This window comes from Leptodactylus fuscus, chromosome 11 (assembly GCF_031893055.1).
Source record: "Leptodactylus fuscus isolate aLepFus1 chromosome 11, aLepFus1.hap2, whole genome shotgun sequence".
In the NCBI taxonomy this organism is placed as follows: Eukaryota; Metazoa; Chordata; class Amphibia; order Anura; family Leptodactylidae; genus Leptodactylus; species Leptodactylus fuscus.
In genome coordinates this window covers 64,666,408-64,732,292 of record NC_134275.1, presented here as the reverse complement: position 1 = coordinate 64,732,292, position 65,885 = coordinate 64,666,408, and the positions used below count along the sequence as shown (strand labels likewise).

Genomic DNA, 65,885 nt, shown 5'->3' with positions numbered 1-65,885 from the left:
GTCAAGATCTCCTTGACCTACAAGGTCCTCATGCCCTGACATTGCATAGGGCTGAAAGATGTCGATCACAGCATAGGGGTCACACAGACTGGGATTTGTTCCATTAGCGCTCCACCCCTTAAAGCACTTAACCTGAGCATGGAATAACAATTCATTTTCAGAAGCCGGAAGCAGCAGTCAGGCATGGTAAGGACAACACTGAACAGCACATATACAGTCATGGCCAAAAGTTTTGAGAATTATACAAACATTAATTTTTACAAAGTCTACTGCTTCAGTTTTCCTAATGGCAATTTGCATATACTCCAGAATGTTATAAAGAGTGATCAGCTTAACAGCAATTACTTGCAAAGTCAATATTTGCCTAGAAAATGAACTTTATCCCCAAAATACATTTCAACATCATTGCAGCCCTGCCTTAAAAGGACCAGCTAACATCGTTTCAGTGATTGCTCCATTAACACAGGTGTGGGTGTTGATGAGGACAGGGCTGGAGATCAATCTGTCATGATTAAGTAAGAATGACACCACTGGACACTTTAAAAGGAGGCTGGTGCTTGGCATCATTGTTTCTCTTCTGTTAACCATGGTTATCTCTAAAGAAACACGTGCAGTCATCATTGCACTGCACAAAAATGGGAACAGGGAAGAGTATCGCAGCTAGACAGATTGCACCTCAGTCAACAATCTATCGCATCATCAAGAACTTCAAGGAGAGGTTTCATTGTTGGCAAAAAGGCTCCAGGGCGCCCCAGAAAGACCAGCAAGTGCCAGGACCGTCTCTTAAAAGTGTTTCAGCTGCGGGATCGGGCTACCAGCAGTGCAGAGCTTGCTCAGGAATGGCAGCAGGCAGGTGTGAGTGCATCTGCACGCACTGTGAGACGGAGACTCTTGGAGCAAGGCCTGGTCTCAAGGAGGGCGGTAAACAAGCCACTTCTCTCCAGACAAAACATCAGGGACAGACTGATATTCTGCAAAAGATACAGGGAGTGGACTGCTGAGGACTGGGGTAAAGTCATTTTCTCTGATGAATCCCCTTGTCGATTGTTTGGGACATCTGGAAAACAGCTTATTCAGAGAAGACGAGGTGAGCGCTACCACCAGTATTGTCTCATGCCAACTGTAAAGCATCCTGAAACCATTCACGTGTAGGGTTGCTTCTCAGCCAAGGGAATCGGCTCTCTCACAGTCTTGCCTAAAAACACAGCCATGAATAAAGAATGGTACCAGAATGTCCTCCAAGATCAACTTCTCCCAACCGTCCAAGAGCAGTTTGGCGATCAACAATGCCTTTTCCAGCATGATGGAGCACCTTGCCATAAAGCAAAAGTGATAACTAAATGGCTCAGGGAACAAAACATAGAGATTTTGGGTCCATGGCCTGGAAACTCCCCAGATCTTAATCCCATTGAGAACTTGTGGTCAATCATCAAGAGACAGGTGGAGAAACAAAAACCTACAAATTCTGACAAAATGCAAGCATTGATTGTGCAAGAATGGACTGCTATCAGTCAGGATTTGGTCCAGAATTTGATTGAGAGCATGCCAGGGAGAATTGCAGAGGTCCTGAAGAAGAAGGGTCAACACTGCAAATATTGCAACGCTGCATTAACTCATTCTAACTGTCAATATAAGCTTTGGTTACTCATAATATGATTGCAATTCTATTTCTGTATGTGATAAAAACATCTGACAAACACACAGAAAAACCAGAGGGAGCAGATCATGTGACAATAGAAGATTTGTGTCATTCTCAAAACTTTTGGCCATGACTGTAAAGTAAAGTGAGATACTATCAATGAAGGTGCTGGGGGAGTATGAAAAATTGGACTCACAAGTTCCCTTTAAATTGATACGCGAAAGAAAAATGGGCCAAACTTTGGAAAGGTCCTCAGGAGACGCAGCATATTCTAAGTGTGATTTCTTATTGTGATCACCTTAGTGTAGGTGAAACATGCATTGGGGTCAGCACTGCGGGACCATCACACATACTGGTACCATGTCCTCTACATCATATGCAGGTGATATATAGTTTGGGTAGAGCAATTTTGGCCCTATCACCTTTGCATTATTTTTGCTAGTGTTATTTTGTGCTTGGTGATGGATTACCGCACCCGTTCAGACTCCTGACATGGCCTTTACTGCGACGAACGCAGCCTGGACATGGTTCACCAGCTCTTCACGGGTTGGCACAAACGTTGCATACAAAACGGACTTGACATATCCCCATAGGAAAAAAAAAAAAAAAAAAATCCAGCGAGTGAGGGGGCCACAGCACAGGTCTGATCCACTGATTCGGCCATCGGTTGTTGATGTCTTTATGGACGATGCGGCGCTCCATCCTGCTGGAGCCACATCCTTGCCCTCATGTTCAAAGGAACGTCTTCGAGCAACACCGGCAAATCATCCTGCAGAAATGCACCTGTAACAGAGCCGCTGAGCATTTCCGGTCACATGTTCCTTAATTTAATTAAAGACAAAACCACTTCATATACCGGCTATAGGCCAGCCTTTCATGTTGTGTACTTACTTTCCAGACACCCTGTATATGTTTACCAATTGCCATTTTATGATTGACTGCTGCTCCTGGTATTACCTGCCTGGTCTAATTTCAGATGTGACGATTTTTCTGGGTGCACCCCTTTAAGACTACTCAGACTCCCAATAAACAATACATATTATAGCAGCGTCCTAATGAAGCAGAACTAAACTGCAACCAGGCAGCTAGCAGGGAAGACAATAAATAAGAGATAAGTATACGGGTCGGGCTGTCACTAGGCAGCGTCCTCGGCATGCTCCATTAGGTCTCACTGCCGCTTATATTAGCTGATAGCGGGATAGATCTGGCTCTAATCGGCTGACATAATAAGTGCCAGCTCACGCTCAATGAAGCAGATGTCGGTGTCACACGCTGTCTCATGATATCCCCTAGTGCCTCGCGTCATACTGGTGGCCGTCTCTAGTAATACATACAGCAGCGAATGTTCACTGGGTTACTAGGTCACCATCTTGAATAATATACACATGAACCACAGAGCCCTGAGAAAACCTGATGCCCCCCCAACCAAGCATCAGCCACCTGCCAAGCCAAAACCCCCAACATGCCCTGAGCAAGGCTCAAATAAAAGGAGTCATTGAGAGAGACAAAGAGCGGTACATCGAGGAATGGAGAAGCGCAATAAATAATTCCAAGAAACTCACCGTGTACCAGTCATTGCAAAGAGACTACACCATGGCCACCTACCTGGAGAGAATACGCCACCCCAAACACAGACAGACCCTGAGCCGATACAGACTGAGCGCCCACAACCTGGAGATGGAGACGGGGCGACACAGGCAGATGTACAAGCCACGGGAGAACAAACTGTGCCAGCACTGTGACCAGGGGGCCCTAGAAGACGAGACCCACTTCCTGCTACACTGCACCAAATACTCAGCTGTGAGGGCCGTCTACTACCAAAGACTCTCTGCCCACATCCCAGACTTCATATCTGCAGACGAGAAGAGGAAACTCTACATCCTACTGGGAGAAGAAGAGACCACTGTGGAGATCGCTGCCCAATACGTGTCCAGCTGTCACCAAACAAGAGGAAGATGAGACTCCACGGACTGTTATACCCCAAATCACCCACCTCACCTCCCCCATATAGTAGTCACCAACTAAGAGGAAGATGAGACTCCACGGACTGTTATACCTCAAATCAACCCCCCACTTTACTAGCTTTGGCAATGCCAAATATCTATTCGGACGTGCTAATAAAGCTTGTTTGATTTGAGTTGAATATACACATTAGGGGGATATATACGAAGACTGGAAATTCTTATTAACCCCTTAGAGACACAGCCCAAAAGTGACTTAAGGACCAGGCCTCTTTTTTCAAATCTGACATGTGTCACTTTAAATGGCGATAACTTTGAGACGCTTTAACTTACACAAGTGATTCTGAGATTGTTTTTTCGTAACACATTGTACTTCATGTCAGTAGTAAATTTTCGTTGATATGTTTTGTCTTTAATTATGAAAAAATAGGAAATTTGGTGAAAATTTTGAAAAAAATGCAGTTTTCAAACTTTGAAATTGCAAGCCTTTCAAATAGAAAGTCATACTACCCGAATTTTTTCATAAATATAATTAACCATGTCTCTGATTTATGTAGCAATCAAATTTTAAGCACCCTTTCATTTTTTTCAGATATTATAAGGCTTACAAGTCAAGCAGTAATTTTCCAAATTTTCAAGAAAATTTCCAAAACACATTTTTCAAGGGACCAGTTCAGTTCTGAAGGGAACTTGAAAGGCCTCTCTAATAAAACCCCCCAAAAGTCACCCCATTCTAAAAACTGCACTCCTGAAAGAATCTAAAACAGCAGTTAGAAAGTTTCTTAACTAGAGATGAGCGAACACTAAAATGTTCGAGGTTCGAAATTCGATTCGAACAGCCGCTCAATGTTCGTGTGTTCGAACGGGTTTCGAACCCCATTATAGTCTATGGGGAACAGATACTCGTTAAGGGGGAAACCCAAATCCGTGTCTGGAGGGTCACCAAGTCCACTATGACACCCCAGGAAATGATGCCAACACCTCTGGAATGACACTGGGACAGCAGGGGAAGCATGTCTGGGGGCATCTAACACACCAAAGACCCTCTATTACCCCAACATCACAGCCTAACAACTACACACTTTACACACTCAATACCACCTCTCTGACAGTAGGAAAACACCTTGAAACATGTGTATTTGGCACTTGCAGTGAGGAGAGCTTGTCACCAGCAGTGAATTTGGCCCTTGTAGTAAGTTGAGGTTGGCACCAACATTTGTTTTGAAAATCAGGGTGGATTGAGCCTCTAACCAGCAGAGTTTGGGCAAATTCATGGTGGAGGGAGCCTCTAAACACCCCAGTTTGGGCAAATTCATGGTGGAGGGAGCCTCTAAAAACCCCAGTTTGGACCAATTCATGGTGGAGGGAGCCTCTAACCAGCCCAGTTTGGGCAAATTCATGGTGGAGGGAGCCTCTAAAAAACCCAGTTTGGACCAATTCATGGTGGAGGGAGCCTCTAACCAGCCCAGTTTGGGCAAATTCATGGTGGAGGGAGCCTCTAACCAGCCCAGTTTGGACCAATTAATGGTGGAGGGAGCCTCTAACCAGCCCAGTTTGGACCAATTAATGGTGGAGGGAGCCTCTAACCAGCCCAGTTTGAACCAATTCATGGTGGAGGGAGCCTCTAAACAGCCCAGTTTGGGCAAATTCATGGTGGAGGGAGCCTCTAAAAAACCCAGTTTGGACCAATTCATGGTGGAGGGAGCCTCTAACCAGCCCAGTTTGGACCAATTAATGGTGGAGGGAGCCTCTAACCAGCCCAGTTTGGACCAATTCATGGTGGAGGGAGCCTCTAAACAGCCAAGTTTTGGGAAATTCATGGTGGAGGGAGCCTCTAACCAGCCCAGTTTGGACCAATTCATGGTGGAGGGAGCCTCTAAACAGCCAAGTTTTGGGAAATTCATGGTGGAGGGAGCCTCTAACCAGCCCAGTTTGGACCAATTCATGGTGGAGGGAGCCTCTAAAAAACCCAGTTTGGACCAATTCATGGTGGAGGGAGCCTCTAAACAGCCCAGTTTGGGCAAATTCATGGTGGAGGGAGCCTCTAACCAGCCCAGTTTGGACCAATTAATGGTGGAGGGAGCCTCTAAACAGCCCAGTTTGGGCAAATTCATGGTGGAGGGAGCCTCTAACCAGCCCAGTTTGGACCAATTCATGGTGGAGGGAGCCTCTAACCAGCCCAGTTTGGGCAAATTCATGGTGGAGGGAGCCTCTAAAAAACCCAGTTTGGACCAATTCATGGTGGAGGGAGCCTCTAACCAGCCCAGTTTGGGCAAATTCATGGTGGAGGGAGCCTCTAACCAGCCCAGTTTGGACCAATTAATGGTGGAGGGAGCCTCTAACCAGCCCAGTTTGGACCAATTCATGGTGGAGGGAGCCTCTAACCAGCCCAGTTTGGACCAATTAATGGTGGAGGGAGCCTCTAAACAGCCAAGTTTTGGGAAATTCATGGTGGAGGGAGCCTCTAACCAGCCCAGTTTGGACCAATTCATGGTGGAGGGAGCCTCTAAACAGCCCAGTTTGGGCAAATTCATGGTGGAGGGAGCCTCTAAAAAAACCAGTTTGGACCAATTCATGGTGGAGGGAGCCTCTAATTAGCCCAGTTTGGACCAATTAATTGTGGAGGGAGCCTCTAACCAGCCCAGTTTGGACCAATTAATGGTGGAGGGAGCCTCTAAACAGCCCAGTTTGGGCAAATTCATGGTGGAGGGAGCCTCTAACCAGCCCAGTTTGGACCAATTAATGGTGGAGGGAGCCTCTAACCAGCCCAGTTTGGACCAATTAATGGTGGAGGGAGCCTCTAACCACCCCAGTTTGGACCAATTCATGGTGGAGGGAGCCTCTAACCAGCCCAGTTTGGACCAATTCATGGTGGAGGGAGCCTCTAAAAAACCCAGTTTGGACCAATTCATGGTGGAGGGAGCCTCTAAACAGCCCAGTTTGGGCAAATTCATGGTGGAGGGAGCCTCTAAAAAACCCAGTTTGGACCAATTCATGGTGGAGGGAGCCTCTAACCAGCCCAGTTTGGACCAATTAATGGTGGAGGGAGCCTCTAAACAGCCAAGTTTGGACCAATTCATGGTGGAGGGAGCCTCTAAAAACCCCAGTTTGGACCAATTCATGGTGGAGGGAGCCTCTAACCAGCCCAGTTTGGACCAATTAATGGTGGAGGGAGCCTCTAACCAGCCCAGTTTGGACCAATTAATGGTGGAGGGAGCCTCTAACCACCCCAGTTTGGACCAATTCATGGTGGAGGGAGCCTCTAAACAGCCAAGTTTGGACCAATTCATGGTGAAGGGAGCCTCTAAAAACCCGTTTGGACCAATTCATGGTGGAGGGAGCCTCTAACCAGCCCAGTTTGGGCAAATTCATGGTGGAGGGAGCCTCTAAACAGCCCAGTTTGGGCAAATTCATGGTGGAGGGAGCCTCTAACCAGCCCAGTTTGGACCAATTAATGGTGGAGGGAGCCTCTAACCAGCCCAGTTTGGACCAATTAATGGTGGAGGGAGCCTCTAACCACCCCAGTTTGGACCAATTCATGGTGGAGGGAGCCTCTAAACAGCCAAGTTTGGACCAATTCATGGTGGAGGGAGCCTCTAAAAACCCCAGTTTGGACCAATTCATGGTGGAGGGAGCCTCTAACCAGCCCAGTTTGGACCAATTAATGGTGGAGGGAGCCTCTAAACAGCCAAGTTTTGGGAAATTCATGGTGGAGGGAGCCTCTAACCAGCCCAGTTTGGACCAATTCATGGTGGAGGGAGCCTCTAAAAAACCCAGTTTGGACCAATTCATGGTGGAGGGAGCCTCTAACCAGCCCAGTTTGGACCAATTCATGGTGGAGGGAGCCTCTAAACAGCCCAGTTTGGGCAAATTCATGGTGGAGGGAGCCTCTAAAAAACCCAGTTTGGACCAATTCATGGTGGAGGGAGCCTCTAATTAGCCCAGTTTGGACCAATTAATTGTGGAGGGAGCCTCTAACCAGCCCAGTTTGGACCAATTAATGGTGGAGGGAGCCTCTAAACAGCCCAGTTTGGGCAAATTCATGGTGGAGGGAGCCTCTAACCAGCCCAGTTTGGACCAATTAATGGTGGAGGGAGCCTCTAACCAGCCCAGTTTGGACCAATTAATGGTGGAGGGAGCCTCTAACCACCCCAGTTTGGACCAATTCATGGTGGAGGGAGCCTCTAACCAGCCCAGTTTGGACCAATTCATGGTGGAGGGAGCCTCTAAAAAACCCAGTTTGGACCAATTCATGGTGGAGGGAGCCTCTAAACAGCCCAGTTTGGGCAAATTCATGGTGGAGGGAGCCTCTAAAAAACCCAGTTTGGACCAATTCATGGTGGAGGGAGCCTCTAACCAGCCCAGTTTGGACCAATTAATGGTGGAGGGAGCCTCTAAACAGCCAAGTTTGGACCAATTCATGGTGGAGGGAGCCTCTAAAAACCCCAGTTTGGACCAATTCATGGTGGAGGGAGCCTCTAACCAGCCCAGTTTGGACCAATTAATGGTGGAGGGAGCCTCTAACCAGCCCAGTTTGGACCAATTAATGGTGGAGGGAGCCTCTAACCACCCCAGTTTGGACCAATTCATGGTGGAGGGAGCCTCTAAACAGCCAAGTTTGGACCAATTCATGGTGAAGGGAGCCTCTAAAAACCCGTTTGGACCAATTCATGGTGGAGGGAGCCTCTAACCAGCCCAGTTTGGGCAAATTCATGGTGGAGGGAGCCTCTAAACAGCCCAGTTTGGGCAAATTCATGGTGGAGGGAGCCTCTAACCAGCCCAGTTTGGACCAATTAATGGTGGAGGGAGCCTCTAACCAGCCCAGTTTGGACCAATTAATGGTGGAGGGAGCCTCTAACCACCCCAGTTTGGACCAATTCATGGTGGAGGGAGCCTCTAAACAGCCAAGTTTGGACCAATTCATGGTGGAGGGAGCCTCTAAAAACCCCAGTTTGGACCAATTCATGGTGGAGGGAGCCTCTAACCAGCCCAGTTTGGACCAATTAATGGTGGAGGGAGCCTCTAACCAGCCCAGTTTGGACCAATTAATGGTGGAGGGAGCCTCTAACCACCCCAGTTTGGACCAATTCATGGTGGAGGGAGCCTCTAACCAGCCCAGTTTGGACCAATTCATGGTGGAGGGAGCCTCTAACCAGCCCAGTTTGGACCAATTAATGGTGGAGGGAGCCTCTAACCACCCCAGTTTGGACCAATTCATGGTGGAGGGAGCCTCTAAAAAACCCAGTTTGGACCAATTCATGGTGGAGGGAGCCTCTAAACAGCCCAGTTTGGGCAAATTCATGGTGGAGGGAGCCTCTAAACAGCCCAGTTTGGGCAAATTCATGGTGGAGGGAGCCTCTAACCAGCCCAGTTTGGACCAATTAATGGTGGAGGGAGCCTCTAACCAGCCCAGTTTGGACCAATTCATGGTGGAGGGAGCCTCTAAACAGCCCAGTTTGGGCAAATTCATGGTGGAAGGAGCCTCTAACCAGCAGAGTTGTGGGAAAGCAGGGTGGAGGGAGCCTCTAACCAGCAGAGTTGGTGGAAATCAGGGTGGAGGGAGCCTCTAACCAGCAGAGTTGGGGGAAATCATGTTGGAGGGAGCCTAGTATTAGCAGAATTGTGCAACGCTTATGGTGGATGAGTATGAGGATGCGGAGGAATTGGAGAGGTTGAGTACAGACATGGAGTTTCATGTTGGGGTGCTTTACACAGGTGGGCACAAAAATGAAGGCTCTATCCAGTGGTGGTTCATTTTTATCAAAGTGAGCCGGTCGGCACTCTCAGCTGACAGACGGGTGCGCTTGTCAGTGATGATGCCACCGGCTGCACTGAACACCCTCTCAGATAGGACGCTGGCGGCAGGACAGGACAGCACCTCCAAGGCATATAGGGCAAGTTCAAGCCACAGGTCCAACTTCGACACCCAATACGTGTAGGGCGCAGAGGGGTCGGAGAGGACAGGGCTGTGGTCGGAAAGGTATTCCCGCAACATGCGCCTATACTTCTCACGCCTGGTGACACTAGGACCCTCCGTGGCGGCACTTTGGCGAGGGGGTGCCATCAAGGTGTCCCAGACCTTAGACAGTGTGCCCCTCGTTTGTGTGGACCGGTGAGAACTTGGTTGCCTACTGGAGGAACTGCCCTCCCTGCCGCCACTGTCACATGCTGGAAACATCTCCATCATATTCTGCACCAATTGCCTGTGGCAAGCATTGATGCGATTGGCCCTCCCCTCTACCGGAATAAAAGACGAGATGTTGTTTTTATACCGGGGGTCAAGGATAGCAAAGATCCAGTACTGGTTGTCCTCCATGATTTTGACAATACGCTTGTCGGTTGTAAAGCACCCCAACATGAACTCAGCCATGTCTGCCACAGTGTTAGTTGGCATGACTCCTCTGGCCCCACCGGAAAGTTCAATCTCCATTTCCTCCTCATCCTCCATGTCTACCCATCCGCGCTGCAACAATGGGACGATTCGAAGTTGCCCGGAAGCCTCCTGTATCACCATCACATCATCGGACAACTCTTCTTCCTCCTCCTCCTCCTCCTCCTCCTCCTCCATTAAACGCAGTGAAGCGGACAGATGTGTGGACCTACTCTCCAGCTGTGACGGATCGGATGCTATCCCTAACTCCTCTGTGTGATCTGAGTTATCCCTGATGTCAATCAGGGATTCTCTCAGACCACACAAGAGCGGGATTGTAAGGCTCACCATCGCATCCTCAGAGCTCACCCTCCTTGTGGACTCCTCAAAGACCCGTAGGATGTCACAAAGGTCTCTCATCCATGGCCACTCATGGATGTGAAACTGAGGCAGCTGACTTTGTGGCACCCTAGGGTTTTGTAGCTGGTATTCCATCAAAGGTCTCTGCTGCTCAACCACTCTATTCAACATCTGAAACGTTGAGTTCCAGCGTGTGGGGACGTCGCACAAAAGCCGGTGTTGTGGCACATGCAGGCGTTGCTGGAGAGATTTTAAGCTAGCAGCGGCTACTGTCGACTTGCGAAAGTGGGCGCACATGCGCCGCACTTTCACCAGTAGCTCTGGAACATTGGGGTAGCTCTTTAGGAAACGTTGCACCACTAGGTTGAAGACGTGGGCCAGGCATGGAACATGTTGGAGTCCGGCAAGCTCCAGAGCTGCTACCAGGTTCCGGCCGTTATCACAAACGACCATGCCTGGGCCCAGGTGCAGCGGCTCAAACCATATTGCCGTCTCATCGAGGAGGGCATCCCTCACCTCGGAGGCAGTGTGCTGTCTGTCCCCCAAGCTGATCAGCTTCAGCACAGCCTGCTGACGTCTACCAACGCCAGTGCTGCAACGTTTCCAACTCGTAGCTGGGGTCAATCTAACAGCGGAGGAGGAGGCGGTGGCGGAGGAGGAGGCGGAGGAGGAGGCGGTAGAGGAGGAGGAGGAGGGGGGTGTTCTTCTCGTGTCCCTGCCAGGAATGTTAGGCGGGGAGACGAGGTACACCGGGCCAGTTTGGGAAGCAGTCCCAGCCTCAACTACATTTACCCAGTGTGCCGTCAGTGAAATGTAGCGTCCCTGTCCGCATGCACTTGTCCACGCGTCGGTGGTCAAGTGGACCTTTGTGCAAAGCGCGGAACTAAGGGCCCGCCTGATGTTGAGTGACACGTGCTGGTGCAAGGCGGGGACGGCACACCGGGAGAAGTAGTGACGGCTAGGGACGGCATAGCGAGGTGCCGCAGTTGCCATCAGGTCCAGGAAGGCGGGAGTTTCAACAAGCCGGAACGCCAACATCTCCTGGGCCAGCAGTTTAGCGATGTTGGCGTTCAAGGCTTGCGCGTGTGGGTGGTTAGCAGTGTATTTCTGCCGCCGCTCCAATGTCTGAGAGATGGTGGGTTGTTGTAAAGAAACGCCTGATGGTGCCTTTGATGGTGCAGGAGAAGGAGATAAGACAGGACCAGGGGAGGATGAGGTAGAAGTCAACAAAGTGGCGGAGGCAGATGAAGTGGTGTCCTGGCTCGTCCTCTGGAGTGCATCGCCAGCACAGTCAGCAGTGGCAGTGGCAGAGGCAGAGGCAGAGGCAGTGGCAGTGGCGTGAACGGCAGGCGGCCTTTGTCCTGCCGTTGCTGCCTGCCACTGATTCCAGTGCTTGGATTCCAAATGACGGCGCATTGAAGTGGTGGACAGGTTGCTCTTCTCAGAGCCCCTAATCAATTTCGAGAGGCAAATTGTGCAGACAACACTATATCTGTCCTCGGCGCATTCCTTGAAAAAACTCCACACCTTCGAGAAACGTGCCCTCGAGGTGGGAGTTTTTCGGGGCTGGGTACGAACTGGAACATCTTGGGAGATTCCGGGTGTGGCCTGGCTTCGCCTAAGCTGCTGACCTCTGCCTCTGCCTCTAGCTACCCTTTTTGGTGCTGCACCTGCCTCAACATCCACACTACTTTCCCCGCTTGACATCCCCCCTGTCCAGGTCGGGTCAGTGTCCTCATCATCCACCACTTCCTCTTCCAACTCCTGTCTCATCTCCTCCTCCCGCACAATGCGCCAGTCAACTGGATGCCCTGACGGCAACTGCGTCACATCATCGTCGATGAGGGTGGGTTGCTGGTCATCCACCACCAAATCGAACGGAGATGGAGGAGACTCTAGTGTTTGAGCATCTGGACACAGATGCTCCTCTGTTAGGTTCGTGGAATCGTGACGTGGAGAGGCAGGTTGAGGGACAATGAAAGGAGCGGAGAACAGCTCTGGGGAGCAGGGACAGTTTGGGTTATTGTTCTGTAAAGCTTCGGAATTTTGGGAGGAAGGAAGACAAGACTGTTGGGTAATAGGAGGAGAGGAGGCAGAGTCTGACTGGCTGCTGGACAATGTGCTGTAAGCGTTCTCTGACAGCCATTGCAAGACCTGTTCCTGGTTCTCGGGCCTACTAAGGTTTGTACCCTGCAGTTTAGTTAATGTGGCAAGCAACCCTGGCACTGTGGAGTGGCGCAATGCTTGCTGCCCCACAGGAGTAGGCACGGGACGCCCTGTGGCTTCACTGCTACCTTGCTCCCCAGAACCATTCCCCCGACCTCGCCCACGGCCTCGTCCACGTCCCTTTCCGGGAGCCTTGCGCATTTTGAATTCCTAGTTAGAAATTGGCACTGTATACCAGTAGTAAAAATTGTGGGTGCACGTAACCCCAATATATTCTTTGAATTCCCAGTCAGACACTGGCACTATATGGCAGTAGCAAGAAATGAGGGTATTTGTATTCCCAATATACTCTTTGAATTCCCAGTCAGACAATGGCACTGTATACCAGTAGTAAAAATTGTGGGTGCACGTAACCCCAATATATTCTTTGAATTCCCAGTCAGACACTGGCACTATATGGCAGTAGCAAGAAATGAGGGTATTTGTATTCCCAATATACTCTTTGAATTCCCAGTCAGACAATGGCACTGTATACCAGTAGTAAAAATTGTGGGTGCACGTAACCCCAATATATTCTTTGAATTACCAGTCAGAAACTGGCACTATATGGCAGTAGCAAGAAATGAGGGTATTTATAACCCCAATATATTCTTTGAATTCCCAGTCAGACAATGGCACTGTATACCAGTAGTAAAAATTGTGGGTGCACGTAACCCCAATATATTCTTTGAATTACCAGTCAGAAACTGGCACTATATGGCAGTAGCAAGAAATGAGGGTATTTGTATTCCCAATATACTCTTTGAATTCCCAGTCAGACAATGGCACTGTATACCAGTAGTAAAAATTGTGGGTGCACGTAACCCCAATATATTCTTTGAATTACCAGTCAGAAACTGGCACTATATGGCAGTAGCAAGAAATGAGGGTATTTATAACCCCAATATATTCTTTGAATTCCCAGTCAGACAATGGCACTGTATACCAGTAGTAAAAATTGTGGGTGCACGTAACCCCAATATATTCTTTGAATTCCCAGTCAGAAACTGGCACTATATGGCAGTAGCAAGAAATGAGGGTATTTGTATTCCCAATATACTCTTTGAATTCCCAGTCAGACAATGGCACTGTATACCAGTAGTAAAAATTGTGGGTGCACGTAACCCCAATATATTCTTTGAATTACCAGTCAGAAACTGGCACTATATGGCAGTAGCAAGAAATGAGGGTATTTATAACCCCAATATATTCTTTGAATTCCCAGTCAGACAATGGCACTGTATACCAGTAGTAAAAATTGTGGGTGCACGTAACCCCAATATATTCTTTGAATTCCCAGTCAGAAACTGGCACTATATGGCAGTAGCAAGAAATGAGGGTATTTGTATTCCCAATATACTCTTTGAATTCCCAGTCAGACAATGGCACTGTATACCAGTAGTAAAAATTGTGGGTGCACGTAACCCCAATATATTCTTTGAATTACCAGTCAGAAACTGGCACTATATGGCAGTAGCAAGAAATGAGGGTATTTATAACCCCAATATATTCTTTGAATTCCCAGTCAGACAATGGCACTGTATACCAGTAGTAAAAATTGTGGGTGCACGTAACCCCAATATATTCTTTGAATTCCCAGTCAGAAACTGGCACTATATGGCAGTAGCAAGAAATGAGGGTATTTGTATTCCCAATATATTCTTTGAATTCCCAGTCAGACAATGGCACTGTATACCAGTAGTAAAAATTGTGGGTGCACGTAACCCCAATATATTCTTTGAATTACCAGTCAGAAACTGGCACTATATGGCAGTAGCAAGAAATGAGGGTATTTATAACCCCAATATATTCTTTGAATTCCCAGTCAGACAATGGCACTGTATACCAGTAGTAAAAATTGTGGGTGCACGTAACCCCAATATATTCTTTGAATTCCCAGTCAGAAACTGGCACTATATGGCAGTAGCAAGAAATGAGGGTATTTGTATTCCCAATATACTCTTTGAATTCCCAGTCAGACAATGGCACTGTATACCAGTAGTAAAAATTGTGGGTGCACGTAACCCCAATATATTCTTTGAATTACCAGTCAGAAACTGGCACTATATGGCAGTAGCAAGAAATGAGGGTATTTGTATTCCCAATATATTCTTTGAATTCCCAGTCAGACAATGGCACTGTATACCAGTAGTAAAAATTGTGGGTGTATATAGCCCCAATTCTATTGCTAGGGGACTTGCAGGGTATTTCTGGGGTGAAGGTGGGGGGGCACACCGTTGGAACGGGTATCGGGGTATATATCGGGTATACGGGAATACACTGACAGTGTATTCCATTCAGGATCCTGGGAAAGCTGGGTTGCGGCGATTGAGCCCGTCAGTGCCACGTTACACTGACAAGCTTCTCCCTGGAATTTAGCTCTTACAAGAGCTGTTGGTTGTCTTCTCCTTCCTATCCTAGCCTGTCCCTGCCTACCCAGAATCTAAGCCCTAGCTAGCTGGACGGAAACCTCCGTCCTCGGTGAATTGCAAGCTCAGAATGACGCGAAGCTGGGCGGCGCTGTTCTTTTAAATTAGAGGTCACATGTTTTCGGCAGCCAATGGGTTTTGCCTACTTTTTTCAACGTCACCGGTGTCGTAGTTCCTGTCCCACCTACCCTGCGCTGTTATTGGAGCAAAAAAGGCGCCAGGGAAGGTGGGAGGGGAATCGAGTAATGGCGCACTTTACCACGCGGTGTTCGATTCGATTCGAACATGCCGAACAGCCTAATATCCGATCGAACATGAGTTCGATAGAACACTGTTCGCTCATCTCTATTCTTAACCCTTTCAGCATTTCACAACAATTAAAACAAAATGGAGGTCAAATTTACATTTTTCAATTTCTGTCACTAATATATTCATTTAGCCCTAGAATTTACACATTTACTAAGGTTTAAAGGAGAAACTGCACCCCACATTTTGTTACACAATTTCTCCCGAACACGACAATACCCCATATGTGCTGGTACCCTAATGTACGGGCACACGGTCGCTCTCAGAGCGGATGGAGCACTAATTGGATTTTGTAGGCCAGATTTTGCTAGAATATTTTTCAGGCGCCATGCCCCGATTGCAAAGCCCCCAAGGTGCCAAAACAGTGGAAAACCCCAAAATGTCACCCCATTTTGGAAACTAGACCCCTCAAGGAATTTATCAAGGGGTATAGTGAGCACTTGGACCCTACAGGTGTTTCACAGATTTTTTTACCATTGAGATGTGAAAATGAAAAATTACTTTTTTTATAATAAAATGTCACTGTAGCCCCAAATTTTTCATCTTCACAAAGGGTTAAAGGAGAAACTGCACCCCACATTTTGTTACACAATTTCTCCTGAACACGACAATACCCCGTATGTGCTGGTACCCTAATGTACGGGCACACGGTCGCTCTCAGAATGGATGGAGCGCTAATTGGATTTTGTAGGCCAGATTTTACTAGAATACTTTTCAGGCACCATGTCCCGTTTGCAGAGCCCCCAAGGTGCCAAAACAGTGGAAACCCCCAAAATGTCACCCCATTTTGGAAACTATACCCCTCAAGGAATTTACCAAGGGGTTTAGTGAGCCCTTTGACCCTACAGGAGTGTAACAGAATTGGCCCAACAAAAGGAAAAGTGACATTTTTTGCTATAAAATGTAGCTTTAACCCCAAATTATGCATTTCCACAAGGGGTTAAAAAAGAAAATGCACCCCACAAATTGTCAAGCACTTTGCCCCAACTACAGAAATGCCCCACATGTGGATGTAAAGTGATGTATGGGCACACTGTAAAGTCCAGAGCTGAAGGATCGCTATTGGGATTTTGGAGGGCAAATTTAGCTGAAATCTGTTTCAGGCACCATGTTGCATTTGGAGAGCCCCTGAAGTGCTAGAACAGTGGACCCCCCCCAAAAAAACGACCCCATTTTGAAAACTAGACCCCTCAAGGAATTTATCAAGGGGTTTAGTGAGCACTTGGACCCTACAGGTGTTTCACAGATTTTTTTACCATTGAGATGTGAAAAAGAAAAATTACTTTTTTTCCAATAAATCGTCCATTTAGCGCCATATTTTTAATTTTTGCAAGTAGTTAGAGAGTTAAGAGCCCCCCACAGTTTGTTACACAATTTCCCCTGAACACGGCAATACCCCATATGGGATCATAATCTGCTGTATGGGTACATGTTGGGGCTCAGAATGGAAAGAGCGCTATTTGGATTTTGGAGGGCATATATTGCTGGAATAGTTTTGAGGTGCCATGTCGCATTTGCTGAGCCCCTAAAGTATCAATACAATAGAAACCCCTCAAAAGTGACCCCATTTTAGAAACTACACCCGTCAAGGAATGTATCAAGTGGTATTATGATTTTGAGACTAAAAATGCTTCCCAAAAATTGAAATTTTTAAAGAAATATGCCATTTTGGTATCCAATGCATTGCACCCACTTTGTGTTGTCAGAGACCTGCACTCCTAAAACTATTAAGTGGGCGATCCCGAGGGGCAAAAAAATTATATATGTGGGTATAAACTGCTGCTTGGGCACATAGCAGGGCTCAGAAGGGAAGGAGCACTGCGCTTTTTGGGGTACAGATTTAGAGGGACTTTCTGGGCGCCATGTTGTTTTTGCAGAGCCCTGGAGGTGCCAGTAAACTGGAATTCCCCAAGAAGTGACCCCATTTTGTAGGGGAAATTTTAGAGTCTCTGCAAAAGTGCCATGGCATCCAAAAACCAAACCGTCTAAGTCTGTGCTCCAAAAACCAAATAACCTTCTTCCCTTCTGTGTCTGGCTGGGCCCTAATATCAGTTTATACCCACATATGACATTACGTACGTTATCCGGGGTACACCAGTGTCATATATGTGCCCTAATATCAGTTTATACTCACATATGACATTACATATGTTATCCCGGGTACACCAGTGTCATATATGTGCCCTAATATCAGTTTATACCCACATATGACATTACATATGTTATCTCGGGTACACCAGTGTCATATATGTGCCCTAATATCAGTTTATACTTACATATGACATTACCCCGGTTACACCAATGTCATACATGTGGCATAAACTGCAGTTTGGGCACACAGCAGGGGGCAGAAGGGAAGGAGCGCGATGCGGCTTTTGGAGTACAGATTCAGATGTTTGGTATCTAGACGCCATGTCATGTTTGTAGAGCCTGTAAGGTACCAGAAAAGTGGATTCCCCAAAGGAGTGACCGCAGTTTGAAAACTGCACCCCTAAAAGAATTTATCAGGGGGTGTAGTGTAGTATTAGTATCCCAGACGTGACTGCACAGCGGATGGCGAAGAGGGAATATGTAAGCCGTGCGGAGGACATTGCAGACACTAAATTCCCTACTGTACCCCCAGTAGCTCCTATGATTGGGGGAGTCACTTTGGGGGTCACTTCTGGTATATTTTCCCTCATAAGCTGTAAATCTGGGGTGTCCCCTGATATTCGCTTGCACAGCTTATACATTCCCTGCCTGCCGCACCCAGTTGTGTTCTAATGATTTGGCGATTTGGCGTGATTTTGTCTTCACATTGGTAGAGGCTATATTTTCTTTATTTTTCTGCTGACGCGGCCATATAAGGGCTTGTTGTTTGCGGGATGCGATGTATTTTGTAATGACACCATCTTGGGGTGCCTAAAACTTACTGATTACATTTTATTAACTCTTTTTTTGCTGGATTTAAAAGAGAAAAAAATCAATTCTGGTATTGAGTTTTACCTTTTACATTTTTCGCCATGCAGCGTACAGTATAAGTAACATGTGACCTTTATTCTGCGGGTTGGTACGGTTACGGTGATACCTCATTTATGTTATTTTTTTATGCGATACTAAGTCTGCAGAACAAAAACATTTGGGGACATAAATCAGTGATTTTTGCATCGCCATCTTCTGAGAGGCGTAACATTTTTATTTTTCGCTTGACAGTGTTGGTTGAGGGCTAATTTTTTGCGGGACAACCTGTGCATTTTATTGGTACTATTTTGGGGTGCATATGACTTTTTGATCACTTTTTATAGCACATTTTGTAAGGTGAGATGGCGAAAAATCACTACTTCCGGCGGGTTTTTTCCGTTATTTTTTACCGCCGTTCACTGTGTACATTAAATATTGTTTCAGTTTTGTTGTACAGGTTGTTACGGACGCGACAATACCAAATATGTATTGTTTTTATTAATTTTTTGTGTTTTTTTTACATAATTCATTTTTTTATAGAAAAAAGGGATTTTTGGGACTTTATAACTTTATTAATTGTTTTCAAATACTTTATTTTTTTTTTTACACTTTTTTTTTTTTACTTGTTCTTGTGTCCCTATGGGACACATGGATCAGTGAAGATTGCATCACTGATTCTCTACTCTAGACTGAGACACAGGCTGCAGTGACAGCCTGCACGTGTCTCACTCGAGAAACAGGAAGTGAGCTGTGCGGACGGGACAGACTCACTTCCAGAAGACGCCGGGAGCATCACCAGGTAAGTGAGTGCTCAGGGCTGTCTGGGGTCACTAACCAGACCCCAGACTACGTATTACAGATACCGGCACCCCCCGATCTCGGTCTGGGGGGTGCCGGCGGGGGGGGAGAGATCGCGGCACCCTTTGTTTGCGGTGGTCATGTTTGACCATCGCAATCAAAGGGTTAAAACCTCCGATCGGTAAAAGTACCGACCGGAGGTTATGGAAAAGGGTGATAGCTGTCAGTAACAGCTATCACTCAGTTCCGATTCCGCCCGCTCAGCTAGTGAGCGGGCGGAATCACCATGACGTAATATTACTTCATGGTGCGCGAAGTACCTCGCGTCCATGACGTAATAGTACGTCAAAGGTCGCTAAGGGGTTAAAGGAATAATTCCATTTACATAATTGTTTTTAAATTTGTAGATGATTAAAAGTTAAACATTTTTGCAAGTAATTAAACATTTTGCAGAGTTTTAAACATTTTCTCTACATATCTTGTGGTCACAGTCTGTTGTCTTGATCGGTTGCCAGTGGATATGACCATGAATGCAGGAACTTTCTAAGGTCAGAAAATCAGCCATGATTTCCTTATTGTGGCCGGGATATCTTCTGATACATGTAGTGTCCCTGCCTGATGACCCTGCTACAATAAGAAAATCAGAGCTGGGTTCCTGACAAGTCCCAGACCATAGAAAGGTTCTGCATTATTGGTCGTATCCATTGGCAACCGATCAGCCACTAAGAAAGTTAGAGAAAATCTTTAAAACTTTGCAGAATTTTTACTTATATTTGCAAAAGTGTTTAACTTTTAATTATCTACAAATATAGATATGATTATGTACATGGGAATACCCCTTTAAGCCCTGTTCAAACGGGGAGCGGATGGGCGGATTTTGGCACCGAGAGTGACGCTGAAAGCCGCGCCACTCCAGGGCCAAAATGTGCTTGGCCTCCGGAGAAGGCTCAAATGAATGGGCTGCGAGTCGGACGCCAGGGCTGAATCAGCCACGGGTCCCGCCTCAAGAAAGGACAACTCGTTTCTATCCTTTCAGACCGGCAGGAAAAAAGTAGCCTGGTGATCTACACCAGGGGTCTCAAACTCGCGGCCCCCCGAACAATTTTGTGCGGCCCGCACAAGCCTAGGGACGCCGGATCCAAGTTGAATCCGGACGTTTCACCATTTTGCCCACAGGCAGTTCTATATACTGCCGGAAAGCTGACAGTGCGCTGAGTTCAGCGCACTGTCGGCTTTCCCGATGTGGGCCCAGTGTGAAGAGCTTACGGTCCGGTACCGTAGCTCTTCTATGGTCAGAAGAGCGTCTCTGACACTCAGTCAGAGACGTCCTTCTTCACAGCACAGCCAATCGCGCTGTGCTGTGAGAGCCGGGAGGAACGCCCCCTCCCTCCCTGATAATGCTCGTCTATGGACGAGTACTGCGAGCAGAGGTAGGGGGCGTTCCTCCCGGCTCTCACAGCACAGCGCGATTGGCTGGTCTGTGAAGAAGGACGTCTCTGATTGAGTGTCAGAGACGCTCTTCTGACCATAGAAGAGCTACGGTACCGGACCGTAAGCTCTTCACACTGGGCCCACATCGGGAAAGCCGACAGTGCGCTGAACTCAGCGCACTGTCAGCTTTCCGGCAGTATATAAAACTGCCTGTGGGCAAAATGGTGGAAGGTCCTCTTTAAACATTGAGGTGGAATGAAGGGGCTCATGACATTGGGGGCAGACGAAGGGAGGGGGGAGAACGGCATGACACTGGGGCAGAAATGGAGGGACATGAATCTGGGGGCAGAGATGGGGGGGGGACATGAAACTGGGGGCAGAAATGGAGGGACATGAATCTGGGGGCAGAGATGGGGGGACATGAATCTGGGGGCAGAGATGGGGGGACATGAATCTGGGGGCAGAGATGGGGGGACATGAATCTGAGGGCAGAGATGGGGGGACATGAATCTGGGGGCAGATGAAGGGTGTATATGTAACTGGGGGAAAGATGGAGGGGGGACATATAGTTTACGGGTGACTGTAGGAGGATTATACAGTGTGGGGGCACATGAAAAATGAATGGGCGGAGTCAACATAAAAGTGGGTGGAGCTAAATTTGCCGCGGTGCGGCCCGCCGACTGGCTGGGATCTTGCTCTGCGGCCCACATGCTGAGTTGAGTTTGAGACCCCTGATCTACATAGACCGCCATTGTGAGGGTTTTTTTTTTTTTTTTTTTAATAAATTCTTTATTTATAAATACAAATGGTACAAAGAATGGAATCAGAGCGGAACAACGCTCAACAACATCAATACAAATCCAGAAGAACATGGAACAGGCCAGAGGAGGCCCCATTACTGAACAGTCAACGGGGGAGGGGGGGGAGAGAAGGGAGGAAGGAAGGGGGCCAGGGAAGGGAGAGAGAAAGTAAAAAGAGAAAGGAGGCAAGGGGGAAAGGGGACCCCCGACGCCAGACCACAAACAAATCACACGGCCAGGCAAAACCCTAGCCCGTCATGTCCCGATACTGCCGAGACCCCTGAAAAAGAAGCCAGGGAGTCCACGCTCTCACGAAAGCCTCATGAGCATCTCTAAGAGATGCCGTGAGGTCCTCCATCGATTGAATATCCTCCACTTTACGAAGCTAATGGCGTAAAGAAGGTGGGTTGGGGGACTTCCAGAGAGCCGGGATACAGGTTCTAGCCGCATTGACCATGTGCTGAATTGCCGACTTATGGTAGGCACAGAGAGGGATATCCGACAAGTGCAGCAAAAAGAAGGCAGGTGAGTTGGGGAGGGTAGTCTGAAAAATATGGGATATCAGGCGGTGGACACCATCCCAAAAATCTCTCAACGCCGAGCAATTCCAGAACACATGAAGAAGCGTCCCCTCCTCCGAGCCACAGCGCCAACAAAGCGGGGAGGAAGACGGAAAGAACTTGTGCAACCGAGAAGGAACATGGTACCATCTAGTGAGGATCTTGTAACCCGCCTTTTGGAACATACACGCCATGGAGCTTTTGTGAGCGAGCTCCAAGAGTCAGGCACAGTCCGAGTCTGACCAGAACAGAGCAAGATCCGATTCCCACCTACTCACAAAGGTGGGTCTGTGGCCCGGAGGAGGAGAGACCAGCATCGCGTAGAACTCCGCCAAGGAGTGATGGAGAAGACCAGAGCCAGAGCAGGCCTTTTCAAAGCCTGTGAGGGGCCTATCAAAATCACTAGAGTCAGGCAGCGAAGAGAAAAAATGGGAGAGCTGCAACACTCACCAGTAGCCCAGAGACGGAAGATTCGTGTCAGCCAGGAAGTCCCTTTGAGAACGCCACACACCTCCGGAACGGAAATTCATGGCTCTCTGCATTCCCGCCTTAGACCAGAGGCGAAACGGGCCCGGAGAGAGCCCCGCCGTGAAGGCAGGGTTACCCAAGATGGGAAAAAGGGGAGAGGGGTAAGAAGACAGGCGATGTCTCCGGAAAAACGCCCTGCACACCTTAAGGTTGGGTCCAATGGTGGGATGAACATTCAGGGAGGGGAGGCTAACCGAGTCCAGCCAGGGGAGAAGATGGAGGGGAAGGCTCAAGTTTTTGGAGCATTTTTTGAGGCGTTTTTTTGTTTCAGGTTTTTTCCTCCAGCACAGTGAATGAACCTTGAAAACCCGCCTGTCGTTTTTTGCCAAAATAAAAACCGCTAGCTGTTTTTCCACCTCCCATTGACTTGTATCTGCCTGAAGAAAGGTCATGTCGCTTCTTTTTTCTGCTAGCAGAAAAAAAGTACGCTATTGGCCTATATAGACCTCTATTGTGAAGGGGCAGATTTTGAGGCAGATTCCACGTCAAAATCCGCCCCGTGTGAACAAGCCCTTAGGGTAAGTTCACATGGGGATTTTTTTGGTCCGGGTAGCTGTGACTGGATGCTGATGCAGTGGATCCACTCCGGATTAGGCCCAAATGAAAGGGCCTAGTCGGGAGAGAGTGTCTTCAGGCAGATGTCACGAAGTGAATCCGCCTGAAAGAATGAATGAGCATGTCGCTTCTTTTTTCTGGAAGCCGGAACAAATGCCCCCCCCCCGGGGGGGACATAAAAACAAAAAAAAAAAACCAAACAAACTGACCAGCTCCCAATGATTTCAATGGAAGCTGTCATTTTGGTCAGGATTTTGAGGTGGATACGGCCACAAAATCCTGACCAAAAAACCCTGCGTGAACTTACACCAGTCTTTATTTCTTTAACCCAAATAAACCCCCAATATCAGGGACTAAGAACTCCGCCCCCCCCCCATGCCCCAAATACATTCCATTCACACCCCTGGAACTTCACAGAAGTGACCCGAGCAATGGCCGAGCATGCACATCAATGCTACGTTACTATCTACACATTCCCCCATAGGATGAAATCCTTCCACCATCACCAATTTCGGCGCCCCCACATAGAAATAAGACGCCATGAGACATATAAGAAATTGTTTTATTTGACAATAGGAAGAAAACCCTTTTAAAACACAGCACATAGTTGTAGGGTGTATATAAGGGGTGACCATATAGGTAAGAAGGAGGTGTGCAAAGCAATGTGTAGTGTTGGGAGAAGAGGGGGCTGTATTGCACATCATTTTAGGTTTGCGTTCCTCATATCGCACCTTTGAGGATCATTTTATTCAGCGTATCCAATAGTTGCTAGACTGGGGGGAGGGGCGTCTATCGATAAAAGGAGATGGTTAAAACCAGACGGGTGTGTGCTTGTATAATAATAGTCATACACGCAGACTTGCATAAATATCGCTTCGTACAATAAATTACAAATAAAATTACTTCTTGTAAACATGCCGCGGTCTGTACCTGACCATTACACTCAATGGAAGCCGCCATGCTCGGTCCGGACTCACGGGAGCGGAGTCTGCACGAGTCTGAAGGTCTAGTACTGAGGAATGATGGAGAAGAGACTTATGAACGCAACATCTTCCATCGAGTGTAAGCAACACATACTCCTTGAGGGTTAACGTCTTCCTCCATAAGTTAGAGAAACTGAGGGAGAAACTAAAAATTTGGATATCCAGGGAGATGGATGAAATTCAGTCACGTCCGCTGAATGGGGATGGTAAAAGAACATTTCACTCTATGAGTACCTTATATGGGCCCTTCAGGCGTGGCCCCCATAACACTCCCCACATGGGCGGTCACCTAGATTTACTATGGCCACTTGTAATGGAGCCCAGTGCAGGGAAGATCAAAAACACTCCCCAAAACATGCAGCGTTTTTGAGAGCGACTTTCCTGCAACTTTTTGAGCCAAAGCCTGGAGTGGATTCAACAGGAAAAGTACAAAGTCTTTCTATAGATTTGCTTAACCCCCCTCTTGCTCAAAAGCGGCAGCAAGAAAGCAATACAATCTTCATTGTGTCTTCAGCCTCAGGCCGGTCTCACGCAGATTGCTTGTGGGCTACAGCCAAATGTGGATCCAGCCATTCTCAGAAATTTAGATTTCGCCCCTGGTTTTGGCTAGGTTTGACAGCAGCCTAAGGCAGAGGGACACACTCAGTTTTTGAAGCTTTTTTTTTATCCAAATCCCAGAGTGGACTCGGCCTAGAGAAGGGGTACAAGTACTTATTTAATATTTCCCATTCCTTTTGAATCCACTCCTGGCTTTGGCTCATAAAAACCTCAGCAAACAACACCGCCCCCCCCCCCCCCCCTCCATGTATGGCTTCAGCCTACAGAAAGATTTTGGAAAAAGTTTCCTTTGTCTCTCTCCTGCACTGGGCTTCAGCAGATGAAGGACATCCAGACTTAAGATAAACCCAGCACAGAGACCTGAATTCCAAAATCCATCTATGACGGTAGAAGCTCGGGGAGGCAGGGGCTTCCAGCACCGCAGCTCAGGTCTCTGGCCGGGGCTCGGGGTAGAAAGTCCAGTCCATACATCGGCCATATTCTCCCAAGTGCCTTAAAGGGGTTTTCCTGAAAACTGCAAACTATAACCTATCCATGATAAGTGACAAGCCCTTGGTCGCTGGGTTCTGACTGCCAGGATCCTCTCCAATCACGGGAATGGGGGGTCTTTTGTCCCCCGTTTGAATGGAGCATGTGCACTGCTGCTTCCCTCAAGGTCTAGGAGAAAAGCAAATTCCAGTGCATGGCCATCTCCATTAGTCCCATAGGGTATGGCTGAAACGGCACAAGGGGTGAATGCTGGACCTCCATGCCACTCTAATAAGGGACACGGGACCCCTGATCACAAATCGGTTACAAGTTGCAATATTGGGGAAAACTCCCTATAAAAGATCATAAAAAACACACAGAAACAGAACCACTTGGGGCCATTTCTGGTATTGCATGTCAGTCCCATTCACCTCAATATGGCTGAGCTGCAATACCAGACAATCTATAGGATAATGCAATTTTTCCCTAGACTTATGATCTTTTACATCCAGTGTCACTGCATTACTGGCCATATAAGTCACTCAGGACTCAAGGTGTGGTCTTCACTGGAGGGGGGGGGGGGGAGATATGCGCTTTTACATGTGGATTTCGTTTACAACTATCTGCCATATACAATAAAAGTCAATGTGTCTCCATATGGAAGTAGAATTATGGTCTCATCGAGAATCTCATGCCAGGGTTTTTAACACAAATATGTAATGTGCCAACACAAACCTAAGGACGTATGCGAGATCACAATAATACACTGCATGGGCTTGAACGAAACGTGCATGGTCTTAGCCAAACCATCATGGTGTGTACTGAGTAATATATAAAAAGGGGCCTCTGCACACATGACGGGGCCGGACAGGACAGGACACATATAGTATAAGTGCATATTTATCTTACCAGGGCCGGGAATGGAAGGAGTAGGGAAACATTGCTATGGACTGTCATCCTTTGGCTCCAAACAGGATACAAAGTGGCATGACGGGTATATAACATAACCAAGTCGGCCCTGACTATAGGAATTACAGCATGTCGCACAACTGTGCCCAAGTCTTCACAGTCCGAGATGATCCGGATGCGATTCCAACTACTTCTACACTTGCCAGTCCAAGGAATACAATGCAAGACTTGAGTTGACAAAGCCTAACTACGAGACATCAAGTCAGTCGACCTTTTCCAATGGTGGGCCAGCATTAAATGTGCAAATAAATTCACTTATTTCTATCCATCAATTCTCTACAGCAGTGGTTTCCAACCTGCTGCAAAACTACAACGTGACACGTTATGTCGGGGCATGCTGGGAATGTGACAGGTTGGAGACCACTGTGCTATACAATATCTGCTCCCTAAAACTTGACTAAATACCAAAAACTAAAAGAAAAAGCTGCAAAAGGAAGCCAAACTGGCAAAAAAAAATGATTAAAATGTAATTTATTATTGGGAGTCCATGCCGATGGCTGCACATCCTTTATTGGTGTGTTAAAAAAATAGCTTGTTCCCTGACTTACAAGGCTATTGCCCAAATGTTACATTCTTGTGTCCACCGCTGTTTACCAGGATGCACCAAAATATTGCAAAAAAAATAGTCTTTAAAAGAAAATGACCGCCAGCATGATAAAAGGGGATGTTCAGGGGAGAATATTATTGCCAAAATGGTTTAGACTGAGTACAAGTTACCCCCTTATCTACTGGATCTCCCCCATCACTAGAACAAGGGGTGTTTTGGTCCCCCAGTCTGAATGGAACGCTGGTTATAAACGTGCCCCCTAGCGCCATTCATATCAGCAGGTCCGCCAGAGATGTCGGCATTTGGCACACGTTACAGACCACGGCTCCATTCAGGGGTACGAATCAACCCCGTTCTTGAGGGGGTCCCAGCGATTGTGGCCTCACTGATCAGAAGTGACCAGAAAAAAAGCAGCAACAGTCTTCAAGTTACGAGGGTTCACTTGATCCCCAATTTCTGGCTCCAATTCATACAATCACTGGCTCAGGCGGCACACCACTGCGGCCATTTCCTGTATGCTGAATCGGGAGCAGGAAGTAGAGACCAATGAGGACCCAGTGAGATTCAGAATGTCAACGGTAGGGAAAACGTTTAGCACAGCATCCATTTATTTCTAACTCACTCTGACCTAATTGGCAAAAAAAATAAAAATTCTCCCACTGGACGACCTCTTAAAGGGACTTACCATTAAAATCAAATTTTTTATCCCTAACAAGTAGGAATAGCGTTAAGAAAGGCTTTTCGTCTCCTACCTTTAGATGTCTTCTCTGCACCGCCATTCGGTAGAAATCCCGGTTTTTGTTGGTATGTAAATGAGTTCTCTCGCAGCACTGGGGGCGGTCCCCAGCACTCAAACAGCACTGGGGGTTTTGCCAATGCTGCGAGAGAACTCTCCAGCGCCGTCTCCATCTTCTTCAGGGACGGGGGTCTTCTTTGTGTCGTCTTCAAACTTCTAGGCCTCAGGCAAAGCCGACTGCACATACCCGCCGGCCACAAGAAAATGTCCACTTACACAGTATTGTCGGCTGCCTGAGGCCTAGACATTAGAAGCCACCGCTGGAAGAAGACCCAGTCCCTGAAGATGGAGGCGGCGCTGGAGATTCCTCTCGCAGCATTGGGGACGCCCCCAGTGCTGTTTGAGTGCTGGGACCACCCCCAGCGCAGTGAGAGAACTCGTTTGCATACAGACGAAAACCGGGATTTCTACGGAACGCCGCCACGGACAAGACATCTAAAGGTAGGAGACGAATAGCCTTTCTTAAGGCTATTCCTACATGTTCACGACAAAAAATTCGATTTTAACGGTAGAATACTTTTAAAGATATCCACACAGACAAATATGAAGCTAAACCCACTGCTGTACCATCTACAACCCCGATTCTCCAGAAATTTCTTTGAGGAACTGGTCTAACAGGGTGTGGAAAGAGTCTGGGCCAAAATCACAGCGTTGCGACTTACCATCACAGGTTTCTGACGTACTCGCAGCCCTACGTAACTTACTAGCTGAGTCTATGTAGGTGACCAAGGCGGTGTTAAAGGGGTGGTGGTAAACAAATCATAGGAAAGTTTCATCATTCTACGCTTGGTGGAGGATGTTCGGTCTTGTAGGTGTGGTCCTTAGAAAAAGAGGGTGTTGGAAACATGCTTTGGGAGTCAGATGCTAAACTGACCGTAGTATAGGGAGTATTGAACCCCCCCCTCGACAAATGGAATAAATAGGGTATTGGTTCCCTCAGTCACTGATTCAGCCCTAGTAACATCACATGGCTTGAAGCAGGCAGGCCGGTTATTCACTCCACCCCTATATCGCCCTATAATGACCCGGCCATAGAGAATGGAGTTTTTCCTTAGGATACAGTCAGCCTGTTTGAATCCCCAGAGGGAGGCGCTATTGAGACGTGAGCAATGTAGTGAATTCTGTACCCTTATGTGTAACTCAAGCAGTGGGATGTATATAAGGTAAGGCTGAAAACCCTTTCATGATGTATATATGTAGATGAATGGATGCTTCGCTGAGTGTGGGCAATTGTGAGGGTCAGTTTATATGTCCGTAGCAGCCCTCATCTGCAGATTCCCCCAGAATCAGTAACAGTCCAGTGTGTTTCGGAGAGGCCAGCCATGTCCCTTTCTCCGGGAACCCGTAAAGTAACCTCTTGTCTCTGTAATATCCCAATCTGGGGAACGTCAGCTTGAAGCTAAATGAGCTTTGTGTTTACTCTGTGCAAATTCCATTACCTGCAGGAACTGTGTCTGCCCTTATTGCCATCATATGGGGAAGCAAAATTTAGGATCAGTTCTCAAAAGGGAACCCGTGTCATGTGATCCTATAGGGCCCCATTTCTTAAGGCGAGATGAATGGGGTTGTAAAAAGGATTCAGGGTATGAAGAAAAGGTAACCCAAAGAGCCGGAAGAATCGATCCTACAAGAAGAAAGGAGACACAGATTAAACCCAACATGAAGATTGAAGATGGAGGCTGGCGGTGCATTAGGTAAGACCCAGAGATACCTTATAGTGTTATAACGTTCAGAGACGGGTCTGGCTCTGTGGAGGCCTCACGGAGTAAATCCTCCAACTCTGCATCACAATAGGCTCCATGGGAATCTGTAGAAAGATGCAGAAAGGACAAAAAAGAAGAATTACCCAGAAAAGCTGATAGTAGCTGCTGTGATGTACAGGATTGCTACTATTACTTGAGCAGAATCAGTCTCCTTTACCCTGATGTCTGAAAATATAGTCCCCTCTTAATCTCTCCAGCAGTAAGAGTCCACTAGGATACCGCCATGTTGCTGCAGAGGCCATTCCTATTGGCCGCTCCGCAGTATGCAGACCTGGAGTGAGTGACTGAGCATGTGCGTCCACCAGAACTCATTAGGTGGACCTGCACATCACTGTACCTCCATACCATACTATGTCATAACTTCACAGCTAGACAGTCAGGAACGCCCTTCTGACAGTGAAGATATATTGGTAACAGCACCAAGATCTCTGGCCCCGGGGCCCATAATGGGAAAGCCGACAGTGTGCTGAATTCAGGGCACAGGCGGCTTTCTACCAGTGTATAAAAGCGCATGTGCCCGAGGACATGAAAGTTCCTTAATTTCTTGTAAAGGCAGGCATGAATTCTTTACGATCTATAAATAAGAATATAGTGTTGCAAAGAACACTTTTTGCCATCTCCACCACTTGCATATATTTGCATCGTTCAGTAGGTGGCGCACCAATGATACTGGTGCAGTTGAATTTTTTTCTCTAGCGCCCACTGTCTAGAGCAATGTAGTTCTTTTTTGTGCTTGATATGCTAGTGAGGCCTTCTACTGTCAAGAGGGTGGTCTAGGGCTAAAGTAGACAGGGGATGTGAATGAGCTCTGACTGGACCTCAGAATCACACCTCTTGTCTGACACCGCTCTCCTGACAGTACAGAGCCTAAAGAGCACATTAGACATCAAAACTAACTGCACTGATTCCTAAGGAATGGTGGGGAGTAGAGAGAAAATAACAAATGCATCGGAAACAGTGGGGCAGCGACTATTAAAGGATAGGAATTGTAGTTTGTGCAGGTGGTGAAAGGTCCACTTTAATGGTGGACAACCCCATGAATACAAAATGCCAACTATGGCCTCTTGCACACATACCTTTATAGGTGTAATACACTTACTGATAAGGCACACGACTATTCAGAAGGGAGCAGTATATGCAGTACACACATACAGATTATGTGCACACATTCAGAAAAATGCTCCAGAGCATCCGGATAGAAGTACATGAATAATGCGGTTTGTGTCCTCTCAATCCTCAGACCAGAACCAGGAATAAGGTAGATGCTTTTTACACAATGTTTCCCCAAACTAGATTTTTAATATGTAAGGAATATCTGCATTCTCTATAAGCAACAAGTTAGAAATGGCCTAGAACCATACATGGTACCCACCCTTGTTATCACAGCATGCCGGTGACCTTCCAAATTCAGCTTCAAGTCCATTGGCAAGGGCAGGACTTCCTGGCGTGGCTGGTCCTGTCACTGGAGAACCATTATTCTCCGGTACTCCCTTTCCTCCATCCGCCGTACTTGGATTTTCCACCCTTGTGACCAAGAAGACTTTGTGGCCTCGCCCTGGGCTAGACACCGCCACTGGTGCGGGCGCGCTCTGTACGGGCTGTTCGGCTGGTTTCTCTGCAGCCTCTTTTACCTCCTCTTCATCCTCTGTATCAGAGTCAGATTCCTGGCCTTGGGTCTCGGGGGCAGGAGTAATCTCTTCGGCATCTTGCTCATCTGAGTGAGGTTTGCTATTCTCATTGGCAGTGTTGGAGTCCTCAGTAGCATGGCTGATCTCTTCCGGGGCAGTGTTCGTCTCTTCTTCCTCGGCAGTGCTGGCGATCTCCGCCATTGATACAGAGTGTTGGAGGCGCTCTTCCTTCTCTTTGGCCAAGACAAAGTTTCTCCTGCAACCGTTCTGAATCTCCGTCAGCAAAGCCTTCTGTGTTTCTATAAAGCTCTTGACCTGATAGAAGAAGTGAAATTGTCAGAAAAAGGATTCCTTGCTTTACCTGTTGCTGGTATATGCGTCGATTCTTCCACCATAGCTAAAGCACCTCTCCATTCAAGATATGACATAATCCCTTTAACTTTTTACTCTTTATAGGGAGTCTGTCAGCAGCAAAATTGGTGTTGCACTAATGACAGTACACTTTCCAAAGATGACTTTCTTACTTTGCATTGCAGCTCCATTATCATGAAAATCCGAGTTTTATTCTCCTGAAAATTATCTGAAAAGGGCCTTAGGGGCTTTATGTCTCACTCTGCTCTAGATAGTCACCCCTATCTGTCGCCCAGCCCTGCGCCCCATTGCTTGAGTGACATCGCCCACTTTGTCTGCGCTTAGGGTCGGTTATCTGAAGCAGACCGCGTTGTCCAACCAGAAGAAACGCCCATGAATCTCTTAATTTGAATAAGAATAAAACATGGACTTTCCTGAAAATGGAGCTGCCATGTAGAAGAAGAAAGGCATCACTGGAAAGTTTAGAGGCCGCAGAACAAGGTACCATCATTAGTCTAATTCAGATTTTCCTGCTGACACACTCCCTTTAACTTCTAAAATAGAAAGTTGTGAATAATACAGGGGGGCAGTTCTTACAGCTTCCTTTTTGGGTTCTCTATCCAAATCCATCCTGAGCAAGGACTGGTTGACGCGAAGAGCCAATGATAGCGCCATCAAACCCCCAGTTTTGATTTCATTCTCCCTTAGATCGAGACGTAATAAACGGGGGGATTCAGCTACAAACTCGGCGACGGCCACTGCGCCTGGAAACAGAATAAAGTATATGTTATATAACAGTACCATCCGGGACCTTCGAGTTATATTCAGGGACCCGCAGGCCTCATGCATTGTAACCAGTCCAATAAAACGTGCCTGTTAGCCAACGATATCAACCAGGGTGCAGAAAAGAAAGCAGCGATCTGACTGACAGAACTCCTTATTTGTGCGCCACCCCTAGTATTCATCTACTGCACTTCTAAAAGGATTACTGCAAACTCCAGGTTATACTGACATTGCAAATGAACAAGACAGGGTGCACGAGGTCTCCAGACTGCTGAGTACTGGCAGGTTCTGTACATCTGGGCGACAGCTACTCACTGCCTCCGATATGAAGGCTGCATCTAATATGTTATGGCAGGAAATCAAAACCAAGTCAGCGCTCAATCCATCCAGCAATAACACGTAGTAATGGGGACACGGTAATAACACCATGGCACCCATACAGCAGCACTTCATTATGGGTTTCGGCAGTGGGGGGGGGAATGAAGCACATCAATGGGCTGACTGTATAACATGCACAATAAGGATCCTTCAGAGGGGGAAGAGATTTTTCCAGGGCTATACTCTCTGGCTAATGAAGGGGAAGGGTCTAGAATATGAATGTCCATGCTGGAACACTGGTTGCTTATAGTCACCACTAGAGGGAGTGTGGGAAACTTACTGCCCTAGGCAAGCTTTCCCTTGTGTTGACTACAAGAATCTTATATACACTGCAGGTGATGTGGACGTCTAGGTCAGAAAGCTGTGGCCACAATAAAGATATATTAAAGGGATCCTATCATTAGAACACTATTTTTTCTTCTCCTACCTTTAGATGTCTTCTCTGCGCCGCCGTTTGGTATAAATCCGGGTTTTTGTCGGTATGCAAATGAGTTCTCTCGCAGCTGGGGGTGTCCCCAACGCTGATAGAGAACTCCCCAGCATCGCCTCCATCTTCTTTAGAAACGGCCTCTCTCCGCATCTTCTTCCAGTGCTGGTGGTCAAACTTCTAGGACTTGGGCAGAGCCAACTGCGCATGCCCGCAGCCACAAGAAAAACGGTCGCTTACACAGTTAGTAAGCGGCCATTTTCTTGTGGCCTGTGGGCATGCGCAGTCAGCTCTGTCTGAGGCCTAGAAGTTTGACACCAGCACCGGAAGAAAAGGCCGTTCCTGAAGAAGATGGAGGCGGCGCTGGAGAGTTCTCTTGCAGCACTGGAGACGCCCCCAGTGCTGCAAAAGAGCTCATTTGCATACCGACGAAAACCCGGATTTATACCGAACGGTGGCGCAGAGAAGACATCTAAAGGTAGGAGAAGAATAGCCTTTCTTAAGGCTATTCCTACGTGTTACTCACAAAAAATTGTTTTTTAATGATAGGATCCCTTTAAAGGGGTTTTCCAAGTGACATGAAAATATAGACCAGCACTAAGAAATATGCTAAAATAAAGTGAGTGATACTTGCAGTTTTCTCCCCCGGGGTAGCAGTGACACACCTGTATACACCATGTCACTGCTGCAGTGAATTACCGTCCTCAGCAGTATTTTGCTGTATATCACCAAAGCCATTTTATTTGGCCACATTTACTAGGGCTGGGTATTATTTCTGAATAAATGGGACAACCCATTAAATGATTTGGAATAGAATATCAGATAAGCTAGGTCTTCAGTATCAGATCAATAGAGGTCCAACATCTGGACACTGTCCCAATAAGCTATCGTGGCTGTTAGAAACCATATACTAGGTGTATGGTCTGCTCCTATTCAAGTGACTGGGAGAGGCCTGCATACGGAGGATATGGTTTCCGGTGGACAAAGCATCTGATGAGGACAGGGTCTGGGTGTCAGACCCCAACTGATCTGATACTGATGACATATACACTGCACATTACCTTCACACGTGAGTTTAGCACATGCCAGGCCGAGTCGGAGGACACTGCGGTTTCCAATCAGGCCATTCTTAAGATGGCGGACACCTTCATTTCCGATTGCATTATGACCAAGGTTCAAAGTCTCTAATGTCATTGTGTGAGGCTGAGAAAGATAGAAAGAGAATTACTGTCAATGCTAAAAAAAAAAAAAAAAAAAAAAAAAAAAAAAAAAAATCATTAACTCCTGCTAGCCTCATTTTTTCTTTTATGTAGAGGATGAGCCCCATATAGGGATCACAATGTACATTTTTTCTTTCTTCCCATCAGTAAGTCTTTGTAGAATGGGAGGAAATTCACGCAAACACGGGGGGAACATACAAACTCCTTGTAGTTGTTGTACCTGGTGAGATTCGAACCCAGGACTCCAGAGCGGAAAGGCTGCAGTGCTAACCACTGAACCACCGTGTTGTCCCCAACTCCTGCTAGCTTTCGATCAGATACACCAAGTCTTACCAAGCACATGCTCATGTAGACCATGCCGGCGTGAGTCAGCTGATTATTCCAGAGGACAAGGGTTACCAGGCCCTGACGCTGCTCCTTCAGACCCTCACAGATATAAGCCAGACCTGGAAAATGGGAAAGAGTGTAGTAATTTAACATCATTAATGTACAGATATGTGAAAAAGATCAGGTGGAAGAAGAGAGTCACGTACATGACAACTTATCTAGCTATATAGCATACTTACCCTATATAGAAAGGGTAGGCAATGACCGGCATACATTTAGGAGCTGCATATTAAAGTGTACCTCCGGTTACAAATAGACTTTTCATAAATGAATAGTGTAGGGGAATATAAGAAACTTCTTTAATGTATCTCATTAAAGAGTTTGTCCAGCATAATTTTTTAATTAGGTCGGGGGGGAAGTGGAAGAAACCCCCCCAAAAAACACACCTGTCCGAAGAACATAGTGCGTCACCTACCTGACATACCAGGTCCTTTTCCTTAGGTTGCTAATTGGCCTCAGTTGACTCAATGGCCTAAGGAAAGGACCCGGGAATGTCAGGTAGGTGACGCCCTATGTTCTTCACTGATTGGACTCGGCGGTCACGTGCGGCAGGACTGGCCCGTGCTGGGGGACACTGGAGAACCAGGACAGGCGAGTTCATTTTTCAGAGAGGGAGCGAGCAGTAGTCATAAACCCAAGGGTGACTTTGCCGCAGAGCCTCAGGCCAATAAGCCCCATTTAATCGGTTCATCAGCTTGTGGCTACTGCCCCCCAGTGGCAGCACTCTGCTGTGAGCATGTTGTGTTATAGTTACCATTTTGTCTTGTGTGCACTTTGGCTATGGTGGTCACTGGATATCCTTTCTGTATTTTACCTTTGCTCCTGTATAACAGGCTATCTGCAATGTAGCTTTCATTTATACTACTTGAAGTACAAACAAAGTAAAAATACCAGCTTGTGGCTATCTACAGTGGTTTCCTCGCTGCTCCTAAAAGGAAACCACATAAAAAAAATGAGTAAGCCCTCCTTATGCTGCACTCTGTGTATACCGGATCCTACTGTATCCACTACGGCAAAGTTTAAGACCAAACATGGAAGACGTTTTGTGCTCAGAATTTCACAGCATGCTGCGCTACTCCATAAAGAGGCATGCGGTTAATAAAAAAACACAACCCTGCAAGGTATACAATCTTATAACATAGGAGTCTATGGGCGATATATACCACTGTATGCCTAGATCATGGTATCCATGAGGGGTATATATCAGGGAATCCTCCTGACACCCTAGTGACAGACACCCCATTACTCACCCGAGTCCATAATGTGGTTGTTCCGCAGGTCCAGGATCTGGATACAGCTGTTGAACTTTAATACATTTCCCAGCTGGGCTGAGTCTTGTAAGCTGTTCAGGCGGTTGTCAGCGAGGTAAAGCTCCCGTAATACTATGTTCATCTTTAAAGCCGTGGCTGAGGTGGAAAAAACAGGGACACTTTACTAATCATGGAAAACATACTTGTGAAGCAGAAAAGGAAATCGGTCTATTCTGTACTGTGCAAACATGGCTATAACCACTGGCGACTTCTTGCACTGAGTAAGCATTCGATTTTTAGTGCTTACTTTGCCTTTAATATTGGGATGTAGCCTGTAGGCGCCCGCCATTAGATAAACACCGCTAATTTTTACCTATAACAGTGCCACACCTGACTACAGGCTTGTGTGTGGTATTGCAACTCGGTCACATTCACCTTGATGGATCCAAACTGCAATAACACGCACAACGCGTAGACACACGTGGTGTCATCTGATGAAAATAGCAGCCATGTTTTCCTATTCCCGGACAAGTTCTTTAAAGGGGATAGCCCAACTCTCTAATATCGATATCTATTCTCATGTTAGTCCATCAATATGAGATTTGTGAGGGTCCAACAGCCACGATACCTACAGGTCAGCTGTCATGATAGCTGCGTATGTCCCCCACCTCTGCAAAAAAACGTTTTTTGCCTGTTATAGCTACATGCTGTGACCCCCCTCCTCGTGTCCTCCAACCATGGTTAGGCTGTATTATTAACATCACTTCACACAGAGAACTAAATGATCCTGCAGTGTGTCTGTTTATTTCTTTTTTAATTGCTATGATTCCTAGGATTTCTCTATCTGCCATGAGCTTGTATGTATTTTCTCTCTTGTTATATACTACTGTACCATCTATGAAACTGTAGCACTGAAATTTCCCCATTGTGGGACTATTAAAGGATTATCTTATCTTATCTTTCGGCAACCGGTAATATTTACAATCGTTCACTATACAATGTGTAGCTGGGAGTTTAGGTAAATTTCAATGAGACCCTGTAAGACCTACACCTGCCGCTACATATTGTATGTCAAAACATTATCAGGACCCAAGCTATCCACAAGCAGCTGATCTGCAGAGGTCCTGGCTGTTGGACCCCCAGGGATCTAACACAGATGGCCTATCCTAAGGCGGTTATTTCCTTCATAGCATCTTGTGGCCAGTTTACAGCATTATGACAAATATAAATATGCAGACATGGAGCCAGTACTGTAATGGTTAAAATCCAATAACATACTGACAGTCCATACAATTACTGTCGATTTTCCAGGGTGTGAATCTAGTAGTAAACTGTATGGGAAAAATGTGTATAGCAATGTCTGCACGTCCCATAAAGTTGTCCCCAAAATCTCAGCTCAGGAAACCAAATTCTTACAGGAAGAAAATGACATTATTATGCAGTAAACTGAATAACGAAACCCATAACCAAATGGTTGTAAGACTGTAGATTAATGGCTCACCCAGCAACATCAGAGGTCTCCCTGAGAGACTGGTGCTTTCTAGGTGGAGGACAGTCAGGCTGCTGCTGATGCGGAGTGCCCGGGCCACAAAAGGTGCGGAGTGGTCCAGCAAGGGGGTGTTTCGAGCATCCAAATACTGCAGGCAATTTGTCTGTACCGAAACAAAGGTTACAATTCTGAGCCACAAGTCATAGTACTCCACATCTTCAAGGTGTTCATAGAAATCACAATTCTGTACATGACACTGCGGCCACTAGATGGCACTATTCCTATAGTCCTAGCTAGATTCAATATAATCTTTTCTCTGACACCACGTTCACACTTCCATTGTCCTGTCCTTTGTTCTTAGGAGATTACATATAGAGACTGACTATGTCCAGAGTTTTAAAACGGAAAGCGGCGGACAAATAAATAAATGTCATCTATACAGGACTCTTCCACCAAATTTAGGCATTGTGACAGAGACTCCGATGCAAATGTGAACGCAGCCTTACCTGAATAATTCTACCAAAGAATAAAACTAGAGAGTGACAAAACCGATGAAGAGCTCCAGAAACAATGCAGCTTTTCAGAAGGGTCTTTCAATGTCATGGGGTCAACCTTACCTTCCGCATCATATGAGCTGCCGCCTGCCAACCCCGAGTGCCAATGTGCTTGTTAAAGGAGATGTTGAGATGCGTCGCTGACTCGTAATACTCTATCATGTCAAACAAAGCAGAGGCTCCCTGTATAAAGGCAGAGAAGAAAGGAAAACTCAGGATGAAGGCCTAGATAATACCTTACATGCTAGACAAAGAGGACCTTTCATGGTTTGGGGCACAGGCAGTTCTATATACTGCTGGAAAGCTGATCGTGCGCTGAATTCAGCACACTATTGGCTTTCCCGATCGGTTCCCCGGATAAAGAGCTTTCGGTCCCGGTACCGTAGCTCTTTACAATCAGAAGGGCGTTCCTGACAGTCAGTCAAGTACGTCCTTCTCCACAGCAGCGCCTATCGCCCTGTACAGTGTGATCGGGAGGAACGCCCCCCTCCCCTCCTGATAATACTTGTCTATGGACGAGCACTGTGAGCAGAGAGAGGTGGTGTTTCTCCCCGCTCACACTGTACAGCGCAATAGGCGCTGCTTTGAAGAAGGATGTACCTGACTGTCAGGAACGCCCTCCTGACTGTAAAGAGCTACGGTACCGGGACCGATAGCTCTTCACCCGGGGCACCGATCGGGAAAGCCGACAGTGCGCTGAATTCAGCGAACTATCAGCTTTCCAGCAGTATACAGAACTGCCTGTGCCCCAAAACATGAAAGGTCCTCTTTAAGAAACAAAAGAATCGCTATGGCTGAGCAGAACCATCCTTACTTAGATGTCTGAGCGCCTTATATTGATTTTAAAGGGATTGACCAACGAATGACATATATATATATATCTGCAGAACTGATCACCCATTCACGGCAGGCTTCTAATAACTTACATCCTCATCCAGGTTTGTCTGCTCCAAATCCACCATCTTGAACTGCACCCGTTTAAAGATTTCTTCCAGCGCCTCACACGCTTTATGGTCCAATTTCTCCCCTATGGAAAAAATAAATCACTTTTGAGAACTGTTTACGTGGAAAAATAAAAATCAGAACAGAACATAATATCTTAAAGGGGTTTCCAGGACTATGATATTGAGCGCCACTTCCTCTACTCAGGACGTGAACACATGTCCGTTGATCACATGGCTACAGTTCAGTCTCATTCATTTGAATGGGACTGAGTTGCCACACGGCCATGTGACCAACGGATACTGTATGATGTCACTTTCTGAGAAGAGGAAGTAGAGCTCGGTATCACTGTGCAGAACAATCCCATTAAAAATAATCTCTTTATTCTTCCAAAAAACAGCGCCATGCTATGGTTTGTGTCTGACATTGCAGACGAGCTATTCACTTGAGCTGCACCACTGTATGACCCTGATATTTCTACATTTTTCAAGCCCAAAAAACACAAAATTCATGAAATTATTTTAAAATGTGTTTATTGATCAGTAAATTGAATCGCTGGAGAGATACAGGAGCCATAACCGGAGTGACGAGCCAGGCCTCCCGAATTTGCCTTATATCTGACCTGACTTTTCAGGTAAATACTAGAGATGAGCGAGTACTATTTGAAACGGCCGTTTCGAATAGCACGCACCCATAGGAATGAATGGAAGGGGCCGGCACGCAGACTTTGCCGGCGGCCGGCCGCTGAACCCCCTGCATGCCGGCTGTGTCCATTCATTCCTATGGGAGTTTCGAATAGTACTCGCTCATCTCCAGTAAATACCCCTCCTTCTAGCCTAATAATAGGATTCAATTTGGTTTTCAACTCAGATATTTGGAGATGCATGGTCTAACCAGCAAAATACCAAAAGCTTTCAAGCCAGAAACAGTATGCGCCGGATCCCCAGGGCCACAGGAGACTCCATACTGTATATATTCCCTCTCCCAACAAACCCAATAGACATATTTGGGGCTCTGGCTGAAGTTTTACACCACTGACCCGCTCAACCAGGAAAAGCACAAGTCTCCAAGTGGGCAAAATGGAAGAAGAGGAGCATCCTCATGGCCACATCTGGGCATATTCCTAATCTAAACAGCATTGGAGGGGCACAGCAGACTCTGTAACAGATATAGATGAGAGAGTCCGCGTCTCAGAGCCATCCTATACAGGTGAGCCCAAGAATCTTGTTCCATTGCTCTTCTGTAAATACTCCCACATCTGCCTTCCATCTAGCCTGAGCTCGCAGGGAGAATTTAGCTAAAGGAGGAGACGATAAGCTTTTATATACACTCAAAATAAGGACCTCTGCATATACAATATGGCAGGACCCCTCACTGTCCGAGCTGAAGATATTGATAAGAGAACCTATGTAGCAGAGAATAACCAGACTGCAATTGCTCAAAGCTTTTATAAAAGGTGCCATCTTTTACTAACTGGGATATCACATTTATCCTCCCAAGAATGGAAATCAGTTAGCGATGCTGTCCGGGTGATTTTTTTTTTTTTTATGGCCTATCCATAAGCTTCTGATCTATAGGGGGCCAAAACCCTGTAAACAATACGGGCAGCAAGTGTCCTGGCGCCTTCACTGCAGCTCAGCCACCGCTGACTTCAATGGGTGCCAAGCTGCAGCCAAGGTGCTGGGCCGATACACAACAGATGGGGCTTTATGCTTCTGGTTCTCTATTGTGTACAGGACCGGTGACAGAAGTGGATCCATATGGATGACTGGACTGGGGGCTAGTATCGGCCCCTTATCGATTAGATATTTATGGCCTATCCTGGACAACCCCTTTCACATAGTAAAGCGAGTCTAATTTTTTTTTAGTAAACACACAGAATAGCCTTTAGGGTGCATTCACACTGAGTAAACGCTAGCTTATTCTGAACGTAAAACACGTTCAGAATAAGCGGCGTCTAAAGCAGCTCCATTCATTTCTATGGGAGCGGGGATACGAGCGCTCCCCATAGAAATGAATGGGCTGCTTCTTTCACTCCGTGCAGTCCCATTGAAGTGAATGGGGAGTGCCGGCGTATACGGCAAGCTCTGCTCATGCTGGAGCGTACACGCCGGCACTCCCCATTCACTTCAATGGGACTGCACGGAGTGAAAGAAGCAGCCCATTCATTTCTATGGGGAGCGCTCGTATCCCCGCTCCCATAGAAATGAATGGAGCTGCTTTAGACGCCGCTTATTCTGAACGTGTTTTACGTTCAGAATAAGCTAGCGTTTACTCAGTGTGAATTCACCCTTAGAAAGGATATTCTAATCTCGCAGTTGTTTTTGAAATCTATTGTTTGTGGCAAATATATAAATGAACCTCAGGGAGGGCATGGGGGTGTTCCGAGCACAGCAGTGTCCTACTGGTAATGCCACATCCTGGGCTGTTTGTTTGTGCCACCTTCACGTTGGAATAGCCTTTAGAAAAGCTATTCTAGTCCTACCTCTCTTTCTCTCCTGCTCACAGCCGTTCTTGGCAAGTATGTAAATGGGGCACAGGGGGCGTTCCTGCAGCCTCATACTGTGGATTCTGCCTCCTGGGCTGTTCCTTCATGCAGATTAGCACTTCTTGTCATCCTCTTCACACAGTATGCAGCCGCCTCTGTGTCCAGTGGGATCCAAATCCTACGCATGCGCTGTTCACTCATGTAGGAATATAATAAAGACTTCTGGCTGTACACTAAGCCCAAACCTAAAGTGGCCATGTGCACAGCGAATGTGCGGGATTTGGATTCTGCTGAAGACAAAGGCGGCAGCTCGGCAGTGAAGAGGATGAAGAGAAGTGCTAATCTGCATGAAGGAACGGCCCAGGAGGCAGAATCCACAGTATGAGGCTGCAGGAACGCCCCCTGTGCTCCATTTACATACTTGCCAAGAACGGCTGTGAGCGGGAGAGAAAGAGAGGTAGGACTAGAATAGCTTTTCTAAAGGCTATTCCAACATGTGTTTACTTACAAAACGAAATTCCCGATGATAGACTCCCTTTAAATTCTGGCAGCCATGGATTCTACCAGAGAGACAAGTATTTTGCAGAACCCGCTACCTCTGCATTTTTACTCTTGAAGTAACTTTGCAAATAGTCTTAAAGGAAACCTGTCAGGTTAATTTAGGACACCAGTCCGTCTAGACCTGGGGTTTAGCGTCCCACATTCTCCAGCATTTAAAAGAAATAGAACCCTTTATACTTACCTACAGACATCGGACTCCTCTCTGGTGCTCCTGGCGCCTGCGCAGTTCTTCAGGGCAGAAGGACACACACCCTGGCTTCACTGCGCCAGTGCCAGAGGTACAGAGCATGCTCACTGAGGGTGAGGTATACTGCTCTAACACAAAGAATACCACGGCAGGGAGAGTACAAAACATATTTTATTTTTATTATGGCACTGAGGTCTTTGAAAAAGGGCAATTTGGGACTCTAAATCCCGGGTCTATAAGGACCAGTGGGTAATTTAGAGTCCCAAATCATCCCGGAACATTCCCTCTTAAAGGTGTGGTTACCAAATACTTTTTCCAATAGGTCTTACTTTCAGATTTTTTTGATTTTTTTTCCAATCCATGGTTAGGTGGTGGCCATCTTGCCTGAGCTGGTATACACCAGAAGCTCCGAGTGGCATCAGAACATGAAAACACCACCCGTTACACGTTTAACAAAAACTCGTGTCTAGCTAAATGTAATTTTTTTTCAAAACGGAATTATTTTTTTTAATTTTAAATGCTCCTGCGTGTAGAAAGGGCCATTACATGTTTATTATGGCGCCCCCTGCTGTTCTTTTCATTCCTTCTTAGAAAGTTCACAGATGGTGAGAAGAAGCAATTTATAAAGCGCCGTTTCGCAATGGAGTTGAAAAGCAGAGCCCGTGTACAAAAATATCTTGGCAGTGCCACTGAGCAATTGTAAAGTAATCAAATGAACACCAGAAAGATAGTAAAGGGACAGCCGGATTAGACCACAGGCGGGGGATGGTCTCAGGAGATGACAGAATAATCCTAGTTTGCAGAAATAAAAGGATTTACCTTTCAGATCCAAATTGTCGACCCTTCCTGAAAGATCAGTCAGATCCTGCAAGATACAAGGCAATCCGGAGTTAGATTATTTTACACTGCAGCAAAGTAGTGAATCCAATATTATTACATGGGCTAAATCATACTGGAGCCCACGTATACATGCATGCTCCGCTCACGACATGCATGCTCTGTCAAATAGAGAGAAGGGAATAGACCCCTCCGACAGCATCTCCTGTGAAAAGCAAAGGATTGGACATCCTGAAATCCAACATGTCTTATCCCCCCCCCCCCCAAACAACTGCTGTTGAGGAGAGTCAGGGAACGCTATAATACAGATGGTCACTGGTCTTCCCCACCAAAACCAGCAATTGTACTACATTTTTATCTTATAGTATGTGTATAGTCACCTTTTGTCTACAGCATAGTCTTATACGAACATTCACATCTATGCTGGGGTGTCTGTTGTTCTGGTCCTCAGCGGACAACACCTTTGTGTTACGATCCTCATGTTCAGCCTTTTAAGGAATATGTTCCAAGCTGTCCATACACATAAGAGTAAAGAGGTCTGAACCTAGCAATCCTCTTACGTGAAAGGAGGTGTGCTGGATTTATCTAAATGGTGTCAAATATACAATGAAACTGGGGGACACAGACCGCGAGAACAGAGACCCCAACAGTGACCGATGCAGCCCATTATAGTCAATGGTGTCTGTTAGAAACTGAAAGTTGGACTTGCAGCGCTTGCAATGCTCACTGTGACAAGTCTCCAAATGGAGAATGTGATGTACAGAAGACGTGAACCTAGCCCAAGTTTGTCTTCATCATTTACACCTCGGCTTCCCTAGAATAAAGCCCATCACCCTGGTGCCGGTAATGGAGTCTTGGCCTTACCTGGAGCTGCCGGATAAGTTTGGGAATCTGTTTGCAGTTCAGTTTCTGGCAGGCCTGTACATAGGACGTGATGACATCTTCCACTGTCACATTCTGGGCTGAACAGAGACACAGGAGACATGTTAACCTTTTATACTGTGGCCATTAAATGTACTATTTTACTGTTTAAGCATCCACACCTTAAAGGGATCCTATCATTGGATACCCTTTTTTCTCCCCAACACGTAGGAATAGCATTAAGAAAGGCTATTCTTCTCCTACCTTTAGAAGTCTTCTCCACGCCGCCGTTCGGTAGAAATCCGGGTTTTCTTTGATATGCAAATAAGTTCTCTCGCAGCACTGGGGGCGGTCCCCAGCGTTTAAACAGCACTGGGGGCGTCCCCAATGGTGTGAGAGAAACTCCAGTGCCGCCTCTTCTTCTGGAACGCCCTCTTCCTGCGTCGTCTTCTGTCGTGGATTTCAATCTTCAAGGCCTCGGGCCTAGGTTAGGGCCGACTGCGCATGCCCAGGCCACAAGAAAATGCCCGCTTACACCAGCTTACTGAGGAAACCGGCCATTTTCTTGTGGCCTGGGTAAGCACAGTCGGCTCTGCCCTAGGCCTAGAACTTTGAAACCCAGGATGGAAGACGACACAGGGAGAGGCTGTTCAAGAAGAAGATGGAGGCGGCGCTGGAGAGTTCTATTGCAGCATTGGGGACGCCCCCAGTGCTGCGATAGAACTCATTTGCATACCGAAGTAAACCCGGATTTCTACCGAACGTCGGCGAGGAGAAGACATTGAAAGGTAGGAGAAATTTCTTAAGGCTATTCCTACGTGTTATGGAGAGAGAGAAAAAAAAAAAAAAAAAAAAAAAGGGGTATCCAATGATAGGATTCCATTAAAGGCCACATTTAGCAAAATCTGCAATAAAACACACAATTTTTCTGGCTTTTAAAAGAAAAAAAAAAAGTTAGAAGTATAAAGGAAGATCTTATAGGTCTTTCCCATTAAGATTTAATTTACATCAGCGTGAGGTTCTGCGCCATTCTTGTCCATCAGGGGACCTGAACAATAGAAGGGCATGTATGGAGGTGTGCTGGACTTATCTACATGGCGGTGTATACACAATAACACTGGTATATACCACAAGAGACAGATCACTTCCCACATTTATAGCATCCTTTACTGGGATTATTCTTCACCCATCGGGGGTCTTTTATGTTCACACAATACAGAGGTTTGCTTTTATCCTTGAAAAAAAAAAAAAAATAAAATAAAATAATGGAAGTGCGTCTGATAAAAGACAGACATAGGCTTCCTTTTTAGTCTATAAAAAATATCATGTAAATAAGTCATCAAGCCTGCAGCGTCCGAGCCCTTGTGTACAGAGCAGCACATGCACCTGCACAGTCATTACTTTGTAGTGGATATTACAGTTCTACACTTCTGTAGTCCAAACACACAACATGTGAAAAGCCATAAAGAGATGACTACCGTACATATCATTTATTCAGATCATAACAAGCACCTGGACGTGTATGGATCAGTGTCACATGGCCTTATTCAGACTGCAAAATGCACTCCGTACGCTGGCTGTATTCTCCAGACTGAACACTAGGACCCAGTATCACAGTCCTCCACAATGCTGTGGGTCACTATATCATAGCCGTACTACAGCATCATGGATATATAGGATACTGGGAGACCGGATCCCTGGACCAACCGGATCCCTCAAGCAACATTTAATTAGTCTGTATTTACAGAATGAATAGGTCTAATTGAAGTCAGCCTAAAACTGATGGGAGAGATCAGAGCTGCACAGTTCTCACTATGACTGACGCTGTTCATCCATGAATAAAGTCTGAATTCTGCTGACTAAAGTAGATTTTAAGGCCTAAAGGAAAAGCAGTACAAGAGGAGCACACGACAGTCAGATTTGTTTTAAGGCCCATTCACACAAGTATGTTGGGGTCTGATTTGTCCTGTGCAGAGGTCACGGCCTGCACCGCTTCTGTCCAATTCTCCAATGAGTGTAGTCCTTGAGTGACTATTCACACAAACCACGTCTCATACACTTGCTTTGCGTCGGCAGCATGTTCCCTTGTTACATGCCAACCAATGGACCGACCAAAGCTGTGCAGTCAGTAGGCCAAACTCCGGACTGTAACTTCTGCTCCTTCATTAATGGTCACACAGAAGCTGCAAACTTGAATAATTCACAAAAGAACATGAGTGACCGAAACCTGTGCAAGTAATTACAACATATCTTTATTTATCCCAATGAATCTGAGTATTGACAAACGGTATCGGTAGGAGTTACTTTGCCTTGGTTCTATGTTAAATACTACAATTAAAATGGTTAAAGGGATCCTATCTCTGGACCCCCTTTTTTTCTGACTAACATGTAGGAATAGCCTTAAGAAAGGCTACTCGTCTCCTACCTTTAGATGTCTTCTCTGTGCCAGAAAAATTGCGTGTTTTATTGCAGATTTTGCTAAATGTGACCTTTAACCCTTTCACTGCCAGGCACGTACACTGTACGTGCTCCCAAGGTGGCACTTCAGTAGCCGAGGACGTACGTCCTCCCTACTAATGCCGATATCTCTGGACTGCATCAACATATCTTGATGCTTTAAAATGCATTTTAAAGAAGAGACTCTCATCTTTAAAATGATACCAGGGACTTGATGATTTTACTTACAGTCTTGGAGCCATTCACTGTTGAAAACACTATTTGGCATTGAGATCCAACTGCAGATCTCAATTCCCGACAGCGTTTCAACAGTGAATTTCTCCAAAACTGTACATCCAATCATCGAGTTCTTGATATCATTTTAAAGATGAGATTCTCCTCTTTAAAATGCAATTGAAAGCATCAAGATATGTTGATGCAGTCCAAAGATATAGAGCTCCAAATTGTCCCCCCCCTCCTCCTGTCTAAGCAAGCAATTTGCGATCTAACAAGAAAGGAAGAGGGACACGGAGCAGCCCAGCAGAGAGAGAGAGACAGAGAAACGATCTGACTCTCTGCATAACTTGTATGTGACAGCAGGAGGGGGGTGGCAGGGACTCTATTGTCCCTATTAACCCTTCTCCTGCCAATCAGAGTGTATACTATACATTTGTCTCTGATTGTCACATACAGTTATAATGCAATTCCCCCCTGAGCTTTACTAGTGGGGTATTCTTATGTTATACTTCCTGAACATAACCAGGAAGTTTATTGGCGCTGTGACCCAGACGTTTACCATTGACCAGGTCGCAAGCCAAAAAAAAAAAGTCGCACCAAACACTTATACAACATATACATAAAGTCGCAAATAAAGTGTACATTTCACCCAATCCCTGTCCTGTCTATACCTGAGCTTTCTACAGTAAAATACATCTCTAGTGATGTCCGTTACACGCTAAAATGATAGTAATAACGATTATCACTAGAGATGAACATATAGGTGGCTAAAATTATTATAGGGGGATGGAAAATAACATTTTTATGTAAAGTCCTATTTAATTTGCATGCACAAAATGGGATGGCGCATTTCTGCGATTTTGGCGATTCTTTAACACCCGCCCCTGTAAATATATACATGTGTGGTATGTATGAACTCCTCACATATTGCAGTTTTATGGACAGTACATTATGTTTGCAGAAAGGGATTTCTTGAGCCGCACTTTAGTGGCAAATTTGAATTTTTGTGCAATTTTTGCTAGAAATCTCTGTTTGCGGCAAAGTTGAATGAAGGTGGTTGTATATATAAACTATTAAATTGTGTTTTTATATACGGTATGCTGTGTACTCTGAAAAAAGTTAGGTTTTGGTATCACAGTCACAGTTTGGTAGGTGCAGTATAGCTTTTTAACATATTAGTGAACAGCAGCAAAATCTTGCTTGTCTTCTGTATTCGTGTTTTTGGGAGTCCGAGCTCTTGTTGTAGTTGATGTTTGCGGTACATATAGTATATATACACATTGTATACACCATAAACTATTATTTTAAAAGTATTTTGTATATGAATGTGAGATTGAACATGAGTTTTAGGTGCAAATATGTGTTTTAGCGTATTTTTTCAAAAAATTATTTGTGTTGGTCGCAAAGTTGCATGAAGGTGGATGTGGCTATCGATGACCCATTAAGACATTTGTAATCTTCAGTTTGTCTACTTTCAAAAAATATATAGGGTTTAGGGGTTCACTTACTTTTCATGGTGTGTAATCCCTACATTTTATAGGATTATACTTTTTTAACATTTCCAGCTTCAAAGCAGATTTTTGTTCCTTCCAGTTCTAGCGATTTTCTGAAGACACGTGCATGCGGGTTCAGGCCATAGTGATATGTATGAACTCTGCACATGTTGAACTCTTATTTTTAGGAGGTTTGGTGCATTAAATTTTTTGTTTGGTTTCTGCTTTTAACAACTAATATACATTTATTTGCATTTTTTCATAAAACATTCACTTTAAATCAAAATTGCATGAAGGTGCCTGTTCGTATACAGTACCAAGTGGCATTCTGACAATGCTGCAGGTGTCTACTTTAAGAAAATATACAGGTATGGGGGGGTTGGATGCTTTTTTAATGTTGCAATTTAGGTTTGATTTGTCCATCTCAAAACTGTGAAAATTGCTCTGGCTACTGGAAGTGCAAAATTTCCAGAGACCCTTGGCAGCGAAAAGGTTAATGGAATCCTATCATTGCATACTATTTTTTTTCTCCCTAACACGTAGGAATAGGCTTAAGAAAGGCTATTCTTCTCCTACCTTTAGATGTCTTCTCCGCGCCGCCGTTCGGTATATAATCTGTTTTTCTTCGGCATGCAAATGAGTTCTCTCGCAGCACTGGGGGCGTCCCCAATGCTGCAAGAGAAATCTCCAGCGCCACCTCCATCTTCTTCTGGAACGGCATCTCCCAGTGTCTTCTTCTGTCCTGGGTTTCAATCTTCTAGGCCTCGGGCAGAGCCGACTGCGCATGCCTGAGCCACAAGAAAGTGGCCGCTTGCACCAGCTTACGGTGTAAGTGGCCAGAAGAATATTGCCGCTTACACCAGCTTACTGTGCATGCGGCCATTTTCTTGTGGCCGTGAGGCATGCACAGTCGGCTCTTCCTGAGGCCTAGAAGATTGAAACCCAGAACAGAAGACGATGCAGGGAGAGGCCGTTCCAAAAGAAGATGGAGGCGCCACTGGAGAGTTCTCTCGCAGCATTGGGGACGCCCCCAGTGCTGCAAGAGAACTTATTTGCATACCGACGAAAACCAGGATTTCTACCAAACAGCGGCGCGAAGAAGACATCAAAAGGTAGGAGAAGAATAGCCTTTCTTAAGGCTATTCCTACGTGTTAGTCAGAAAAAAAAGGATATCCAATGATAGGATCCCTTTAAAGAGGACCTATCATGCCCTCATACATATGTGGTATTATATACACCACTAGAAAGTAGACACTGGAGGGATCAGTGCTGTTAATTTCAGCACCAATCTCTCCCCACTGTCAGTGGAGGTGTCCCTCACAGCTCAGCATCATCACTAGGCAGTAAGGAACTCCCTCTCTGACAGTACAGGGCTATGGACGAATACTGTCAGGGGAGGGGGGGGGGGGAGGTGTCCCTCACAGCCCAGCTAGACTGCCAGGAATACCCCCTTATGGCAGTGAGCAGATAAGGGGAAAGCTGACACTGCAGTGAATTCAGCGCACTGTAGCGGTGTATCATCATAGATCAATAACTCTATAAAATACAATTAAACAATCATTTTATTTTGACACTATCTATATAATAAAATCATTTTGAACCCAGGGTCAGTAACTTTTTCTCCTCCCGATTCAAACTTCCCCCAAAATCGGTGCGGACTCAGACTCTACAGCCGACAAACGGATGCTTGGTCACTTGTAGGCTCGCTGGTCCATATTTACATGAGGCAATGACCAGATACACATACATGTAAACTGTCCTTACATCAGATACCTAAGAATCTATTGGCATTGCCGGATTTGTTTCCTTCCCCCCCGTTGCGCTCTCCGGAGAGAAGCCTCGGGCAGGATAGCCAAGATAGTGTTTACTTTATTAACACATACTTTGCTGTGGTACAAGGTTTGTGGCGCTGATATTCCAGGTTATCATGGCTTACATTCCTGGGTAAACACGCCGCGGCTTTATTTCCTTGTAACAATAAGACAGCAGTTAAACATGACCTTAGTACAGAGCTGACACATCTTACAAGATCGCCTTTGTTTGGTTACTAATAGACATTTGCCCTAATTGTGGTTTGTGAATTCTCTCCATCCCGCAGACCGGCTGTCCCCGAGTTCTTGTACATAACAAGATCAGATTTTATAGCGATTTACCAAAGACACTTAGGCCTGGGTCACATCTGCGTTCGGGCCGTTCCGTTCCCCCCGCATGAAAAATGCAGAGAGAAAAGTCCTACAAGCAGCTCATTCCTGTCCACAGACCCCATTATAGTTTATGGGGTATGGGGATTTCCTATGGTAACCGCTTTTTATGTGGATTAGGTTTCCATTCAGGAGGTCCCCAAACGGACTCGCCGAACAGAAACCCGAACACAGATGTGAACCGTGCCTATAAGGAACGCCTCAAAAATCCAATAAAGGATAAGGCTGCTGTAAGATCCAGATCACACGGGGAGCGGATTGGTGGATTTTGATCCTGAGATTGACGCAGGAAACTGCATCACAATAGGGACAAAATGCACCTGCCACGACTGTCGCGGCTTCTGACAGTCGCAGTTTCCCCCTCCGGAGTAGGCCCAAATGAATGAGCCCAGTACGGAGGGTGCTGCAGCAAGGCGGACACCGAGGCTGAGGCTGAATCAGCCGCGGAGTCCGCCTGAAGAAAGGGCAGCTCGCTTCTTTTTTCCATGAGCGGCAATAAAAGTAAGCTGGCGGTCTACATAGACCTTCATTGTGAGGGGGCGGATTATGACATGGATTCAGCGCCATAATCCGCCCTCTCTTGCCCCGTGTGAAAGAGCCCTAAGGATGCGATTAGGCTTAGTGGAAAGAGTCAAAACTGCAGAAACTACGATTATTAATTTTTGAATATAAATATTGCAGATAGGACATTAAAAATTGAAATAAAATTAAAAAAAAAAAAAAAAAAAAAAAAGCAGCGACATTCATTATTGGTGACATTTTCCCTTTCAAATCTGTTCCCAGAGCCTAGCATATAAATAGGTTAGTTACAGAGAATGGAGCAGGAAGCAGACAGCGCTGATCTCTGGGGAGTGTGAGCTAAGCCGCAGTGATTCGGTTCAGCCAATACACCTCCTATTGTAAATGCAATGGCACCACAAATCACATTACTTGTGATTACAGATGGAGCCTTTAATCCAAACCCTCATAGGAAACAGCCAGCAGCCTAGTATACAGCTAGAAATCCTAGTAAAGATGGACTCTCTGTGACCATGGACATAGAATACATCTCATATATCTGCAGCCTGCTGTGGGAAAGATGTCAGCTGTGTACACAGAGGAACAACAAAAAGGAGACAGCGGACACCTACCTACCTACCTGCCCACCCAGAGATGAATGAATGGCCCTGCATGTCCTGAGGTAACGGCAGTCATGTACCCTGTGCTACAGAGTCGCAGTGGGCACAGGACATAAAGGGGCATTCTCCATTATCCAAGAACTTTTACTGCAATTACTTCTGCCACTGAGCTGTCAACTTAAGGAGGAGATGAGAGGAGAGAGATTAACCTTCCTGTCATGCACATTGGCAGCCATTTTATAGAAGACCAGAGGGCTGTAAAGGAGTCATGCCGAAGTTCTAGGGATAAGTACCTATATATGGAGAATTATGTTACTGGCGTCTCCTGGTGATGTGGATTTCAAAAACATGGCTGCTTTCTTCCAGATAGAGCGCCACAACTTGGGTGCATCTGGTATTACAACTCCACTGAAGAGAACAAAGCTGAACTGCAATATCACATCTAACCTGTGGACAGGTATGGCGCCGTTTTTTGTTTTTTTTTTTTTGCGCCCGTTTCAATGACACACGGTACATGAATGACCTACTGGTGGGAACATTTCTCTCTCTCACACTAGCTGACAAATGAGAAGGAGTTTGCTATTATTCACAATTATTCCCACAGTGCTTTAGACAAAGATTGCAGAGGTTTGTACCTATAGGAAAATCACTGACGTTTCTGTAGTTATAACTGACATGCTGTGATTTCCTAAATTGCTGCGTGTCCACAGTGCGCTTTTTACCGCAAGGTGGTGATGAGATTAGCTCTAACTGTAGAAAAGCGAGCTGTGGTCACCCCCCTTCCCTCATAGACTGTAAGCTCTTGTGGGCAGTGCCCTCTATCCCACTGGTCCAGTTGGGTCACTGTTAGTACTAGTTTTGTGTATTGTATGTAAATCCTCAAATGTCCAGCACTATGAGATTAATATAATAAGGTCCAGCACCATAGAATGAATGGAATTTAATAAAATCACGACACCTGCCGAATCACTCTTGCCGATACCTCAGACATAGGGTCTAGAGATGAGCGAGTAGTATTCGATCGAGTAGGTATTTGATCGAATACTACGGTACGGTACTACGCAGTTGTCTCTGCCCAGGCCCGATGCCTAGCAGAGTGAATTCATTGCTGGAAGACGCCGCAGGGAAGCTGCACGGAGAAGACTTCTCGGAGGATCCAGCCCGACCCTCACTCATGGACTTGGTAAGTTCAGTTTGATCGAATGTTGCCTACCCCTGAAACGAGCATTTTTCCCCCATAGACTATAATAGGATTCGATATTGAACTTGAGTAGTCGAATATTGAGGGGCTACTCGAAACGAATATCGAATTTTTAACTACTCGCTCATCTCTAATCCTATTTTAGGCCAAAGACCATCCTATAAATCCCATCTATAAACCTCAACCTTTCAGCTCATTACCTACAATGACGATTCCTCATCCAAGAAAACCTCTCCACTATTGACTCAGAAGTTGTCACTTTTTGGATAACGTGTTATCAGATGACTCAGAAATTCTATCTCTGCCTACACACTTTACATCAAAGAGCGGCTACCGTGTCTGACGCATCAAATCGAGTAACAGAATCACATTCTTAGAAATTGATGCGGACCCAGCCACAATGTCCAGTATAGGGTTAGTTTTATCCGATTTGCTATAATTTATTAACTAATCAAAATAATTGACATTTTTTGACGAGTTTTGGGAATATGGTAGAAATGTAGCAGCAGGGGCCACTGAAACCAGTAACATTTTGAAAGTGGTCTGCGAGAAAAAAAAAAAAAAAGTTTGGGAAAGCGAACAACCTCTTCCGTCTCCATATCATTTACCCTCCCAACAACTATTATCTCCTTTCATAGCCCTAATATGTGTACTAGTCACCCTCAGAGCTATAGGGTTTGGCCATAACCTAGCCAAGGGTCTTTTCTAATCTGTGGCAACTAACAATATCATCATGTCCACCATTCGTCTCCATACACTGTGGGCAAAGATCCGGTTCACATGCGGGGGATGTCCTGCTGACAAGCCTTATGCCTAAAGATACCGGACGTGATCAATGTCAATGATTGATTATTGGCGATACCTGGGCATGCATGGGGATGAAAGCCAATGAGTGCTCCATGTAAAAGGGCCCATGGGGTAGATTACCCCCTCACCCCCTCCGGCGTGAGATGAACCTGAATTATTAAGAGGCTTGAGTTTCCCATAGAGACTCGGGAACTGTATAGATTTCAGGTATAACTTATGTCAGTTTTCTGGCACGAGTTATAGTTAATCTGTTAGGCGAGTAACCCCACCCCGACCCACCTTGGTCTCCACCTCACTCCTTGCTCTTTTGTAAGCGTGTCTTATCGTGCTACAGACCCAACAATGTGGCAAATCTCTAGCGCATGGAAAAAGGGTTTGCAACAAAGATGGACCCCATCCACATCAGAAAAATGGCGCAGATAGGTTAATAAGTTCTCCTGAATATCCATAGAGGAGCCATTACCTGAGCCCTACCTGAAGGTACTGCGCTGTAGTACTGGAGACACCTGTAAAGTCACAAGTCCCTGCACTTGTCTGTAAGACACGTGTACAAACAATAGCATGCACTATTGCGTAACATTGTGTGAAGAGCAATATCCGTGTCCATACCTAGTGCGGGCAGCGCAGCCTCCCATTAAGGAGTAGGCCCTACACAATACGTCTAACACAACTTACAGCCCCTGCTGACTCCAACATTTCCCAAACACTTCATTTCCATTTCATTTGCCATCCTTGAGCAGACACATTTGTGCCAGTGCCCGACGAGCAAATCAGACGCTTTAATGGGATTAAAATTAACATCTAGACCCCTAATCCCCTGCACAAGAATTTATGGCAAAAATTCCCGGAATGTCATTCTGTAAAGAGAACACATTAAAATAAAAGCGTCATGATAATCGCAGGCTGCTGCGAGTACCCGGGCGGCGAGTCTGGTTAATAAATAACTAATAAGTGCTCGGCCGGATTTATAATTAATCAACCCAGAAAGAGGTCAGATCTGGTTTCAGATCAATGTAATACTATAGGACCAGACCTATCCGGCTCTGTGGGGCTGCGTTTACATACCGCCACTAGGAGCTGGTACATATCTAAGTGTCCGACATCTGCCGCCATATTGAACACTGTTTCCTACCAATCCTGCACCTTCATCGCACCATAGCAGGAAAGATAATTGTATTATATATATGTGCATGTTATAGGGAGTCTGTCAGTATATAGAGGACAGGGAGAACTGTGTAAATAATAGATCTCTGGTGATGGTCACAAAAAACAGCCCCATGCTGTAAACCCCATCATGCGCAGTTCCTCGGACTCTCTGATCTGAATGACAGCTCCGGACTGGACGCTAGAGCCATCGCTCATAGCAGAGACAAGAGAGCCAGGGCTCCGGGTAGTGCACATAAGGAGAACCCCCCCCCCCCCCCCCTTCCCAATCACAATGTCAGACCTACATCCCTCCAGGTATATTTACACTGCTCTCCCCATCCTCGACACATGAAAGTCGCTCATCTTCCCCAGCTCCACCACAACGTAAATTTGAACGGAATAAGTATCAGGTAACACATCCCAAGCAAGCCAACTTACTGGAAAAACAAGCCAATTGTGTAAAAAAAAAAAAAAAAAAAAAAATCCTATAAACATGATAGGAATAAGAGATCACAGTCCTCACCATGCCTCCATGGGTCTTTGGGTTCTAGGGCACCAGAAACAATGTCATCGTCACATGGAAACGTGACCCTCTTTGGCCCATGTTTACTGCGACCATTGTCTTCCTCTGGGGTCCCTTCTTCTTTGGCCCCCTTTGTATCACTCTCTTGGTCCGCTCCTTTAGTGTATGGAGTACCCTCAGCAGAATCCACCTTCACTTCATCTGTACTAACCGGACTGGCAGAGGTCGGTTCGGTCCTGTGAGGCAGAGCCTCCAAATCCTGGCTAACTGGTAATGGGGCATTGGAAGACAACTCCTTGGTCTGGTCCTGGGCACTCGCCAGGGAATCGGCATCTCCTGAAGAGTTCTCCACATTCACATCCACGCTGGTGTGATCTGTATTTCCTAAATGGTCTACATTGTCATTCTGGGTGGGTACCTCGCCCACCTCCTCTGTGCCATCTTCATGCTTAGTGTTTTGATTGGGACATTGCTCGTCACTTGATCCTTCCTGTGTACAAAAAGCGTCACCATTGTCCTCTATCTCATTCTGTTCCTCCGGTTTGTGGGACCCCTCAGAGGGAAGATTTGCACTTTCCAAGACTGCAGGCATCTCCATAGTCGCAGGTACTCTATCCAGCCACGGAAGCCATTGTTACTTCACGCACCAGAAGCCTGTAATACATGAAAACATCTCATTGATATCAATTTATAAGGGAATGTAACAAAAGTGATGATCTAAAGGGGTATTCCCATCGGAACAAGATATCCCCTGTTCACAGGACAACTTGCAGGTTGGGAGGTCCTCTCAGACCCCCACCAATCAGAGAGCGGGAGTTCAGGCTGGTGCATGCACTGCTCCACTCATTTCAATGAGAATGCTTGCGAAAGTGAAAGTGCAGTGCTCAGCTATCTACAGCGTTCCTATCAGACCCCCATCGATCTGAAAGTTATCCTACAGATGGGGGATAACTTGGGGATAAATATATCAGTATAAGATCGGTCAGGGTCAGTCAGACCTCCAAACCCTACACAGATCAGCTGAGTTGGTCACCAGAAATTGCATACATAGTATTTGGCGGTCCCTACTGAAGTGGATAGTAGCGAGACTGAAGCCTCCCCAGCACCATCACTACAGTGTATGGACCCACAAGCCGTATACAGTGTAGATGTCCGTACACACTAGTGTTGGTGCTGGAGACTTGCAACCCCGCTCAAATTAATTTCAATAGGAGCAGGGCTTCTTTCGGACATATTCCTTGCATTTGGCTACTGGTGGCCAAGCCATTTGATCAGCCTAGGGTCTGGCTGTCGAACCCCAACCACACCCACTTGTCAGTTTATTAAGTTCTAGCTGGAAAAACAGAGGAACGGTGCAGCACTATAAGAAAAGACATTGCAGAATTGAATATTATAGGGAATACAAGTGGTTGCTTCTTAACCATCAGGCATCACATTCTGAAATATTCTAGGTTATTGAATGGTTATATTAAACTAAAAAAAAAAAAAAAAAATCACTGATAAATATTCTACAGAAAGGAAAGCAATAATAATAATAATAATAATAATATTATATTCACATGTAACAGACATTGCCGCGACTGTCCTGTCCATCTGAACAGGTCTGCAGTATCCTCGCACATGATGAAGAAACAACCCCATTCAGATTTATGGAGCCAATATCCAGTCTGAAAAACACTGCAACAAATCAAGCACGTGTGAACGTGGCCTTATATTGTTTCTCATCTGTTCTCTGCTTACGCTCTTGTGAAATTCCACACTACGCTGCTGCGCTCTACTAGGAACAAGCCTGGATTATTAGATCACCCATTAAGGCTCTGTTCACATCTGCCTGGTTAATGACAGCAGAGCTGGATCTGTTGCACAATGGAGTAAAACCATTCTCATTCAGGGTCTGTCAGTTTTTGGGTCACTCTGCCATTTCTGATGGATTCTCTATTACATCTGCAAAGAGCCCTGATAAACGCATCGCATAAAGTCAAAGTTTCCTCTCAAGACGGAACTGCTGTGAAATCGTTAAAAACTTGCAAACTTTTCTATGTTATAACTTTTCTGGGAAATCTGGGTGATGACCCACTCTGCATACTACTTCAACGTCGCATGGGCCGCACCCTGGCATTTCAAGATGATAAAACAGTGACCCATGGGCGGGCAAATATACCAAATGGTTTCAGGACTGTATCTTAAGCTTTCCATGACACGAGTTCGCCACATAAGGACTTTTCGTTTCCATTTCATAGGGAAGTGCACAAGGGGATTTAACAGGTCAAGGAAAAAAAATAAATCTGGCACAAAAATGCAGAATGACTAACACGGAGATCCCTTACCACCGGTCTTGTGTGCCACGCGCTCCTCTATAGTGTCATCCCTGCTGTCGAAGACTGGCAGCCATGGTCAGCTCACATGTCAGCACCCTCTCTGATCATTGTGCCAATGTGCACAGTAAGGCTATGTCTAGACACAGCGGATAATTTCTCATTACATGCAGATTTGGTCATGGATTTCATCCTACGCATTGCTAAAATCCATAGTGAAAACCGCAACATATTGAGCATGGGGTCGATATAAACCTCCACACCATGCTTATATTCGCATGTGCATTTTTTCCCACTATGTGCGGATGGGTTTTGAAACCCTCTCCTTATACTGTCCTGTAAATCGTTGCAGAAAATCCACCCCAGAAATCTGTAGGATCTACACCTAGCCCAAGACCCTATACCAGGGGTAGGGAACGTACGGCTCTCCAGCTGTTGCAAAACTACAATTCCCAGCATGCATACTTGCTCTGCTGTTCTTGGAGCTCCCATGGAAGTGACTGGAGCATGATGGGAGTTGTAGTTTCACAGCAGCTGGAGTGCCGAAGGTTCCCTACACCTGCCCTATACATTCTGCTATACGTATGGAGAATAGTATAGCAAACGGAATCATGAAACCGCCATATAAGACTGGAGGCAGACAGTAGCGGTCACATACGCTCCAAAGGGAAATCTATCTGCATCATATCCCTATGGCCTGACAATGGGGTGTGGGGTACAAATATATTACTTTTTGTTTATTTAAATAATCCGAAAAACCGCCGCTAAATGAAGACAGATTAGATTAAGAATCAAATAAACATTGTACTGAAAACCACAACCTCGGGAAGAAAAGCCTTCATGTAAATACACACGGCCAAGAGATCCAATGGGATGAATGTTTCCAGTGGAGATAAGAAGTGCCAAAGGTCTCTGGCGTCGCTTATCTCTCCTACTCCACTGAAGTAACAGGCACTATAGTGTGTTTGTGGATAGAAACCCCCAACCCCAGATACCATGGTAAAGGAGAATGCTAACAAATGGCGCAACAGCAAAAACGGGAGACAAACTACAGCCATAACAAACATTAAGGCAGAGGCCACACACGGCGGCGTTGTCGCAGCAGGTTAACCATCTTCAGAATTGCTAGCAAATAGTCTACTGCAATATACAGCAACAACATGGTGGATATAAAGGGGCTTTCTGGGACTTTCATTGATGACGTATCCTTAGGATAAGAGTAGATCTGTGTTGGTCCAACACACAGGACCCCCACTGATCAGATGCCTAAAGCGACGGTGCATCTCATTGAGTATCTCTTCCACTTCACTTTATCAGTCACATTGCTGGATAGCATCTCAGTCCCATTCAAGTGAACGGGCTGATCTGCGATACCAAACACAGCCACTGTCTAAATGGCTTGGCAAGTGCAGACTCTTCAAGGAACCCGGGTGCAGAATTGCAGCCACTCTCTAATTGATCCCAATTATCCTTAGGATAGGTCATCAATTATTTAGCCTGGAAAACACCTTTAGTCTAAAGCCCCACATTGCCGTAACGAAGAGTTTTTTGCTGCGGTTTTTTGAGCCAAAGCCAGGAGTGGCTAAAAAGGAATGGGAAATATATAGGAAGTTCTTATACTTATCCCTTCTGCTCAATCCACTCCTGGCTTTGGCTCAAAAAACCGCTACAAACAAAAAACCTGCGTTTCTGCAATGTGGGGCTTCAACCTTCAAGTGACTTCTGCTGCGGGTTTTTGAACCCACAGTAATTCAATTCCTTGCTGTGGGTTCTGCACGATTCCCTACCTTTGCAGTGGAAGAGAGCCTTCACAATGAGTAAACGCTCCGCTCATTCTGAATGTAAACTCGTTCAGAGTGAGCGGCGTTAAAACAGATCCTATTGATTTCTATGGGCACGCATCACATTGAAAGCAATAGGTAAAGAAAAAAAAAAATTAAAAAAAGCCTCCCATTGATTTCAATGGGTAGCGCGCGTATGTCAGCACCCATAGAAATCAATGGGATCTGTTTTAACGCCGCTCACTCTGAACGAGTTTACGTTCAGAATGAGCGGAGCGTTTACGCCGTGTGAAGGCTCCCCAAAGGTTGAAAACTGTCCCAGTCATACGAGTAACAACAGTGAAGACCAGCTGATTTCGGCTGCATATTACCAGGAGCAGATCTGTTGCGGGCTGTCCATGGTGGACATCCTGCAGAGCACCTGATACATATAGCCTTAGCCTAAAATGGTTTTTCCCACTATCCAAAGGATTAGGGATAGACGTCCAATTGCTGGGACCCCAGGCTTCTGCATAAGCATAGCTATAATACGCATGCTTGGCCAGTGCTCCATAGACTTCATGGGGCTCACAGAGCACTGCACTTGGCTTCTTCCACCAGGCCCGTAGAAGTGAATGGAGTGGAAGTCACGTATACTTATTACCTCCCTGGGACCCCCATTCTTGTGATGTCTAGGTGTCAATGGTTGGACGCCCAGGAATCACATAGGTATCCCCCACTCTGTGTGTACAGGCCAAGTGTATCGTATCATTACGGGGGCTCTCCTCACCTATATCTGGAGTAAGCCATCTCCCCATATATAAAGTAGCACCCCAATTCTTTATAATTGGTGCAAAGTCCTGACCTGTCATAAAATATTCACATGACGGACATTTTTGTGGCGACTCCAGCACAATTCCCAGTGCACAGCCTGCAGACAGGACTAGTGCATGACCCCAGCCCATGGCTACCACCTGCCTGTCCCATAAAGCTGCCAGCAGACTGTCTCATTACCTCTCAGTGCCTGTCAGTCCCCAGCAGCATGTCTAATATCGCAGAGACAGCCGGGTAAGTCTTATATTAGCTCCAGAAGTCTCTGCAGCTTTGGTAGGTGTCACTAAGCCCTCGGTGACTGTAGACGGGGCAGTCTCTCTCAGTGCTGGGTCGTCTCTTCACAGCCGTCACTCTTGGCCAGTGTCTCTGCTCCGCACAGTCCTTGTTTGTCTCTGTCGTTCCAAGAATGTCTCTTGCTGTCTAAACTCAGTTTCCGGGTCACATGTCTCTGTCTCAGGTCTCTGCCAGGCTGCGACGCCTGCGAACATCTGAGCCAATCAGCGCCTGCCGCGTCAGCAAGCATCATAGAGGCGGAGGAGGACCGGAGAATATAGAGAGGGCGTACCATAAAGATGACAGCTCGAGAGGAGCGTCTACCGGGCACTGGATTTGGGGAATTGATGAATATTAGTTCAGAACTACATATCCCAGCATGCACTGTACATCTGCAGAACAGCTGTTGGCTCTAGATATAGAAATGCGCTACTACTCCTAATATTAATGGAATCTGTGGAAAGCCTTGTCCTGGTCTCTCCAGCATGTATACACATATGCATCAGACTACATGTGAAGTTATTGTGCAAGTCATCTGTATTTAGAATATAAGCTTATTGGATTTGGTTTGCAGCACCAATGCAGATCTATATGTCCCCATGGTGACAGACTACTTATACAGTGCAATATATCACCAGATACAAATGAGGATAGTTATCGACATTTTTTCCCCGTTTTCTGGCGAAGATGGGTGAATTATAGCATTGCATTGCCCTCGCTGCTGCCTGAAGCGAACTATAGAAAGGTGACCCCCCCCCCCCCCCCCCCCCCCCGGTCAAAAAAATAGATATCCAACCCAGCTATCTATGGTTGCATGACGGGGCCCCCCTAATTAAAGTTGTAGGACATCCCCCGCCATTTGCAGACAAAAAAAATCCTCTTATTTGGCCCCCCACATAGTATAACACACACACACACACACACACACACACACACACACACACAGTATACAACTCCTTTTTTTTCCTTTTTTTTTGGCCCCCACAAGATATATGATGCCCCTTTTCTGGTAGATAAAGGGGGACACTTAAACTGGTGGGGATATTAAGGGGAGTCACTGGAGGAGGACATTAAATTGTGGGAGTAACTGGAGGGAGACCTGTCTGCCTCTAGCTTCTCCCAGTTTAATGTCACCCTCCAGCTACCCCTATGGTTTAAAGTCCCCCTCTAGATTCCCCCAGTATAATGTCCTGCTCCAGCTGCAATTAATTTATTGTCCACCTTCAACTACCCCCACTGTTTAATGTCACCCTTCAGCTGCCCCAGTTTCATGTCCCCCTCTAGTTTCCCCCAGTTTAAACTGAGGCATGAGGAGTGGGACTTAATACTGTGGGGCAATTGGAAAGGAACATTATGATGTGGGGCATATAATGTATGGGTTACTGTAAGAACATTAGGGTAAGTTCACACGTAGTTTTTTGGTCAGGGTTTTGAGGCCGTATCTGCCTCAAAACCCTGACCAAAAAGACGGCTCCCATTGAAATCAGAAGCAAGGTGCTCATTCTTCAGGCCGAATCGCCTTGCGATTCAGCCTGAAGACACCCTCCTCTGGACCTAATCCGGAGCAGAGTGCGATCCAAAAAAAACCCCTGTGTGAATTTACCCTTATACTGTGTGGGGGCACATGAAAAATAGATGAGAATGAGCGGAGTCAATGTACAAGTGGGTGGAGCTAAATTTGCCACATTTTGTCCCTCTTTGTGTTCTTCAAAAGCTGGGAGGTATGCAAAAGAGAGCACAATTACTATGTGCGGGTCACTTACTATAGGTTCACACACCAGGTCCGGCCGTGAGCGCCGGTGAGCGTTTTATGCTCTCTGCCGCGAAACCGATTTTTTTTTAAACCGGACACAGAGTACTGCATGTCCGACTGTGTGTCCGATTTTTAAAAAACGGTTTCGCGGCAGAGAGCATAAAACGCTCACCGGCGCTCACGGCCGGGCATCTTTCAAACCTATTCAAATGAATGGGTATGAAAGAGTCTTGCAGGTTTCCGTCTCCTGCTCAGTTTTTTGCAGGAAACGGAAGTCTGCATGAACGGAGACCGGGCGCAGATGTGAACGAGTCCTGACAGGGTAGGGGGCTGCCTTGTAATACTAAATATCCTGCAGCAGGAGTTGAAGTGGAAATGCATGGCCAGCTGCTGCTTCCCCCAGCAAAATGATCTGTTTCCCAGGAACCATACTTGCATTAGGTGGTCGCTGCAGACTGGATCTCCACTTAAAATTATGTCCTTTTAGTAGAAAGGATCCCAATAATAAGCTGAGCACATGCTATCCAGCTGCTGAACTTCAGAAATGAGCTGTAATCTGTGGGGTAATCTGTCGGCAACTGCAGAACATGGGAGAGTCGGGTAATAAATAAAGTGTCTGGCCCTGCTGCCTCAAAATAGCAAACAGTGGTACAGTCTGCAATCCTATAATCAGTTCCCTGTCACAAAAAAAACACCTAATCGTAGCCAGTATAATGAATCCTGTGTTCCCCAATGCAGAACTGCTGCTTCTGTATTTAAGTGGTTATTAAGGAATCCCTATAATGTCAATAATATAATGTTACAGAAGTTCCCTAAAGCATTAGAGAAGACACAGTATGCATCTTCTCCATGTGTCTGTCTATACAGATCACTGATAACATTAGAGGACTGCCAATAAATCAATGTTATCAGTGATCTGTATAGACAGACAACAGGAAACACATAGACCATATGATCCCTGATATCCTCTGCCCCTATAGTGAAAGGTTCTGGGTGCTGTTTTTGATACTGATAACCTATTCTCAGGTTAATAGGAGCAGAGCGACAGTACTCTACTGTTTGCCTCTGGTTCCAGCCCTTCTAGGTTGTTACTCCGGAGGATGGTTGAAGCAGCTGATCAGTGTGGGGTCTGAGTGTCAGATCTTCACCAATCCTGACTTTCTGTCGTTATTATACCTATATGGAAACCTCCAGCATTTCTGCAGGTATAATTGACATGCGGCCATTTTCTGCAATGTGTTGATGGGATTACCCAGAATCCCATCCACTTTGCAGGTAGTGTAAACTACGTTTTCGCAATGTGAGGCTTCAGCCTTAAAGAGGCTCAGAGATGTGTGGTATTACATCCCGCTAGAAAGCTGACATTGTGCTGTATTCAGAACACTGTCAGCTTTCCTGGTATGCGCCCTGTTGTAGGAGATATCAGTGCTGTTAGTTTCTGCACCAATATCTCTCCACTGTCAGAAAGAGGGAGCCTTACAGTCTAACGTCATTGCCCAGAGATGATGATGAGCTGTACGGCTCACCCTTCTGATAGCGGAAAGTTGTCAGTGCCGAAACTAACGGCATCAGTATCTCCAGCACTGGGGTTCATACTGGGAAAGCTGACAATGTATAAGACTCAGGCCTTCCAGAATAAAAAGGGAAATTCTGTGACATGTCCCTCTGCAAGTAAGCCAAGAGAAAACACCTGAAACTGGGTGTTTTTTGTTGCAGCTAACCTTTCGGTTTCTTTGTTGCTCTCATACAGCTTCCAACCTTTGCATTGCAATATTTGACATGCAGAAGGTGGCTAGTGGGCTTATACACCTTGATCAATATGTATACTAAGAACCTCATGTTCAGTATTGTAGAATTTGCTGAGAAGCACTACTAGATCAATGTATAAGATTGGGATGTGCGGGCCATGTTTTTCTCTTTTTGTATATTTCCGGTAAGTTTCTTCCTTCACCATTTTTTTTGTTTTGCCTTGGTACCGGCACTCCCCCCATTTTGCCCAGGTGTTTTTAATTAGCAGGAGACTGCAAAAAGGGACCCACCTACTAGCTCTCAGTCCTCTGACTGGGGCAATATGGTAAGGTGAATTTTTGAGATCTGTTCACATGGTGTGGTGTTGCGTGGTGTCTGCTGCTTCTGTGGTGCGGTGCCCATGGGGCGGCGCGGCGCGGCCCGGAGCCCTGGGGGCTTGGTCTGGTGGCAGGGGTGTTGCCGGACCGCTGGGTCGCTCGCCCTGTGGGCGCCGTGTTACGGTTGTGGCGGTCGCTGTGCGGCACCACACCCAGTAGAGTAGGGACCCACTATAAAGAGGTCGCCGTGAAGTGGCTAGTGGGCTTATACACCTTGATCAATATGTATACTAAGAACCTCATGTTCAGTATTGTAGAATTTGCTGAGAAGCACTACTAGATCAATGTATAAGATTGGGATGTGCGGGCCATGTTTTTCTCTTTTTGTATATATGCCAATATATTGTCTGCTTAGAACAAATATTTTTAAGTATACTGGTATATAGAGATCTCACTAAATATTAGTACATTATGTAGGACAGTACAAAACCGTTGCAGCTTGGTATAAGAAAAGAAAACCTCCTATTGAATGTACTGACTGGGGTTCTGTTTTCTGGGTTCGAATCCCTACAGAGACCTAATGGAAATAATGAGTAAACTATAAACTGATAGAGGATCTCCCAGCTTGGTGAGAAGATGGGAGACTCAGGAAACCCGTGAGATGACATGTCTGTATGTCTGTATGCAACCTTAACTCCCCAGTTTGAGGTGGATACAGCAGGTGTCAGGACATGAATCTGGGGGCAGAGATGGAGGGGACATGAATCTGGGGGCAGAGACGGAGGGGGGACATGAATCTGGGGGCAGAGACGGAGGGGGGACATGAATCTGGGGGCAGAGACGGAGGGGGGACATGAATCTGGGGGCAGAGACGGAGGGGGGACATGAATCTGGGGGCAGAGACGGAGGGGGGACATGAATCTGGGGGCAGAGACGGAGGGGGGACATGAATCTGGGGGCAGAGACGGAGGGGGGACATGAATCTGGGGGCAGAGACGGAGGGGGGACATGAATCTGGGGGCAGAGACGGAGGGGGGACATGAATCTGGGGGCAGAGACGGAGGGGGGACATGAATCTGGGGGCAGAGACGGAGGGGGGACATGAATCTGGGGGCAGAGACGGAGGGGGGACATGAATCTGGGGGCAGAGACGGAGGGGGGACATGAATCTGGGGGCAGAGACGGAGGGGGGACATGAATCTGGGGGCAGAGACGGAGGGGGGACATGAATCTGGGGGCAGAGACGGAGGGGGGACATGAATCTGGGGGCAGAGACGGAGGGGGGACATGAATCTGGGGGCAGAGACGGAGGGGGGACATGAATCTGGGGGCAGAGACGGAGGGGGGACATGAATCTGGGGGCAGAGACGGAGGGGGGACATGAATCTGGGGGCAGAGACGGAGGGGGGACATGAATCTGGGGGCAGAGACGGAGGGGGGACATGAATCTGGGGGCAGAGACGGAGGGGGGACATGAATCTGGGGGCAGAGACGGAGGGGGGACATGAATCTGGGGGCAGAGACGGAGGGGGGACATGAATCTGGGGGCAGAGACGGAGGGGGGACATGAATCTGGGGGCAGAGACGGAGGGGGGACATGAATCTGGGGGCAGAGACGGAGGGGGGACATGAAACTGGGGGCAGAGACGGAGGGGGGACATGAAACTGGGGGCAGAGACGGAGGGGGGACATGAAACTGGGGGCAGAGACGGAGGGGGGACATGAAACTGGGGGCAGAGACGGAGGGGGGACATGAAACTGGGGGCAGAGACGGAGGGGGGACATGAAACTGGGGGCAGAGACGGAGGGGGGACATGAAACTGGGGGCAGAGACGGAGGGGGGACATGAAACTGGGGGCAGAGACGGAGGGGGGACATGAAACTGGGGGCAGAGACGGAGGGGGGACATGAAACTGGGGGCAGAGACGGAGGGGGGACATGAAACTGGGGGCAGAGACGGAGGGGGGACATGAAACTGGGGGCAGAGACGGAGGGGGGACATGAAACTGGGGGCAGAGACGGAGGGGGGACATGAATCTGGGGGCAGAGACGGAGGGGGGACATGAATCTGGGGGCAGATGAAGGGTGTATATGAAACTGGGGGAGAGATAGAGGGGGGACATATAATTTACGGGTGACTGTAGGAGGATTATACTGTGTGCGGGCACATGAAAAATTAATGAGAACGGGCGGAGTCAACACAAAAGTGGGCGGGGCTAAAATTGCCTTTTGTCCCTCTTTCGGTTGTTCAAAAGTTGGGAGGTATGGTTTAAAAGATCCTGGCGCCCCACACTTACCCGATCGCAGTGATATCGCCCCCCCTAAATGCCACAGTCAATAACAAACATGATATCTAGGAAGCTAAACAGAATACCAAGAGTGCCGATGGGTTGTCAGGACTGTATGTCTGTG

General features: G+C 46.4%; 1 protein-coding gene across 1 annotated transcript; it reads right to left on the bottom strand.

Moving 5' to 3' along the window:
• Nucleotides 1-25,292: 25,292 nt before the first annotated feature.
• On the bottom strand, nt 25,293-59,843 carry PPP1R37 (protein phosphatase 1 regulatory subunit 37). Its single transcript, XM_075258893.1, has 15 exons — nt 59,562-59,843; nt 54,473-55,126; nt 43,313-43,410; nt 42,431-42,476; nt 38,360-38,460; nt 37,497-37,616; nt 36,892-37,042; nt 35,391-35,546; nt 34,087-34,199; nt 33,595-33,736; nt 31,543-31,709; nt 30,339-30,909; nt 28,915-29,010; nt 27,721-28,827; nt 25,293-27,077 (listed from the first exon to the last, which is right to left on the bottom strand). Exons 2-13 carry the CDS (start codon nt 55,068-55,070, stop codon nt 28,916-28,918), a joined length of 2,358 nt encoding a protein of 785 aa, XP_075114994.1. The 5' UTR covers nt 55,071-55,126; nt 59,562-59,843; the 3' UTR covers nt 25,293-27,077; nt 27,721-28,827; nt 28,915.
• Between the last annotated feature and the right edge of the window lie 6,042 nt (nt 59,844-65,885).

What these genes read in the sequence shown, in the direction of transcription:
- PPP1R37 (XM_075258893.1), bottom strand. Translation starts at nt 55,070, where the DNA reads ATGGAGATGCCTGCAGTCTTGGAAAGTGCAAATCTTCCCTCTGAGGGG. An exon ending in GAGACCTCTGATGTTGCTGG is followed by an intron (nt 35,547 to 36,891) that starts GTGAGCCATTAA and finishes TTTCCACCTCAG; the next exon opens with CCACGGCTTTAAAGATGAAC. An exon ending in TGCTAAACTCACGTGTGAAG is followed by an intron (nt 31,710 to 33,594) that starts GTAATGTGCAGT and finishes TTCTGTTTCCAG; the next exon opens with GCGCAGTGGCCGTCGCCGAG.